The 72,089-nt window shown below is 46.5% G+C and overlaps 2 long non-coding RNA genes across 2 annotated transcripts; both read right to left on the minus strand.

Moving 5' to 3' along the window:
* Positions 1-31,043: 31,043 nt before the first annotated feature.
* Positions 31,044-31,710, minus strand: LOC143942278 (uncharacterized). The gene is made up of 3 exons (XR_013264741.1): positions 31,519-31,710; positions 31,254-31,383; positions 31,044-31,166 (listed from the first exon to the last, which is right to left on the minus strand). It is a non-coding gene; the product is annotated as an uncharacterized LOC143942278 (long non-coding RNA).
* Positions 31,711-36,987: 5,277 nt separating this feature from the next.
* On the minus strand, positions 36,988-37,654 carry LOC143942286 (uncharacterized). The gene is made up of 3 exons (XR_013264745.1): positions 37,463-37,654; positions 37,198-37,327; positions 36,988-37,110 (listed from the first exon to the last, which is right to left on the minus strand). It is a non-coding gene; the product is annotated as an uncharacterized LOC143942286 (long non-coding RNA).
* Between the last annotated feature and the right edge of the window lie 34,435 nt (positions 37,655-72,089).

The raw sequence follows: 72,089 nt of genomic DNA on the forward strand, positions 1-72,089 counted from the left end.
ACACGAGTCAATAAGTTTGCCAGTTTTTTTGGGGGTAAATTGGGGGCCTCGGCTTATATTCGGGTCGGCCTATACTCGAGTATATACGGTATGTCAGTGTGCAGGTACTTCTTTCCAAGACCTCTCTCACACTGAGGGCGTTTTGCAGGCACTATATCATTAAAAATTGCGCCTGCAAAACACCCTAAAACAGCTGCTTCATGCACTCCAGTGTGAAAGCCCGAGGGCTTTCACACTGCAGTGGTGCGCAGGCAGGACATCAGAAAAAGTCCTGCCAGCAGCTTCTTTGAGCGGTGAACTCACCGCTGCTCCCCATTGAAATCAATGGGGCAGCGCTGCGATACCAGCAGCGTTTTTTGGGTGGATTTAACCCCTTTTCAGCTGCTAGCGAGGGTTAAAACTGCCCGCTACCGAATAGCACTGCTAAAACTGCGCTAAAAACAGCGCCGCTTTACCACTGACGCCCTAGGCAGCACAGTGTGAAAGGGCTCTAAAAACACACAAAAGAAGCAAAGATCATTCCCAGATGATGAGAGGACCTTGCAAAAAAAAAAAAACCCTCATAAAATCTCGCTATTAAAACGATGAATATCCTACATTTTACCAACAGCCTTCAAAAAAGAAAAAAAAAAAAGTAAATCCTGAGCAATTCTTAGGCAATAATATTTGAGAATCACAAGTCTGTATTGATCGCTGGCAATGTACATGCATTTATTTCTGCTAAGACAATTTAAAAATTAGAGCCTGGGACACAAACAATTTCTAGAAATGTTTGGATATTTCTTAAAATCAATTGACTGGAAGTTTTAGTGTGGTGATCAGGAACTAATCCATGGTGGCCATGTGATGTCATGTTGATTACGGAATCTAATCCCTCCCCCCTCTTGATTGTCAATTCCCTGGATAACATTCTAGCAAAGTGTTGTCACTGCACCCTAGCCGCTGATGCCCTGTTCCTCTGGCGCACCTCACTGATTGGTGGCTCTCAGCCCAGGGATCACATTGGCTGGCAGCTCTCAGCCCAGAATCTCATTTGCTGGTGGCTCTTCAATGATGAAAATGGCTTATGGGGCAGGTGAGTGCTTTAGAGTGATGGGAAGTGTGTGAGGCCCCTGTTCTTCACAATTAAAATACAGACAGCTCTGAGTTCAGCGTATGACAGAGGGGAGGACATACAGTGAAATTGTGAAAAAAGCCTTTCGCGCTACTAATCAAAAAAAACAATAAACAGGGTAAAAATACCTCTCCAACAAATCAGTGTAGAAAAATAAATATAGAAAATATATATAGATAATCAAAAAGTGCACGTGCAAATATAAGGTGCAAAAAATGCAGCAAAACCTGATAGTGTACACAAACTACCCAGTAAAATAACAAGTAAATAAAGAGTCCTGCGCAAATATGCCAAAAAAGTCCTTTGAAAGAGCTAAGTGCAGAATAAATAAACGGATAAATATATATAAAAAATATATAAAGTAAAAAATGTAAAGTCCATATAGTGTAGATCACGGGCACCAATGGTGGAAATAGGTGGATAAAAACAGTGGTATAAGCCCTTAATCCTGGGATTTATACCACTGTTTTTATCCACCTATTTCCACCATTGGTGCCCGTGATCTACACTATATGGACTTTTAATTTTTTGCTTTATATATTTTTTATATATATTTATCCGTTTATTTATTCTGCACTTAGCTCTTTCAAAGGACTTTTTTTGGCATATTTGCACAGGACTCTTTATTCACTTGTTATTTTAGAGGGGAGGACATGCTGCTACCTGTAGTGCCTCATACCATGTTACCTACTAATGGGCGCTAAACTTTTCGTTACATACTACTAATGACCACTGAACTTGGTTAAAATACTTCTACTGATCGACGAACACTTAATACTACCCACTGGCCTCTGAACTCTGCATTGCATACAACCATTGACAGTTCATTCTTCTAGCTTCCCAGGTCATCTCCCAATGACAGGGTAGAATGTGTAGACAAAGTAAAGCCCAGCCATCGGGACCAGATTTTATTTATTTTTTACCTTTTTTTGGGCAAATTCGGTGCTTATATGTCAACTCAAGCTACACCCTTGTGACCTTGGATCTTCTCCAGGTTGTTCAGGTAGATCTATACCTTTCCAGGTTTGCCAAGCCTTGCGGTAGTGTACATACAAAGTAAATTTTGTAACATTTACCAGAGTAATTGATGCAACTTTCCGGTGCTGCAAATTTGACTGCCTATGGGGTAGACCAGGGCAGTGTGAATCATTTGAGGTAGGGGGAAGCAATTATGTTAAAGCTATCCTTTTAAGCACAACTGCACTTCAATAGTATAGATTTGTAAACTTTATTGCAGACTACAGAAAGTAAAGGCAAAAAAAAAAAAAGGAGGAGTCACCTTTACAAATATAAGTACACTTTTCAGTAGTAGGACTTGGCTCAATGTGTATACAGTATATATGCTTGCTTTAACCACTTCCTGACCGACACACGCCGATGTATGTCGGCAGAATGGCACGGACAGGCATATTGGCGTACAGGTACGTCCAATCTTAAATGCCGCCCTGCCATCGCAAGTGCGCTGGCGGCAGCGTGCTCGCGTGCCGAGTGGGACACCCCCGTGAGTCCGGTCGCGGGTCCCATGGACTCGATCGCCGCGGGCATACCCACGATTGTCTCACGGGGCGACTGAACTGGGAGATGCCATTGTAAACAGCATCTCCCCGTTCTGCCTAGCAACAAGTGACGCTGATCTTTGCTCCATGTGATTGGAGCAGAGATCAGTGTTCACTAAAAGAAAGCCCAGCCCCCAACAGTTAGTAACCCACCCCTAGGAACACTTAACCCCTACACTGCCACCCACTGGTTAACCCCTTCACTGCCAGTGTCATTTACACAGGAATCACTGCATTTGTATAGTATGACAATGGTCCCAAAAATGTGTCAAAAATGTCCGATGTGTCCGCCATAATGTCGCAGTCACTATCCTCTATTTTCTAAATGCTATAACTTTTGCGCAAACCAATCAATAATCGCTTATTGCAAGTTTTTTTACCAAAAATATGTAGAAGAATACGTATCGGCCTAAACTGAGGGGAAAAAATGTTTTTTTATATATTTTGGGGGGGATATTTATTATAACAAAAAGATGTTGAAATAATGCGTTTTTTTTTTAATTGTTGCTCTACTTTTGTTTATAGCGCAAAAAATAAAAACGCAGGGGTGATCAAATACCACCAAAAGAAAGCTCTATTTGTGGGAAAAAAAGGACGTAAATTTTGTTTGGGAGCCACGTCGCACGATCGCACAATTGTCAGTTAAAGCGACACAGTGTCGCAAAAAGTGGTCTTAAACCAGCAAAATGGTCCGGTCTGTAAGTGGTTAATAAGCATTTCCTACCTTATGCTGAACAAGCAATCTATTTCCCAGCAGCAGCATGTACTCAGAGCCAGGGGGCTGCAAGCTTGCCTGAAAGTTGGTTAAAAGAAAAAAACAAAACAAAAAAAACCCTCAACATATTACAAAAGGCAATTTTTCAGAGGCTGCTGGGTCAAGTAAAACATTTTTAATTTACATATGCCAGTTACAATTTACATATTCTGTTTAACCACTTAACAACCGGCACATACCCGAATGACGGCTACAGAGCAGTTGCTTAACTCTCATATGACGTCCTCCCAGAATTCCGCTCTCGCACGCCCCCTGGGGCGCGCACTCGAGAGCATCTGTGCATCACGGATCACGGTAAACGGCCACGATGAGCGGCTGTTTACCACGTGATCACTCCGTCAAATGACCGAGCGATTACTTGTAAACAAACTGGCGTCATGTTATGATGCCGGCTCCTCCATCCTCTCTCTGTACCAATCAGTACAGTGGAGGGGAGAGATCGGAGTCAGCAGCGCGGTGGGCTGGATCTGCAGTGCCCACAGCACTGCTCACCGACAGATAACCGCGTAATGCCCTGCCGATACTCTGCAATACCCAGCAATGCCCTGCCAATACTCTGCAATACTCTGAAATGCCCTGCCAATACTCTGCAATACTCTGCAATGCCCTGCCAATACTCTGCAATACCCAGAAATGCCCTGCCAATACTCTGCAATACCCTGCCAATACTCTGCAATGCCCTGCCAATACTCTGCAATGCCCAGCAATGCCCTGCCAATACTCTGCAATACGCTGACAATACTCTGCGATGCCCTGCCAATACTCTGCGATACCCAGCAATGCCCTGCCAATACTCTGCAATACGCTGACAATACTCTGCGATGCCCTGCCAATACTCTGCGATACCCAGCAATGCCCTGCCAATACTTTACAATACCCAGCAATGCCCTGACAATACTCTGCGATGCCCTGCTAATACTCTGCAATGCCCTGCCAATACTCTGCAATACCCAGAAATGCCCTGCCAATACTCTGCAATACCCAGTAATAATCTGCAATACACAGAAATACTCTACAATAGCCTGCAATACCCTGCCAATACTCTGCCATTAATTGCCATACCCAGCCATACTCGGTTATACCCAGCCATACTCTGTGATCCCCAGCCATACTCGGTGATTTGGCCAAAATTTATGAAGAAAAATTACTAATCTGCTAAATTCTATAACAGAAACGAAGAAAAATTAATTTTTTTACAGAATTTTGGGTCTTTTTTCTTTTATAGCACAAAAAATAATAAAAACAGTGGTGATTAAATACCACCAAAAGAAAGCTCTATTTGTGTGAAAAAAAGGACAAAAATTTCATATGGGTACAGTGTTGCATGACTGAGTAATTGTCATTTAAAATGTGAGAGCACCGAAAGCTGAAAATTGGTCTGGTTATTAAGGGTGTTTAAGTGCCCATTGGTCAAGTGGTTAAAGGGTCCAGTGGGGAATTTTTTTTTAAAAAAGTCAGCAGCTGACTTTTAATAAGGACATTTCCCTTTCCAGGGCACCCGTGATGTCGGCCGCCCAAGGCTCTTGGGTCCCGGCGCCGCCATCCTCACTAAGGGAAATGGCTTCACTGCCCATTTCCTACTGCGCATGCGCGAGTCGCGTGGAGCTTTGTGAATAGGACGTGCTGTGTTAGGACACAGTTCCCAGAACACAGTGTGCCCCATTACCGAGGAGACAACGCGAGGAGGAGAGAAGACCGAAGATCACCACGGAGTAGGAAGAGGCAGATTAGGAAGACTCCCTAGCAACAGGGGTTTCTGGTAAGATACTTTTTTTTTCAAAAGTTTTCTTTTGTTTTTTTTAAAGAATATTAATGCTTTTTTATTTTTTTAGGGTGGCCCTCCACTTTAAGTTAATCAAACAAACTGCTGAATAAGCTGTTGAAATATATTAGGCCACAATTTGATAAATGTTTGTAAAACAGTGTCATAGTCTTGTGTTATATCCACCTGTAATAAATGATACTCCTAGGCGTGTGCAGGGAGTGTGCCAGGACACATCCTAATCACTACATGCAGTGCCCATTTCCCTACTTTGGGGTGGACACCTTAATGCAAGAGGCTGAACACACCTATGATGATAGTACATAGTAACATATAGCATGTCAATGTACTTAACGCACTCCTGAACCCTATACTCTAAACATAAATCACTCCTGAACCCCGCACTCTGTACATAGCGCACTCCTGCACCCCACACTCTGTACATAACGTACTCCTGAACCCTGCACTTTGAACCTAACGCACTCCTGAACCCCGTACTCTGAACTAAAATGTTCGGGTTTGGGTCGAAGAAAAGGTGGCAACCCTAATACAGGAGTGTATGCTTAGTTAAGAAAAACCCTCCTCCCCTCCTAAAGACTCCGACACCATTTGCCTAGGCAAGAAATCAGGAAGCAACTGAAGAAATGGTTAAAAAAAAAAGTTTAAAACAAGTAAATATGGTATGCTTTTCTATCTATTTACTAAGACTAGCAGCATGAGGATTAAAAATAATGTTGATTATGTTGATTAACTGAGATAAGTACACACAATAGACGGATATGCTTTATTCATATTTCATATCTGAGGTTTACAATCACTGTACGTGTTCTATAAATCTCACCTTGCTAGCAGTGCAGATGGAGGAATCTATCACTGCTGATCATTGCATATAAACAGATCAGGCTTAAAGTGGTTGTAAAGTCAGAAGGTTTTTTATTTTTATGCATTGAGATAAAAATCCTTCTGTGTGCAGCAGCCCCCCTAATACTAACCTGAGCCCATCTCGATCCAGTCTCGGCTCTTCATTGGCTGAGACAGCAGCATGGCGCCATTGGCTCCCATTGCTGCCAATCAAGGTCAGTGAGCCAATGAGGAGATGGTGCGGGGCTGAAAAGCAGCTCGTGTCTAATGGACACACAGAGCAGCAGCTCGGGTGCCCCCATAGAAAGCTGCTTGCTGTGGGGGCTCTCAGCAGGAAGGAGGGGCCAGGAGAGCCTGTGGGGGTCCAGAGAAGAGAAGGATGGGGGCTGCTGTGTGCAAAACCATTCCACAGAGCAGGTAAGTATAACATATTTGTTATTTTTAAATGAAAAAATAAATGGAGTCTTTAGTATTACTTTAAATAGTTTTATTTTCGTAATAGGACAAATGAATCCACTGACAAGAGCTATAAAGATATATATTTTTATTATTTCCTGAAATGAAAATACATACAAGAGCCTATAATAAAAATCACAAAGCTGTGTTATTTCCACACATTTTCCTGTTTCCGCACTTAAGAAAGTTGCGTATCCTCATTCTTCTAGCAGTGGCAGTGAGCAGTCCTTCCATTATAGTGAAGGGATATCCAATGAGCACCGTCCAGTTCTGTAATACTAAAGAAGGGCTTATTCACATCATGTCCAATGGGCTGCATTTTGCTGCAAACCTCCACACATGTATAGTACAGCAGTGATAAAATAAAGATAGTGCTGCACTGTACAAGGATAATGTGTCTAAGTTTAAAAAATAAAGTGCAAAAGTGCTCTGAAAGAGAAACCAATACTTGTGATATGGAAACATAGATAGAAAGTAATCACAAGATAAAATAAATGAGGATAAAGTGCAAAAGTGCCCTGGATTGGAAGACACTAGTATAACAATTCTTATGCTGCATACACACGACCGGACTTTTCGAGGGACTAGGTCCGACAGACTTTCGACAGAGTTCTGACAGAGTTCTGACGGACTTTCCGAATGAACGGACTTGGCCACACACAATCACACCAAAGTCCGACGGATTCGAACGTGATGACGCACGACTGGACTAGAATAAGGAAGTTCATAGCCAGTAGCCAATAGCTGCCCTCGCATCGGTTTTTGTCCGTCGGAGAAGCATACACACGAGCGGATTTCTCGGTAGGAACTGGGTCCGGCGGAGTTCTGGCGGAAAAATTTGAAACATGTTCCATTTCTAAAGTCTGTCAGACTTTTGCAAATCAAAAGTCCGCTGCAGCCCACACACGATCGAATGGTCTGCCGGAATCATTCCGTCGGACTTTTGATGTTGAAAAGTCCGGTCATGTGTACGCGGCATTAGTGGTCTGTAAGCACAGATAAGATTTAAGCACAATGTGAAATAAATATATCTCACATTATTCATTGTCTTTCTTCAAATAAACGTAATAATAAAAAATGGTGATACAACATTAATAATACAAATCTTTCTCATAAGTAAATAAAATAAAATAAAATTAAATGTGTCTGTGAAAGTCCTTTTAACCACTTAAGCCCCAGACCATTTGGCTGGTCAAAGACCAGAGGACTTTATTCAATTTGGCACTATGCTGCTTTAACTGGTAATTGCGCGGTCATGCAATGTTGTACCCAAACAAAATTTGCGTCCTTTTTTTCCTCACAAATAGAGCTTTCTTTTAAAGGCATTTGATTGCCTCTGCGATTTTTATTTTTTGCGATATAAACGTAAAAAGAACAAATTTTTTTTAAAAAAATGCTATTTTCTACTTTATGTTATAAGAAAAATCCAATAAACTCAATTTTAGTCATACATTTAGGCAAAAATGTATTCAACCACATGTCTTTGGTAAAAAAAAAAAGTCAATAAGCGTATATTTATTGGTTTGCGCAAAAGTTATCACGTCTACAAACTAGGGTACATTTTCTGGAATTTATGCAGCTTTTAGTTTATGACTGCCTATCTCATTTCTTGAGGTGCTAAAATGGCAGGGCAGTACAAATCCCGCCCCCCCCCAAATGACCCCATTTTGGAAAGTAGACACCCCAAGCTATTTGCTGAGAGGCATGTTAAGTCCATGGAATATTTTATATTTTGCTACAAGTTGCGGGAAAATTACAAACTTTTTTTTTTTTTGCACAAAGTTGTCACTAAATGATATATTGCTCACACATGCCATGGGCATATGTGGAATTACACTGAAAAATAAATTCTGCATTAGTTTGTTTATGTTGTATGTTGTACCCTGTTGCGGTGTGTTGCCGCATCAGAAGACCTGCCCCTGTGTGGGAAAAGGTTTGGCCCCTGTGTGGGCTAATTTAGTATGCTAATGAAAAATGTAATAAAAAAGATTTTGCAAAAAAAATAAATTGCTGCTTCTCCTGAGTACGGGGATACCCCATGTGTGGGACTTTTTGGGAGCCTAACTGCTTACAGGGCCCCTGAAAACCAAGCACCGCCTTCAGGATTTCTAAAGGGCGTAGATTTTTGATTTCACTCCTCATCACCTATCACAGTTTTGAAGGCCATAAAATGCCAAGATGTCACAAACCCCCCCCCCCCCCAAATTACCCTATTTTAGAAAGTAGACACCCCAAGCGATTTCCTGAGACATGTTGAGTCCATGGAATATTTTATATTTTGCTACAAGTTGCGGGAAAAATTACAGACTTTGTTTTTGCACAAAGTTGTCACTAAATGATGTACTGCTCACACATGCCATTGGCATATGTGGAATTACACTCCAAAATAAATGCTGCTGTTTCTCCCGAGTATGGGGATACCATATGCGTGGGACTTTTTGGGAGCCTAGCCGTGTACGGGGCCCTGAAATCCAAACACCACCTTCAGGATTTCTAAAGGCGTAAATTTTTGATTTCACTCCTAACTACCTATCACAGTTTTGAAGGCCATAAAATGCCAAGATGGCACGAAACCCGCCCAAATAACCCAATTTTGGAAAGTAGTATTGGTGAAAATTTTGCAGCTCTCATTTGTTTTTGAAAATTAAGAAAGAAAATAAATGTTTTTTTTTTAGTTTTTCAATTTTCAAAACTTTGTGACAAAAAGAAAGGTCTGCAAAATACTCACCATACCTCTCAGCAAATAGCTTGGGGACATTTGGGGGGATTTTGTGCCATTTTGAAATAAAAAATTTACACCCTTAGAAATCCTGAAGGCAGTGCTTGGTTTTGGGGCCCTGCACACGGCTAGGCTCCCAAAAAGTCTCACACATGTGGTATCCCCGTACTCAGGAGAAGCAACAGAATGTATTTTGGGGTGTAATTTCACATATGCCCATGGCATGTTTGAGCAATATATCATTTAGTGACAGCTTTGTGCAAAAAAAATAAAAAAATTTATTTTTCCCACAACTTGTGTGTCATGGTCGTCCCCGAGATCCAGCAGCCCAGGGAAGACCTATTCACAGAATCCCTTCGTTGTGCGCTAATAGGGTTCCCTGGGCGCGCGTTGGCGCGAACGGACGCACGCGGGTGCGAGCGGGTACGAACGGGCACACGCGGGTGCGCGAGGTTGCGAACGTGCGCACGCGGGTGCGCGGGGTCGCGAACGGCTGCACGGTTTCACGTGGGCGTGCGCGGGCACGCCGTGCGACCGTTCTTGGCGCCCAGAGGGCTTCTTAAGGAATTCGTTCTAGTGCCTTGGTGCTGTCCTGTCTACAGCGTTCCTGTGACTTACCTCTGCTAACCTGATTGTTCCTGCTCTGATCCACCCGGCCTGTTCCTGATTACTCCTGCTTGCTGCCAGCCTTGACCCTCGGACTGTCTGACCACGCTTCTGCCTTCTCCCTTGTACTTCTGCTGCCTGCCCGTTGACGACCCGGCCTGTGTTTGACCCTGCTGTTTTGCCAGTTGATCCAGTCTGCCATCTGTGACCGCTGCTGCCTGTTGCCTGCCTGCCAGCCGTTCCAGTCTGCCATCTGTGACCGCTGCTGCCTGTTGCCTGCCTGCCAGCCGTTCCAGTCTGCCATCTGTGACCACTGCCACCTGCTGCCTGCCTGCCAGCCGCTCCAGTACGATCACCTGCACCCGCTGCCAGCCGCCGACTGCTCACCAGCTGTTCCAGAACCACCTGCTTGCACCAGCCTCTGTCTGACGCCAGCTCCAGGGCCAAACCTACCATCACCTGCTTGGCACTTGTGCCCTCTGACCTCTAGAGTCCCTGTTCCCACTCCCAGGGAATCTCGAGCCAGAGGCTTACGAGAGGCCGCTCCCTGCACTCCGGGCTCTTTCCACCAGGTACGTGACAGTACAGGACAGCCATGTCCGAGCCCACGCAGGGAGCCTCTCCTATGGACGAACTTTGCCGCCACCTCGCAGGACTCACTCAAGCGGTGAAGAATTTACAGGAGGGCTATAGTCAGCTAGAGGAACGGGTCCAGGCCCTGTCTACTGCCTCTCCAGCTGCTTCCGGGACTTCAGCTACCCCTTCTGTGGTGATGTTGCCCCCTGAACCTAGGGTACCTACACCAGAGAGATTCTCTGGAGATCGTGGAAAGTTCCGGACTTTTCGCAATTCGTGTGAACTTTTCTTCGCTCTCCAGCCCAGGACCTTTTCTCTTGAAGCCACCAAGGTGGGATATGTCATTTCTCTACTTACTGGCGAACCTCAGTCCTGGGCCCACCGCTTACTGGAGAAGAAGTATCCTTCCCTTGAAACCCCGGACGTCTTCTTTCAGGCCATGTCACGGTTATATGAAGACCCACAATTAACCGCCACAGCTGAAGCGGCTCTGCACTCTCTACAGCAAGGCCGCCGACCTGTAGAGGACTATGTGTCGGAGTTCCGACGCTGGAGTTCCGACACAGATTGGAACAACGCAGCATTACGCTATCAGTTCCGTATGGGCCTATCAGAACCCTTGAAGGACGAGCTTGCCCGAGTGGGCATTCCAGAGACTTTAGAAGCCTTGGTGGAGCTCGCTATCCAAATTGACAGGCGGCTAAGGGAACGCCGTCTGGAGCGGTCCTCAACAACTCCTCTTCCAGTATGGATGCTTCCTCGGGTCCCCAGCTCTCCTCATCCTGTCTCTCCCGCTGCCACCACAACGAATCTGGATCTCCCTGAACCCATGCAGCTGGGTCTACTTAGGCCTTCTTTGACGCCAGAAGAACGCCAACGCCGTCGGGTGGGAAACCTCTGCCTATACTGTGGAGAGTCTGGACATTTTGTGCGTAATTGCCCTGCCAAGCTCCGTAAGTGCCTCTCCGTGTCTCCTGCCCTTACGTCTGACTTCCCTAACACTACCTCCCATCTGACTGTGTCCATTTCCTTGCAGCTACCAGGAGGGAACGTCCAGACCAACGCCATTATTGATTCGGGAGCTTGCAGTGGCTTTATGGATTTATCTTTTGCCTCAAGACATAACATCCCTCTTCGGCCCAGGGCAAAAGGACTCTCTATACATCTGGCCGACGGCTCTACTCTCAAATCCGGACCTGTGACTCAGGAGACTCAGCCCTTATTGACTACCATTGCCGGGATCCACCAAGAGTTGCTCTGTCTGGATATCATTACTTCCCCCCTCTTCCCTATCATTCTCGGTATGCCCTGGCTAAGGGCACATAACCCCCAGATTGACTGGACCACTGGGGAATTAAAGTTCCTCTCACCTTACTGTCTCCAGCACTGCTTGTCGGGAACCGACCTGGCCTCCTCCTCGTTGCTCTGCCTGGAAGTTGACGCAGAAACCCGCCGAGCTGTACCTCCTGCCTACCATGACTTCCTGGATGTGTTTAGTAAAAAGGGTGCAGAGACCTTACCTCCTCACAGGCCATATGATTGTCCTATAGAATTACTTCCAGGGGCAGAAATTCCCTTTGGGAGAATTTTCCCACTATCAGAGACTGAGTTGGTGGCTTTGAAGACTTACTTAGATGATAATCTAAGGAAGGGATTTATACGTCCCTCTACTTCACCGGCGGGAGCAGGAATCTTTTTCGTGGAGAAGAAGGACCAAACCTTGCGCCCCTGCGTTGACTACCGGGCCCTTAACAAGATAACTATTAAGAATCGTTATCCTTTGCCACTTGTGCCGGAACTCTTCCAAAGACTGGGGTCTGCAGCAGTATTTTCGAAGCTGGATCTCCGGGGGGCCTACAATCTGGTCCGTATCCGTGATGGCGACGAGTGGAAGACTGCCTTCCGTACTCGCTTCGGGCATTTTGAGTACCTGGTCATGCCCTTTGGTCTATGTAACGCCCCCACAACATTCCAGCACTTCATCAACGACATCTTCAGAGACTACCTAGACCTGTTCGTCATTGCCTACCTAGACGACATCCTGATCTTCTCCTCCTCCCTGGCAGAGCACCGGGAACACGTCAGGAAAGTACTAACCCGACTCCGACTTCATGGGCTATATGCCAAACCGGAGAAATGTACTTTCGAACAACAAAGCATTCAATTCCTGGGGTTGGTAATTTCGGTAGATGGCATCGAGATGGACCCTCAGAAGATCTCCGCCATCCGTGATTGGCCCGCTCCTACTGACAGAAAAGGGGTCCAGCGATTCATTGGATTTGCGAATTTCTATAGGAAATTTATTAAAGGATTTTCTACTATTATAGCCCCCATCACGAGACTGACTAAGCAGGGCCAGAAGTTCCAATGGTCCCCAGAGGCTCAGGAAGCTTTCTCCACTCTGAAGAACTTGTTTGTGTCGGCCTCCATTCTCAAGCATCCTGACCCGACCCGGCCTTATATTCTAGAGGTCGATGCTTCTGAGATTGCGGTTGGGGCGGTTCTATCTCAGAGACATGGGCTTAGGTCCCGTCTGCACCCAGTCGCATTCTTTTCCCGCAAGCTATCCGAAGCAGAGGCAAATTACGATGTCGGAGACCGGGAGCTATTAGCCATCAAAGTGGCCCTCGAAGAATGGCGCTATCTACTGGAGGGGGCCACACACCCAATCCTTATTTACACAGATCATAAAAATCTGGAGTATTTGAAGTCCGCCAAGAGGTTGAGGCCACGTCAGGCCAGATGGGCTCTTTTCTTCTCCCGGTTTTCGTTCCATATAACCTATCGCCCGGGGTCAAAGAATACCAAACCGGACGCCCTGTCCCGAATGTTCAACGAGCCCGAGACGTCTCCCCATCCAGATACCATTCTGACCTCAGGGAATTTCCTTCTCCTTCAAGCGGATCTGCTGTCTCTGATCAAGCGGGCTTCCGCCAGTGCTGTTCCTCCACCCAACGTCACGCTTCTGGCCAAAGACGAACTTCTCTGGTTTGAAGACAAAATTTTTGTTCCCCAGGAGACCCGGGTCCCAGTCCTTAGTTCATGCCATGATCACCCGCTGGCCGGCCATTTCGGAGCCCTTAAGACAACCGAACTGGTTCAGCGAACCTTTTGGTGGCCCCAGTTGAAGTCTGACTGTAAAAAGTATGTGGAGGCATGTGTCACCTGCATCCGGAACAAAGGCAACAAGTCCAGGGCCTGGGGTCTGATGAAACCATTACCTGTCCCAGAGAGGCCTTGGCGGATGATATCGATGGACTTTATCGTAGAGCTACCACCATCAGAAGGCTACTCCACAATCTTTGTAGTAGTGGACAGGCTAACTAAGATGGCCCACTTCTTGCCAATGAAGGGCACCCCCTCCGCTTCGGAAACAGCCGAGGTGTTTATTAAAGAAGTTGTGAGGCTACATGGCGTTCCTGCAAATATTACTTCTGATCGGGGAGTGCAATTTACGTCCAAATTCTGGAGAGCACTTTGTAGGGCCCTGAAGATCGATCTTTGTCTTTCATCTGCTTACCACCCACAGACCAATGGGCAAACGGAACGGACGAACCAGACGCTGGAGCAGTATCTGCGCTGCTTCTCGTCATTTTCTCAGGACGACTGGGCTCCTTTGCTCCCGTTAGCAGAATTTGCTTACAACAACTCCATCCACTCGGCCACAAGTCAGTCCCCGTTCTTCGCTAACTACGGCTTCCATCCCTCATTTCTGTCCAATGACCTGCCAGAAAGCCCGGTACCAGCGGTTCAGGAGAGTATTGACTTTTTCAGCTCCAATAACAGACTGCTGCAGGAGACCATGACAAGAACCCAGAAATATAATAAAGAGGTTTTTGACAGGAAGAGGAGAGGGGAGCTTGAACTCAAAGTCAGGGACCAAGTTTGGCTCTCCACGTTGAACCTAAAGATGGCCTGTCCTACTAAGAAGTTGGGGCCAAGGTTTGTGGGTCCCTTCCCAATCGTGAAGAAGATAAATGACGTGGCGTTTGAGCTGAAACTGCCAGAATCGTTCCGGATTCACCCCGTATTTCATGTAGCTTTGCTCAAACCAGCCGTCCCAGATCCCTTTGACAGCCGGAGGATTGTCCCACCTGAACCTGTGATCAGACGGTGAAGTCGAGTACGAGGTGGAATCTATCCTGGACTGTAGGCGTAGATGTAATCAAGTTCAATTCTTGGTGAAGTGGAAGGGATATGGACCCGAAGAAAATTCTTGGGAACCTGAATCTAATATTCACGCCAGAAGACTGATTCTCGCCTTTGAGAGGGCCCATCCGGGTAAGATGGCTCAGTTGGGCATCCGGAGGCTGCCCCTTGGGGGGGGGGGGCAATGTCATGGTCGTCCCCGAGATCCAGCAGCCCAGGGAAGACCTATTCACAGAATCCCTTCGTTGTGCGCTAATAGGGTTCCCTGGGCGCGCGTTGGCGCGAACGGACGCACGCGGGTGCGAGCAGGTACGAACGGGCGCACGCGGGTGCGCGAGGTTGCGAACGTGCGCACGCGGGTGCGCGGGGTCACGAACGGCTGCACGGTTTCACGTGGGCGTGCGCGGGCACGCCGTGCGACCGTTCTTGGCGCCCAGAGGGCTTCTTAAGGAATTCGTTCTAGTGCCCCGGTGCTGTCCTGTCTACAGCGTTCCTGTGACTTACCTCTGCTAACCTGATTGTTCCTGCTCTGATCCACCCGGCCTGTTCCTGATTACTCCTGCTTGCTGCCAGCCTTGACCCTCGGACTGTCTGACCACGCTTCTGCCTTCTCCCTTGTACTTCTGCTGCCTGCCCGTTGACGACCCGGCCTGTGTTTGACCCTGCTGGATTGCCAGTTGATCCAGTCTGCCATCTGTGACCGCTACTGCCTGTTGCCTGCCTGCCAGCCGTTCCAGTCTGCCATCTGTGACCGCTGCTGCCTGTTGCCTGCCTGCCAGCCGTTCCAGTCTGCCATCTGTGACCACTGCCACCTGCTGCCTGCCTGCCAGCTGCTCCAGTACGATCACCTGCACCCGCTGCCAGCCGCTGACTGCTCACCAGCTGTTCCAGAACCACCTGCTTGCACCCGCCTCTGTCTGACGCCAGCTCCAGGGCCAAACCTACCATCACCTGCTTGGCACTTGTGCCCTCTGACCTCTAGAGTCCCTGTTCCCACTCCCAGGGAATCTCGAGCCAGAGGCTTACGAGAGGCCGCTCCCTGCAGTCCGGGCTCCTTCCACCAGGTACGTGACATTGTGTCAAAATATAAAATATTCCATGGATTTGACATGGCTCTCAGCAAATAGCTTGTGGTGTCTACTTTCTGAAATGGGGTCATTTGGGGGGTTTTGAACTGTCCTGGCATTTTATGTACAACATTTAGAAGCTTATGTCACACATAATCCACTCTTCTAACCACTTGAAGACAAAGCCCTTTCTGGCACTTTTTGTTTACATGAAAAAATATTTTGTTTTTGCAAAAAATTACTTTGAACCCCCAAACATTATATATATTTTTTTTAAAGCTAAGGCCCTACAGATTAAAATGGTCGGTGTTTCATTTTTCTTTTCACACAGTATTTGCGCAGTGATTTTTCAAACGCATTTTTTTCGGAAAAAAACACACTTTTTTAAATTTTAACCACTTCAATACAGGGCACTTTCGCCCCCTTCCTTCCCAGCCCAATTTTCAGCTTTCATCGCTCTAGCGCTTTCAGTGACAATTGCGCGGTCATGCTACACTGTACCCAAATGAAATTTTTATCATTTTGTTCGCACAAATAGAGCTTTATTTTGGTGTTATTTATTCACGACTTCGTTTTTAATTTTTTGGACATTTGGAAAAAAATATATATTTTCTTTTTTCTATTTTAAAAGAAATCCAATAAAATCAAATTTTGTCATAAATTTAAGCCAAAATGTATTCTGCTACATGTTTTTGGTAAAAAAATTCAGTTAAGTGTATAATAATTGGTTTGTGTGATCACGGATATATGTACGCAAATGATCATGTACATATGTGTGCAGGTGATCACGTACATATGTGTGCAGATAATCATTGGGACATGTGATTTTAGTGGGACATATGTGGGGGACATGTTTTTATTATTAGGGACATGTGTTTTTATTATTTGGGGACATGTATGTTTTGGGGACATATGTGGGGACATTGTGTTTATACTGTGTGGTGTGTGGTGTGTTTACACTAGACTGATGATCAGTGAGTAAAAAGCTGTAAAAAACAGCTCATACTCACTGATCATCAGCCGGCTGCAGCAGTCTGCTCTCCTCTCCTCAGCGATGACTTCTGTGTGAGGAGAGGAGGAGCGATTGCCTAGCAACCGGCTGTTTGTTTACATCACATGACAGCCGTGATTGGACACGGCGGTCATGTGATCAGGAGGGCCAATCACAGAGCCCTCCTGCCGATCTGAGATGCGCCGTGTCCGGGTGACACAAGCACATCGGGATCGCGCCGCTGCGCGGGCATGCACGCGCGCGATCCCGCTCCTTCTGAAGGACGTTCCTGAAAGTCCTATCAGAAGTAGACGGCTCCCACCCGGCCGCATATGTGCATTGGCCGGGTGGGAAGTGGTTAATGCACTAAAACACACTATGTTGCCCAAATGTTTGATGAAATAAAAAAGATGATCTTAGGCCGAGTACATGTATACCAAACACAACATGCTTTAAAATTGCGCAGAAACGTGCAGCGGCGACAAACTACATACATTTTTAAATGCCTTTAAACGCCTTTACAGGTTACCACTTTAGATTTATGGAGGAGTTCTACTGCTACAATTACTGCCCTCGATCTGACCTTCACGGTGATACCTCACATGCATGTGCAATTGCTGTTTACATATGATGCCAGACCGACACTTGCGTTCGGCTTTGCGCGAGAGCAGGGGGGGGACAGAGGTGCTTTTTTATTTTATTTACTTTTTTATTATTTATTTTGCTATTTTATTTTATTTTTAAACCGTTCCTTTCATTTATATATTTTTTAGCATTTTTATTATGTCAGGGAATGTAAATATCCCCTATGATTGCAAATAGGTAGTGATAAAATTGAAAAAATTGGGGTCCATTAGACCCTAGATCTCTCCTCTGCCCTCAAAGCATCTGACCACAACAAGATCGGTGTGATAAAATGCTTTCCCAGTGGCGCTGTTTACATCCGGCGAAACCTAAGTCATGCTCCTAGTTTCCGGTTTCTTAGACCATAGAGATGATTGGAGTCATTCTGGTCTCTGATCAGCTCTATCTCTATGGTCAGCTGGCGGAACCACCGGCATCATTCTCAGGTTCCCTGTTGGGACAGGAGAGCCAGAGAAAACCATGGAAGACGGTGGGGGGGGGGGGGGGGGGACACATTCCCTCCCACTGCTTGTAAAAGCAGTCTAGAGGCTAATTAGCCGCTAGGATTGATTTTTCATGAAAGCCGACCGCTGGCTGAAAAGAATGATACCAAGATGTTACCTAAACCCGCAGGCATCATTCTGGTATAACCACTCAAATTCCAGCAACATACCAGTGCGTTGCTGGTCCTTGTTGGGCATATATTGTAATCTTTTTTTTTCATGCAGCCTGTGGGCTGAGCGAAAAAGATATTGATCGGTGAGGATGCCCACCATTAGAATACCTCCCTTCATCCACCCACTTCTAATGATGGGCATACATGCACCATTTATATATGCCGAAGCATGGGGGCATCCACCCCAAAAGGTAGGAGCAAATCGCTCCTCCACCCCTGCTGCCCCCATGCTTCGGCATATATGCTATTTTTTTTTTAACTGTGGTGGTGAAATCACCTCCGACAGCGATGGCAATACAATGTCCTCATTGATCTGCAAAGCCGAAACCACCTTCGGTAGAAAGGCTGGTTGCGGATACAACACCACCTTATCCCTGTGGATGACCAGATAAGGCGACTTGCAGGACAAGGCCACCAGTTCCAAAACCCTCCTGGCCAATGTGATGGCCACTAGAAAGACCACCTTCTGTGAAAGGGTCAACAGAGGAATCTCCCTGATATTCTCAAACGGCGGCTTCTGAAGCGCCAACAACACCAGGTTCTGATCCCACCGAGGTAACGGAGGATGCACCGGAGGGACTACATGTCGCACCACCTGAACAAAGGTACTCCCTAATGAGTGAGACGCTAGGGGTCACTGGAAAAAAGACAGCCAGACCTGAAATTTGTCCCTTGATGGTGCTCAACGCCAACCTCTGGTCTACCCCTTGCTGAAGAAACAGCAGGATCCTGGATATAGAAAAAGAGCGCGGATGCCACCCTTTCTCCTCACACATGGAGATATAGGCCTTCCAAATACAATGGAATATCTTCCTGGAAGAAGAGATTTCCACGTCCTCAGCATAGTTGGAATCACAGAGTCCGACAGGCCTCAGTTCCTCAATACCTGGCTTTCAACAGCCAGGCTGTTAAAGCCAGCGATGATAAAGCAGGGTGAGAGATTGGACCTTGAGATAGGAGGTCCTCTCGCAGCGGCAGTCGCCAGGGAGCATCTGCCACCAGGCGCACCAGGTCTGCGTACCAGGCCCACTGAGGCCAATCTGGGGCAATCAGGATTACTGGAATCACCTCGGCTTCCACTCTGCGAAGCAGACGTGGCAACAGTTTTAGCGGAGGAAAGGCATAGATCAGCTGGTACTGATCCCATGGAGCCACCAGCGTGTCTGACGCGTCTGCCCACGGATCTCTGGTCCTGGACACGAATCTCGGTACCTTCCGATTGCGACGGGAGGCCAGGAGATCCACATCTGGTGTGCCCCACCTCAGGCACAGCAGCCTGAACACTCTCCTGGGTCCAGCATCTGTCGATTCAGATAGTCCACCTGCCAATTTTCCACCCCTGGGATGTAAATGGCCGATAGGGCCGGTACATGACGCTCTGCCCAATGAAGGGTGTGAGCGACCACCCGAGCAGCGGCTGATCTTCTTGTTCCTCCTTGGTGATTTACGTACGCCACAGCCGTGGCGTTGTCCGACTGTATTCTGATTGGACGCCCTTGAAGACTCATCGACCATGAGTGGAGGCAGAGCCTGATCGCGCTCAATTCGAGCAGATTGATCAGCAACTTGGATTCCTCCGTCGACCAGAGGCCCTGAGCTGACTGAATCCCCAGCCGGACAGACTGGCGTCCGTAGTGATCACCGTCCATGTCAGAGGAAGGAACGATTTCCCGGACTGAACCACCGGGGACCTCAACCACTAGATCAGGGAGTCCCCGACTGGTTGGCTCACCCGGATCTGCCGATCCAGAGACAACAGAGATTTGTCCCACTTCATCAGGATCTCCTTCTGCAGGACTCTCATGTGGAACTAGACATAAAGTACCGCCTCGAAGGAGGCCACCATGAGCCCCAACACACGCATGCAAAAGCGGAGCGACGACCACTTGCGGCTCATCAGTAGATCCGATCAGAGAGTCCTCAATTTGTCTGAGGGGAGAAAAACCCTTGCTTCCCTGGAGTCCTACAGTAACCACAGGTACTCCAGAAGCTGAGTCGGTACCACCACCAACTTCTTTAGGTTCAACAGCCGCCCAAAATCTTGCAGGGTCTGCAAGGTGATCGCCACATCGTCCAGTAATTCTGAGGCGGAAGAAGCTCTCAGGAGGAGATCGTCTAGGTAACCCACGATCGCGATCCCACGTTGTCTCATTAACGCCAATACTAGAGCTAGTACCTTGGTAAAGACTCGGGGGGCTGATGCCAGGCCAAAAGGAAGAGCCACAAACTGGTAGTGGGCTTCCCAGACTGCCAAACGCAGAAATTTTTGACGTCGAAGGCATATGGGTATGTGCAGGTATGCATCCTGGATGTTTAAAGACGCCAGGAAGTCCCCCTGATGGAGTGCAGTGACTACTGAGCGAACTGATTCCATTCTGAACCTCTGCACTTTCACAAAGTGATTGAGGGCCTTCAAGTCCAAGATTGGACGTACCTCTTCCTTCTTGGGAACTACAAACAGATTTGAGTAGAACCCCTGAAAGCGTTCCGAATCCGGAACTGGTACGATCACCCCCTGACACAGCAAGTCCCTCACCGCCCCTAACAGGGCCTCCCGACGAACCGGGGACATGGGTATGCTGGAGGCAAAGAATCTGTTTGGCGGCCAAGAGAGAAACTCTATCTTGTAGCCCGTGGAAATCAGATCGCAGACCCATTGGTCGGATAACCGGGAGGTCCACGGGCTGCAAACTCCCTTCATGCGGTAGCACTTTTGTTCGCAGGCTTGCGGTTCCAGGGACGCTTCTGACCATCCGTGGGTGTCTTGTCGGGCTGGGGGCGTTTCGCCGAAGCACTGGGCGGATGAAAAAGCCACTTGTGAGCGGAAAAAGAGGGCCCTTGCCTGCGGCGTGGCTCCTTAGCCTTCCTGGCCTGTGGGAGTAGAGTACTCTTACCACCCGTGGCATTCTTAATAATGTCATCCAACGAGGCTCCAAAGAACCTGTCGCCAAGGAAGGGAAGATCCGTCAGGGCTTTCTTGGATGCCTGGTCAGCAGACCAGCATTTCAGCCAAATCAGGCGCCTCAGCACCGCAGCTGACACTGAAGCCCTGGACAACAGGAGCAGAGTGTCCAGGGCCGTGTCGCAAACTTACTTAAGGCCATGCACTAGTTGGTCTGCTAGCTCCACGCAGACAGGGGAGGAATTCTGCTCTCACAATTCACGGTGCAAAAGTTTTGCCCACTCAGTAACTGCAACACCAGTGCGGATGCCAGTACTGGTCGCACGGCTGACCCCACAACCGTAAACAGGGAATGAGCCACTGCCTCGGCCTTCCTGTCCGTGGGATCCTTGAATGCAGGAGTCCCCTCAACCGGGATAGTGGTTACTTTATTTAACCTAGATACTGGGGGGTCCACAACCGGAGGATCCGACCACTTTTTGAGAAGGCTTTCCTCAAAGGGGTAACGTACCGCCAACAACAGTGCCTGTAGTCCCTAGGAGGTTCCCAGTTGCAGAGAGGAGCTCCAACAGTGGTGCAATGATCTGCAGAACAGCTTCAGCGTTCAGCACAGAGCCATCCAGTGTCCCACACACACACAGTGGATACAGGAAGTAACAAGTGAAAGCACAAGTCATGCTGTCACAAGAGGACAGCGGTGAAGAAAGCATTCAGGCTTTAATAAAATGGCCGCCAATGTAATCAATAGGAATCCTAGGGAAAATGGCTGCTGAAGCTCACCAGGGGAATCTATAGCTTTCCCAAATCCAAGGTGGCCGCCGAAATGGCGCCATGCGGTGAATAGAGCAAAAATAAAACTGAACAGCCTGCTGACAGACAGACAACCTCCACAAAAACTGCTTTTTGGGACACCTGGACCAGGACTGAACAGCAGCCACACAGAGCCCCCACAGATGAGAAACAGTGACACACACACACACACACAGCGCATGCCGACATCCCTCTCAGAGGGGGAAGGGAGGGGTGATAGGGACTTGGGAGAGAAGATAAGGAGGTGAGGTGGCCCCCGAATTGACCCCCCAGGGAATGTCCAGCTGCTCCCCCCACCAAAGCAGGGAGAGCCATACTTACCAGTCCTGAAGAGCTGGGAGACATTCCATCACAGACCTACACCTGCGCAGTTACAGGGGAGCTGCTGGCCTCGGTATACTGTGATCCAGACATCAGTAGCCCGGCCATATGTATACCCCGGAGCATTGAAGCTCACCGACCACCTCTGGAGTATGAGGTATGTCGTGGCCTGCCGAGCCGTAGCTGCGGCCTGCTCACGCTTGATGGCCGGACTGGGGAGACTACAAGGATATTATTAACCAGCCTGTCACCCAGCTGGCAGTTGATAGAAGGTCTCAGAATCTCACATCTTGCGCAAAAAGAAGCAAATCTGCAGTAAAAATGTGGACTGAGAGGCCCGCAGGGTTCCCTAGGTCATTCTCCTTGCTAGGCAAAATAAAAACTGAAGCTGCTAGCAGCAGGAGGAGGGTTGATAGCACGGGGTCCGCCCCCTGGGCGGGATTCAAGTTCTGTGTATTGTGTTTCTCCTAATGGCAGGCTATAAAACCCATTTAGTTACAGAGAGGAGCTGTGTCGGTCAGTGAATATAAGAGAAATATATATATGCCGAAGCATGGGGGCATACGCCCGCAAATGTTAGGAGCAAATTGCTCCTCCACTGCTGCTGGCCTCATGCTTCGGCATATATGCTCTTTTTTTAACTGTGGTGGTGAAATCACCTCCGACAGCGCTGGAGTCACATCTTTATCTATCGTGGGAGCAAACGCTGTTGCTGTCAAGATATATAAATCTGAGCTGCAGCTGAATGGCGTACCTGCTAAGCAAATGATGGTTAACACTAAAACAAAGTAACATTACAGTATAACAGTAAGACTTACCATACCTGCAAAGCAAATACAAAAAATAACATAGTAAAAAATAAAAAATAAATTAACGCAACCTGTGCCTAAAATATATATATATATGTATGCCAAAGCATGGGGGCATCCTCCCGCAAAAGTTAGGAGCAAATCGCTCCTCTACCCCTTCTGCCCCCATGCTTCAGCATATATGCTCTTTTTTTTTTTAACTGTGGTGGTGAAATCACCTCCGACAGCGCTGGAGTCACGGCTTTATGTATCGTGGGAGCAAATACTGTTGCTGTCAAGATAAATAAATCCGTGCAGCTGAATGGCGTACCTGAAAACAAAAAATGGTTAACAATAAAACACAATAAAACATTGCAGAACAGAATACAGTAAAAAAGAGCAGAATAATAGAGAGAGAATAGAGAGAGAGAACAATAAAACAACTATTTTTGTTTTTTTTTCTTTTAGATTTTTGCACCTCAACAACAGAAGAAGAAGATGGGGATCTTTCATGGAGCCGCTGTCTACAGAATCGTATTCTGAGCCTGAATCTGACAGATGAGTGACTTTCTGTTCACTATCTGTCATGCTCAGAAATGTGTAGGCTTCTTCACTAGTGTACCTTCGATTTGCCATTTTGGACTCTAAATTTAGTTGTACACTAGTGAGACTAACAGGTAAAAAAGCTCCTAGGCTGTCAGCGACTGTTTCAAAATACTACCAAAAAAACTGTTAGCGATCACAGGGATCAGGCCTGACTCTGCGAACGCTACAGTTATGTGTGTTTAGTGTTTTGTAAGTGATAGTGATCGATTGATAGGTGGGCTGGGTTGGGCTGGGCGGAGGGGCAAAACGCAGGTGCTAGCGGGTATCTGGGCTGATCCCGCTAACACTGTGTTTTTGGGAACCCTAAACTGCTGGGGACACTTGTATAATTCTGATCAGATATTGATCTGTTCAGATACTATACCACTAAGGGAGGTGTATGCTGCGTGCGTGGGTGTTAGCGGTACTGGCACTAACCGGACGCTGCCTGGGGCAACGCAGACCCTAAAACCGAACTTATATCACCTGCCGGGTTAAACCTTTATTGGGTAATAAACGGCGGGTGCCCTGATACTATAAAAAACAAAGTAACTAACCGGCATCATCCATCACAGTTATACGGTGATCACTGGTGAAAGGGTTAACTAGGGGGCAATCAGGGGGTTACCTTTATTTAGGTAGTATATGGTAGTATATGGGGATACCTGATGCTATAAAAAGCTGACGGCGAACATAAATACTTACCTGCCTAACTAGCGTCACCTGTGACACTAATACAGTGATCAGAAAAACGATCGCTTAGTGTCACTGGTGACGGGTGATCATGGGGTTAACCCTTTATTAGGGGGGGTTAGGGGGGTACACTAGACCTAAAAGGGACTAACCCTAACAGTTATTGCAGTCACAAATGACACCAATGCAATAATCAATAAAAAAAACCTGCTATTGGTGTCACTGTGGCAGGGGGTTGATCGGGGGGTGAATAGTGTGCCTGCTCGTTCTACTGTACTGTGTAGTGTTGGTGCAACTCACATAGGTCTTCTCTCCTTAGCGCCGGAACGAAAAAGATCGACACAAGGAGAGATTACATCACTTCCGCTGCTCCTGTTTACATTACAGGAGCAGAGGAAGCATTCTATTCCTCAGGAGCGATCGCGAAGGGGTGGCCAGGAATGAATGGCCTCCCCCTCATCACTGATCGCTCCTGAATGGTTTCTGCCCGCCGCAGGCACCGGGGGGGCTTGATTGGGCCCCCCACCCGTGGGCGGGCATGGATGTACAGGTACGCCAATATGCCTGCCTGTGCCATTCTGCCGACATACATCGTTGTGTGGTGGTCGGCAACTGGTTAAAAGCATACGGTACATCAACTTTGTGACTGTATATCAGTGAGCAAAAGATAAAGTGCTGGTGGTCACATTCTGCAATAAAGTGCTAAAAATAGGGGACTTCTTGTCCTCTATGGAGCGTGATATATGGGTGTCCCCTTACCTTACTGCTGTAATGTAACAGCATATGAGTATATCTTTAATATGGAACCGTTGTATGTCCCCAGGTAATCAACCCAATTTGGCGTCTCCGGTTTTGTTGGTATATATTTATATTTACACTCAGCGTCTCCCTTTAACCACTTAAGCCCCGGACCAATTTGCAGCCAAAGGACCAGGCCCCTTTTTGCGATTCGGCACTGCGTCGCTTTAACTGACAATTGCACGGTCGTCACATCTGCTGTCTTTATTTTTTGCGCTATAAACAAAAATAGAGCGACAATTTTGAAAAAAAAATTACATTTTTTACTTTTTGCTATAATAAATATCCCCAAAAAATATATAAAAAAACATTTTTTTTCTCAGATTAGACCGATACGTATTCTTCTACATATTTTTGTTAAAAAAAAAATTGCAATTAGCGATTATTGACTGGTTTGCGCAACAGTTATAGCGTTTATAAAATAGGGGATAGTTTTATAGCATTTTTATTATTATTTTCTTTTTTTTTTTTACTAGTAATGGCGCCAATCAGCGATTTTTATTGTGACTGCCACATTATTATTACCAGGTCGGGAGCGCGCCGCCGGCTGGGCACTTAAAGAGCAACGTATCGGTACGTGCTTGTGCCCAGCCGTGCCATTCTGCCGATGTATATGTGCAGGAGGCGGTCCTTAAGCCGTTAAGACCCTGGTATATCCGAAGCAGGTAAACCTCTCTCACTGTGTTCCTTTAGTTAGGTAACCTGTGAGCTAGAGGCCGCATCCGGGTGAAAGGACTCCTTTTCCGTGGTAATTGTCTGGGAGCCTCCACCCGCAATCTAGTTACCGCTTCGGGGTGAAGAGCCTCCCTTTCGGTGGTAATTGCCTGGGAACCTCCACCCGTGATCTAGAGGCCGCGTCGGGGTGAAGGGCCTCCCTTTCGGTGGTGTCTGGGAGCCTCCACCCACGATCTAGAGACCGGGTCGGGGTGAAGGGCCTCCCTTTCAGTGGTAATTGTCTGCAATATATGTTTTTTCCATACATTATCTATCATATGCAGGAAATATAAAACACTCACATATCGGTATTCTGTACATTACCCCATGGTGTTCTGGAGGTATGTAAAAAGAGAAAGGTGGTACATTACCGGACAGACATTGCCTGAGAGCCTTCACCCACGATCTAGAGGCCGCGTCGGGGTGAATGGCCTCCCTTTCGATGGTAAGTGTCTAGGAGCCTCCACCCACCTTCTAGTGACCGTATCGGGGTGAAGGGCCTCCCTTTCGATGGTAAGTGTCTGGGAGCCTCCACCCGCAATCTAGAGACCGCGTCAGGGTGAAGGACCTCCCTTTTGGTGGTAATTGCTTGGGAGTCTCCACCCGAGATCTAGAGACCGCATCGGGGTGAAGGGCCTCCCTTTTGGTGGTAATTGCCTGGGAGTCTCCACCCGCGATCTAGAAACCGCATTGGGGTGAAGGGCCTCCCCTTCGTTGGTAAGTAACTAGGAGCCTCAACCCCTGATCTAGAGACCACGTCGGGGTGAAGGTCCTCCCTTACAGTGGTAAGTGTCTGAAGTATATGTTTTTTCCATACATTATCTATCATATGCAGGAAATATAAAACACATACATATCGGTATTCTGTACATTACCCCATGGTGTTCTGGAGGCATGTAAAAAGAGAAAGGTGGTACATTACCGGACAGATATTGCCTGGGAACCTCCACCCACCATCTAGTGACCGCATCGGGGTGAAGGGCCTCCCTTTCGATGGTAAGTGTCTGGCAGCCTCCACCCGCAATCTAGAGACTGCATCGGGGTGAAAGGCCTCCCTTTCGATGGTAATTGCCTGGGAGCCTTCACCCGCGATCTAGAGACCGCGTCAGGGTGAAGGACCTCCCTTTTGGTGGTAATTGCCTGGGAGTCTCCACCCGAGATCTAGAGACCACATCGGGGTGAAGGGCCTCCCTTTTGGTGGTAACTGCCTGGGAGTCTCCACCCGCGATCTAGAAACCGCATCGGGGTGAAGGGCCTCCCCTTCGGTGGTCAGTGTCTAGGAGCCTCAACCCGCGATCTAGAGATCACGTCGGGGTGAAGGGCCTCTCTTTCGGTGGTAAGTGTCTGGGAGCCTCCCCCTATGATCTAGAGACCACGTCGGGGTGAAGGGCCTCCCTTTCAGTAGTAAGTGTCTGAAGTATATGTTCTTTCCATACATTATCTATCATTCTGCTGACGTATATGTGCAGGAGTCGGTCCTTAAGTCGTTAAGACCCTGGTATATCCGGAGCAAGTAAACCTCTCTCACTGTGTTCCTTTAGTTAGGTAACCTGTGAACTAGAGGCCGCATCCGGGTGAAGGGACTCCTTTTCCGTGGTAATTGTCTGGGAGCCTCCACCCGCGATCTAGATACCGCGTCGGGGTGAAGGGCCTCCCTTTCGGTGGTAATTGCCTGGGAACCTCCACCCGTGATCTAGAGGCCGCGTCAGGGTGAAGGGCCTCCCTTGCGGTGGTAATTGCCTGGGAGTCTCCACCCGCGATCTATGGACCGCATCAGGGTGAAGGGCCTCCCCTTCGTTGGTAAGTATCTAGGAGCCTCAACCCGCGATCTAGAGACCACGTCGGGGTGAAGGTCCTCCCTTACAGTGGTAAGTGTCTGAAGTATATGTTTTTTCCATACATTATCTATCATATGCAGGAAATATAAAACACATACATATCGGTATTCTGTACATTACCCCATGGTGTTCTGGAGGCATGTAAAAAGAAAAAGGTGGTACATTACCGGACAGATTTTGCCTGGGAACCTCCACCCGTGATCTAGAGGCCGCGTCGGGGTGAAGGGTCTTCCTTTCGGTGGTAATTGCCTGGGAGCCTCCACCCGCGATCTAGAGGCCACGTCGGGGTGAAGGGCCTCCCTTTTGGTGGTAATTGCCTGGGAGTCTTCACCCGCGATCTAGAGACCGCATCCGGGTGAAGGGACTCCTTTTCCGTGGTAATTGTCTGGGAGCCTCCACCCGCGATCTAGATACTGCGTCGGGGTGAAGGGCCTCCCTTTCGGTGGTAATTGCCTGGGAACCTTCACCCGTGATCTAGAGGCCGCGTCGGGGTGAAGGGCCTCCCTTTCAGTGGTAATTGCCTGGGAGTCTCCACCCGCGATCTAGAGACCGCATCAGGGTGAAGGGCCTCCCCTTCGTTGGTAAGTATCTAGGAGCCTCAACCCGCGATCTAGAGACCACGTCGGGGTGAAGGTCCTCCCTTACAGTGGTAAGTGTCTGAAGTATATGTTTTTTCCATACATTATCTATCATATGCAGGAAATATAAAACACATACATATCGGTATTCTGTACATTACCCCATGGTGTTCTGGAGGCATGTAAAAAGAGAAAGGTGGTACATTACCGGACAGATATTGCCTGGGAACCTCCACCCGTGATCTAGAGGCCGCGTCGGGGTGAAGGGTCTCCCTTTCGGTGGTAATTGCCTGGGAGCCTCCACCCGCGATCTAGAGGCCACGTCGGGGTGAAGGGCCTCAGTTTTGGTGGTAATTGCCTGGGAGTCTCCACCCGCGATCTAGAGACCGCATCGGGGTGAAGGGCCTCCCCTTCTGTGGTAAGTGTCTGGGAGCCTCCACCTACGATCTAGAGACCGCGTCGGGGTGAAGGGCCTCCCTTTCGTTGCTAAGTGTCTAGGAGCCTCCACCCACGATCTAGAGACCGCGTCAGGGTGAAGGGCCTATCTTATGGTGGTAAGTGTCTTAAGTATATGTTTTTTCCATACATTATCTATCATATGCAGGAAATATAAAACACATACATATCGGTATTCTGTACATTACCCCATGGTGTTCTGGAGGCATGTAAAAAGGGAAAGGTGGTAAATTACCGGACAGACATTCATCTTCCTCCATTCCAAAGAAACCTCAGGAAAGCATCGAAGTTCAGGGCGAGGTCTTCATTTGGTTCTGTAAATGCCCGGCACACGGGGCAGGTGGGACTCTGCTGAAGCCATCTGTTGATACAGTTAGAATGAAATGTATGACAACATGGTATTCTTCTGGTCTCCTCTGCATTATACTCACAGAGGCAGATGGAACAGATAGGCTGTTCCTCTGCCGGTGGTCTTGGTGGTGCTGGGTGGTGTTCAGCCTGCCTGTTTGCGGGAGAACGGCTCAGGTTTGCTGCCTCCTCCCGTCTCCTCCGAAGTTGTCCTCTTGTCCTGTGAGCAACTGGATCCTCTCCTCCCTCCTGACGGGATCGCCCTCCACGGGACCGACGTCGTGAAGCTCGTGGCATGGTGGTGGTGACTGATGCCTGAAAAAAAACTAGGAATGTTTAATATAAATAGTAATATATACAATAATAATACAATAGCAATATTTTGAATAAAAAAACGCTACAATAGTTACTAATTTTGGACAGAAGCCAATTAACCTACCAGTATTTCACTGAAGTGTGGGAGGAAACCGGAGAACCCGGAGGAATCCTACGCAAGCACAGGGAGAACATGCAAACTACACGTAGGTAAGTGTCATGGTTGGGATTCTAACCCTTCTTACTGCTAGGTGAGAGAGTGCCACTCACTATACCACTGTGCCACCTAATCCCAGGAGACACAATCTGATGACGTGACTCGGTCAGCTCCCAGTGCCGGAATGTTTTGAAACAACTGCAGTCTGGTTTGCAGCCCACTGTGACATCACACACCTCATACCAGCAGCCACTTTTCAGGCCTGGAAACTTGGACTGGGAATACCTCAGTCATGTAACACTGTAGCCAAATACATTTTACATAATTTCATAGATTTTACATATAATTAAACTGTACTATGGTCATTATAATGGCAGGGCATGCTGGGAATAATTCTCAATATCTGTTCTTAGTCTGTATATGTGGAACCTGCACAGTACCACTTCTCTTGTCCCCTATGCTGGGTGTTTTTTCCAGTATCATACTTACCTAGGTGGATGCTGCATCTCTCCCCCGGCCCCTCTACATGGAAAACGGAGCAATCGAATACTGTCAACCCCTCGGTTCTGACAGCTCCATGAGCAGAGAACTGCAGACTGTCAGTCATCGCTCTACGCTCTGCCCCCTCCTCGCTCACTGGAGCGCTGGGCTGTGGAGGGGGTGGAGTGGCCGGCTCAGGCTCTCAGCAGCTCACTGATAGGCTGATCCGGATGTTGGTCCAGGGACCTGGCGTATCCCGACTTCCATTGTTATGATGACGCAGATTCCTGGACCAACTTCTGTGACGTGTCAGCTTTGGCTGTACTTCTCCTTTAACCATAGATAAAAGATACGTATAGATATAGGCTAATGGTCTAGTTGCATTTTTTAGTCAAAGAGTGCCACGTCCCAATGAAGATTATACAAAGAAGGGGGATGAGAAACAAGAGGGACTGGAGGGCAACCAACCCCCGGGACTTTTATGACGGCACTAAATATACTTAAACCATATATAAAATCATTGAAATTTTTATTTGATGTACAAAAGACATTTTATGAACAAAATAGACAATTACATCCATTAAACATACAAAATGACAAAGTGCATATAAAAAAAGAGTTGGTATGTGGGCTTATATAGCTCCATCCATTACCACATTCTTATGTGATTTAAACTGCATTGTTTCTTTCCTACATGTTTCGCTCTTCAGAGCTTCCTCAGGACAATTGCAGCAAACAAAAATACTGAAATTATATAAGAAAATTTATTTTAATACACATATACAACATTTTTGTACATACAGTAAGCCCGGAACACAGGCATAGGAAATGTCCACCTATATGGTTTGACATATCATAATTACATTAGCCTAGTGATGGACTCACTCCAGTCTAACAAGAACGGCCCTAACTGCAGCGAAACCATCACCAGAGAAATATTTTTTAAACACAAGGACATAATCTACATATCAATAGTAAATCCACAAATTGATTGTCAAAAAAAGGGGGGGCAACTAAACCATTTCCAAGAATGGCGTCCCCAAATTTATTAGCATATTTAGTGCTACTACACCACCATAAATGGTGTAATTCTCCTACCAAGGAGAATGCAAATTGGGTTGTAGAAAAAAAAAAAAAAAAAAAAAAAAAAAAAACAGCGAACTGGACTATAGGATATATATACTTTTCAACAAAAAAATAAATAAAACTAAAAATAAAAGAATATGTAAATAAATGAATAAATAAATATATAAAGATATATATAGAACTAAAGTCTTACCCCATATAATCAGGCAAGTTGCTTGTATTTTTTATCGCTAATATCGTATATTGGATATATCAATTAACATTGAAATGAGGACAGATAATCTCTTCCTCCTTTACTTGTCAAGCCAGCGGACCGCGGCAAAAGCCCCCATTTAGGGATCCCCCATTTCTGTCCCCAAAAGGATCTGCAGAGGCACGAGAAATATGTGTAAAATATATCTTAGCCATTGGATTATATTTATCAAATGGCGCAGTCCAAATTTCTAACATACCTGGTAGTAATATGACAATGAAGAAATGAAACCAGTTCACACAGCCCGGTATCCACGTGTACCATATATTGTCAGATAAAAGTTGGATAAGATGTGTTTCTGAACACGAGAAAATTCTCTGTATTGATCTCTGAAACAGGAAAAATAAACGAAGAGACCAAGTCTTCATTATAGCCATCCCAAAAATGAGAGTAAAAAAAGCATGGCCCTAAAATTAGGACTGCAGGCATATCCAATTAGTCCAGTAAAGACATATTTGTCTTACCTGTTAAATGAAGCAACGTGGTCTATTCGGTAAAGTTTTAGGAGTTTCCTCCATCCGTTTGGTGGCTCCGCGTGTCCGCTCCCAATGCTAGCTTGGATAGCACTGACCGGGAGCCGCGAATTTAAACTCGTGTCTCCAGCCCAGCAGCGTCTGACGTCATTGCTGGGCTGCGGGCACACCTAATGGGAGGATCCCCTTCGTGCGCTCGCGCGCACGACGTATTTTCTTCGTGCGCACGTAGGTGTCTAGTGCGCATGCGTAACGAACGTGTTACACGTCCGTACAACGCGTCGGCCATTTTAGATTCTGGCCGAAGTGAAAGGCTTTGCCAGTAGTGACCCCTAGAAGCCTGTGCTGTGGCCAGGATCCACCATTTGGCCAGAGACAGGTAACCTATACGGTTTAGGGGCTGTCAGCCCTGATTTTAAATTCAAATGAGTCATAATTCAAGCAAATGGGGACAAAGGTATCCCGACATAAGTGTCGGTTGCCATACGTCCCTGGTTTCAAATGATGGAAATGGAAACTGAATTGCTTGAGACCGGCAAACCCGAAGAAGGGGATTAACCCATATTTGAAACGGGGCGGGCTGACCAAACCCTCAACTGGTTAAGGAAGGTTGTAGGTCAGATCCGCCCCGGGGTGCCCGTACAGACCAAAGGGGGCAAAAAATAAAGCTAATAGGAGGATCCCTTTTGTATCATAGAGTGCCTACCTCAGTTCGCTGGCTTGAAAACACCTCATTGTTTATGGCATTTTGAATAGCCATGGCCCGTGCTATAGGGGAAAAAATAAAAAATAAAAAAATGTTTGGAACCATTTTCCACCTCACATTTCTATCCTCCCTGCCTATGTAAGGAAAGATTTAAAACTGATTGAGTCATTGAGTCCCGGAGATCGGGTGGCCCCCAAATTGTGTATCCATCTAGTCTCCCGCTGTAAGAGTGTATTATTGTAATCTCCCCCCCTTTCTCCCGGAGGGACATGTTCCAGGGGGAAGAAATGCATAAGACTATCATTAAACTGATGATATAAGCCAAAATGTCGGCTGATTGGGGTTTCCATCTTCCTTCCCCGCACCAGGGACACATGGTCCCTGATGCGGTGGAAGAAGGGACGCTTCGTCTTCCCAACGTAAAAAGCATTGCATTGACAGATCATAATATATACCACTCCCACTGACTGACATGTTACAGCGAATTTAGGCTTGAAAATGTGGCCATTGGGCAGGCATATGGATTTTGACGCATGAAGATATCGACAGAAGCCACATTTGTGGCAAGGGGTACATCCCACCTTTGAGCCCACCCTCGAGGGAGGGGAGAAATGGCTTTGTACCAAAGAGTCCTTTAGAGATCGTGATCTCCTGTATGTAATACCCGGATAATCCGGGAGATGTTTGGCTAGGGTGGGATCTCCCTTTAAGAGATACCAGTATCTCTGAAGGGTCCCCTTAATTTGCTGATGTTGTTCATTGAACGTGGTGATAAATCTCACCCCTTCAATGTTTCTAGGCCGTTTAGGACTGTGTATTAAAGAAGCCCTATTTTGTTTTTTGGCTCGTATATAGGCCCTTTTGAGGCTCTTGTTGCTGTAGCCTCTTTGCCGGAGGCGTAGTCTCAGTTCCCTGGCTTCTAAATTAAAATCCTCATGACTGCTGCAATTCCGCTTGAGCCGGAGATATTGTCCGTATGGGATACTCGCTATCAGAGGGGACGGGTGTGAGCTCGATGCATGCAAAAGTGAATTTGCCGCAGTTGCCTTACGATGAAGAGTTGATTGAATTCCCCCTCCCAAATCAGTGAAGATTTGCACATCAAGGAATGTTATCCTGGACAAACTCTTTTCCATGGTAAATTTTAAATTAAAGGAATTTGTGCCCAATAGATCTATAAAGGTATTCAGGTCCTTTTCATCACCCGTCCAGACAAAAAAAATGTCGTCAATGAATCTTCGCCACATTGGTATTAGATCGAAGAATCGTTGAAGATTCTCCTGGCGGAAGATTTGGCGCTCCCACCCCCCCAGGTAGAGGTTGGCATAGGAGGGGGCACATTTGGTCCCCATGGCAACCCCCTGTACCTGGAGGTAGTGGGAGCGCCCAAACATAAAGATGTTGTTGGTGAGAATAAAATATAAGAGGTCCAAAATAAATCTCCTGTAGTTGGGAGGGATGCGTCCATCCTCCACAATAAAGCTTTCAATCGTCTGAACCCCCAAATCGTGGGGGATCGAATTATATAAGGCCTCAACGTCTAGAGTGACCAACCAGGTCCCCTCTGACAGCGAGATCCCATCAAGCGCCCGCAGCAAATCAGAGGTGTCTCGAAGGTAGGATGTTAAGCCCTCCACATAGGGGTGCAAAAAAAGTCGTCGACTAGAGCACTTGCATGTTCAGTCAGACAGCCTCGTCCTGATACAATAGGACGGCCCGGGGGCTTCAAAGGATGTTTATGCACCTTAGGAAGGGCATACATTGTTGGAGTTTTGGGATTCAAGACATGTAGATATTCCCAGGTCTTTTTGGTAATGGTTCCCTGTCTATAGGTTCTCGCAATCAGTTTATCGAATTGGACACGAATGTAACTTATGTGGCTCGCTGGAATCTTTCGATACCATTGTTTATTTTGTAAGAGTTTTAGTACCATCTCTTCATATTGGGTGACATCCATTATTACAAGGTTACCCCCTTTATCTGCCGGTTTAATTATTATATCTGTATTAGATTTTAATAAAGATAAGGCCTCTTTTTGTTGTTTCGTGAGATTGGGTGGTTGTGTGTCCTTCCATTTTGTTTTTATTATTTCTCTGGTCACCTGTTGTACAAATGCCCATATATTGGGATTATTTTGCAAAATGGGGAATTTGTTGGATCGAGGTTTGTACTCTTTGATTACAGATGAGGAGTGTAGTTCCGGAGTTACATCCCGAGGTGCCCGATCCCCCTCTTGGTCAGCGAGCATTATAGACGCTTCCTCGAGATCTGTGGAATCAATACCCCCCTCATCCCATAGTTCCATTAAATCTTCAATGGCCCTAATTTCCGAGAGACTAAGGCCATCGAGTGAAGTACTGGAAGATTGTGGGTCTTGTTTTGAATTATGTGATTTGTCAAAGATAACTTTGAACATGAGTTTTCGAGCAAACAGATATGTGTCCTTAACTACCTCAAAGGTGTCAATGGGTTGTGTGGGACAAAAGGAGAGGCCCAATCTTAATAAAGAGATTTGGGCCTCAGTGAGTGAAAATGAAGAAAGATTGATTATTTCAAAGGGATTTTGTTGTGTCTCGAATGAGTCGTGGTTTGATCTGGTAATTTGGGAACAGGTTGGTTGAAAATGGGGGCTGTGCGAAAACCCGATTCAGTGGTGCCCATAGACCGCCCCCCCTCATTTAGGGGCGAGACCATGGGCACCTGTGAATCGGTTATGGGGTTGGAATGTGAAAAAGGTGAAGTGTTAGATTTAGTCGCAGAAGCCACTTTGGCTGCTGCGGCTCTAGTGTGAATAGACGTGTTGGGTGTGTGAGGGATCGATTTCATATGAGAAATACCTTCCTTTTCATTGGTTCGTTTGGAGTGACGTGTTTTCTTACCCGACGCTGTGTTTGCTGTGGCCTGTGAGGAAGAAAGAGAGGAGGAAGAGATGGAGGAGTTAGAAGACATATCTGAATCCATTGGCTCTACAGTATCAATCCGATTTTTCCCTTGTTTAGGCATGAATCTAGTTTTGTTAGTACGATTAGACAACCAATTATAGGCCTGGTTGTTGTCGTAAGCTAGTTTATCTCGCATGTATTTTTTCTCTTTGTTTACAATTAGTGTGGCAACATAGTGTTCCAAGTTGGATTTCAAATTCAATTCACGATCCACAAAGGATTCATGAGAAATCACTTGGGTATTTTCTTCATATAGTTTTTGGATTTCATTGTCAGTAGTGTTCAGCTCGTTGGTGTAATGGGAACACAATATCTGCATCATCGCAGTAGAACACTGCTGAAGATTAGCTTCCCATTGGATTTTGAAAGAAGACTCAATTTTATAAATGGTAGGAAAAATCTGTATTCTTAGGCCCCAAGGGGACATCTCGTCTTCTATGTACTTAAGAAAATACTGTTTGTTCCAATATATTCGCGATTTTTTTTTCCAGCATACGCTGGAGTCTTATAAAGAAACGGTCCATACTTAAACCACCTGTTGCCACCCCTTGAGAGTGATGGAAAGTGTTCATAAGACCATCAAATTCACTGCCACAAAATTTAGCCATATTGAGAAAAAAAAAAAAAAAAAAAAGAATATATATATTAAATTAAATAATATTCTACAATCCTGTCTGCTGGAGTCTTATCATCTGATATTCAATTTAGCAAGAGCGGGAACTACCTTCCCCAAGTTACTGTGCAGTCAACAATTGAGACCTCAAATAAAGCCTTTATCTATGAATGGTGACTGGGCGAATATACACCCTATTTTTACTATAGATAAAAGATACGTATAGATATAGGCTAATGGTCTAGTTGCATTTTTTAGTCAAAGAGTGCCACGTCCCAATGAAGATTATACAAAGAAGGGGGATGAGAAACAAGAGGGACTGGAGGGCAACCAACCCCCGGGACTTTTATGACGGCACTAAATATACTTAAACCATATATAAAATCATTGAAATTTTTATTTGATGTACAAAAGACATTTTATGAACAAAATAGACAATTACATCCATTAAACATACAAAATGACAAAGTGCATATAAAAAAAGAGTTGGTATGTGGGCTTATATAGCTCCATCCATTACCACATTCTTATGTGATTTAAACTGCATTGTTTCTTTCCTACATGTTTCGCTCTTCAGAGCTTCCTCAGGACAATTGCAGCAAACAAAAATACTGAAATTATATAAGAAAATTTATTTTAATACACATATACAACATTTTTGTACATACAGTAAGCCCGGAACACAGGCATAGGAAATGTCCACCTATATGGTTTGACATATCATAATTACATTAGCCTAGTGATGGACTCACTCCAGTCTAACAAGAACGGCCCTAACTGCAGCGAAACCATCACCAGAGAAATATTTTTTAAACACAAGGACATAATCTACATATCAATAGTAAATCCACAAATTGATTGTCAAAAAAAGGGGGGGCAACTAAACCATTTCCAAGAATGGCGTCCCCAAATTTATTAGCATATTTAGTGCTACTACACCACCATAAATGGTGTAATTCTCCTACCAAGGAGAATGCAAATTGGGTTGTAGAAAAAAATAAAATAAAAAAAATAAAAAAATAAAACAGCGAACTGGACTATAGGATATATATACTTTTCAACAAAAAAATAAATAAAACTAAAAATAAAAGAATATGTAAATAAATGAATAAATAAATATATAAAGATATATATAGAACTAAAGTCTTACCCCATATAATCAGGCAAGTTGCTTGTATTTTTTATCGCTAATATCGTATATTGGATATATCAATTAACATTGAAATGAGGACAGATAATCTCTTCCTCCTTTACTTGTCAAGCCAGCGGACCGCGGCAAAAGCCCCCATTTAGGGATCCCCCATTTCTGTCCCCAAAAGGATCTGCAGAGGCACGAGAAATATGTGTAAAATATATCTTAGCCATTGGATTATATTTATCAAATGGCGCAGTCCAAATTTCTAACATACCTGGTAGTAATATGACAATGAAGAAATGAAACCAGTTCACACAGCCCGGTATCCACGTGTACCATATATTGTCAGATAAAAGTTGGATAAGATGTGTTTCTGAACACGAGAAAATTCTCTGTATTGATCTCTGAAACAGGAAAAATAAACGAAGAGACCAAGTCTTCATTATAGCCATCCCAAAAATGAGAGTAAAAAAAGCATGGCCCTAAAATTAGGACTGCAGGCATATCCAATTAGTCCAGTAAAGACATATTTGTCTTACCTGTTAAATGAAGCAACGTGGTCTATTCGGTAAAGTTTTAGGAGTTTCCTCCATCCGTTTGGTGGCTCCGCGTGTCCGCTCCCAATGCTAGCTTGGATAGCACTGACCGGGAGCCGCGAATTTAAACTCGTGTCTCCAGCCCAGCAGCGTCTGACGTCATTGCTGGGCTGCGGGCACACCTAATGGGAGGATCCCCTTCGTGCGCTCGCGCGCACGACGTATTTTCTTCGTGCGCACGTAGGTGTCTAGTGCGCATGCGTAACGAACGTGTTACACGTCCGTACAACGCGTCGGCCATTTTAGATTCTGGCCGAAGTGAAAGGCTTTGCCAGTAGTGACCCCTAGAAGCCTGTGCTGTGGCCAGGATCCACCATTTGGCCAGAGACAGGTAACCTATACGGTTTAGGGGCTGTCAGCCCTGATTTTAAATTCAAATGAGTCATAATTCAAGCAAATGGGGACAAAGGTATCCCGACATAAGTGTCGGTTGCCATACGTCCCTGGTTTCAAATGATGGAAATGGAAACTGAATTGCTTGAGACCGGCAAACCCGAAGAAGGGGATTAACCCATATTTGAAACGGGGCGGGCTGACCAAACCCTCAACTGGTTAAGGAAGGTTGTAGGTCAGATCCGCCCCGGGGTGCCCGTACAGACCAAAGGGGGCAAAAAATAAAGCTAATAGGAGGATCCCTTTTGTATCATAGAGTGCCTACCTCAGTTCGCTGGCTTGAAAACACCTCATTGTTTATGGCATTTTGAATAGCCATGGCCCGTGCTATAGGGGAAAAAATAAAAAATAAAAAAATGTTTGGAACCATTTTCCACCTCACATTTCTATCCTCCCTGCCTATGTAAGGAAAGATTTAAAACTGATTGAGTCATTGAGTCCCGGAGATCGGGTGGCCCCCAAATTGTGTATCCATCTAGTCTCCCGCTGTAAGAGTGTATTATTGTAATCTCCCCCCCTTTCTCCCGGAGGGACATGTTCCAGGGGGAAGAAATGCATAAGACTATCATTAAACTGATGATATAAGCCAAAATGTCGGCTGATTGGGGTTTCCATCTTCCTTCCCCGCACCAGGGACACATGGTCCCTGATGCGGTGGAAGAAGGGACGCTTCGTCTTCCCAACGTAAAAAGCATTGCATTGACAGATCATAATATATACCACTCCCACTGACTGACATGTTACAGCGAATTTAGGCTTGAAAATGTGGCCATTGGGCAGGCATATGGATTTTGACGCATGAAGATATCGACAGAAGCCACATTTGTGGCAAGGGGTACATCCCACCTTTGAGCCCACCCTCGAGGGAGGGGAGAAATGGCTTTGTACCAAAGAGTCCTTTAGAGATCGTGATCTCCTGTATGTAATACCCGGATAATCCGGGAGATGTTTGGCTAGGGTGGGATCTCCCTTTAAGAGATACCAGTATCTCTGAAGGGTCCCCTTAATTTGCTGATGTTGTTCATTGAACGTGGTGATAAATCTCACCCCTTCAATGTTTCTAGGCCGTTTAGGACTGTGTATTAAAGAAGCCCTATTTTGTTTTTTGGCTCGTATATAGGCCCTTTTGAGGCTCTTGTTGCTGTAGCCTCTTTGCCGGAGGCGTAGTCTCAGTTCCCTGGCTTCTAAATTAAAATCCTCATGACTGCTGCAATTCCGCTTGAGCCGGAGATATTGTCCGTATGGGATACTCGCTATCAGAGGGGACGGGTGTGAGCTCGATGCATGCAAAAGTGAATTTGCCGCAGTTGCCTTACGATGAAGAGTTGATTGAATTCCCCCTCCCAAATCAGTGAAGATTTGCACATCAAGGAATGTTATCCTGGACAAACTCTTTTCCATGGTAAATTTTAAATTAAAGGAATTTGTGCCCAATAGATCTATAAAGGTATTCAGGTCCTTTTCATCACCCGTCCAGACAAAAAAAATGTCGTCAATGAATCTTCGCCACATTGGTATTAGATCGAAGAATCGTTGAAGATTCTCCTGGCGGAAGATTTGGCGCTCCCACCCCCCCAGGTAGAGGTTGGCATAGGAGGGGGCACATTTGGTCCCCATGGCAACCCCCTGTACCTGGAGGTAGTGGGAGCGCCCAAACATAAAGATGTTGTTGGTGAGAATAAAATATAAGAGGTCCAAAATAAATCTCCTGTAGTTGGGAGGGATGCGTCCATCCTCCACAATAAAGCTTTCAATCGTCTGAACCCCCAAATCGTGGGGGATCGAATTATATAAGGCCTCAACGTCTAGAGTGACCAACCAGGTCCCCTCTGACAGCGAGATCCCATCAAGCGCCCGCAGCAAATCAGAGGTGTCTCGAAGGTAGGATGTTAAGCCCTCCACATAGGGGCGCAAAAAAAGTCGTCGACTAGAGCACTTGCATGTTCAGTCAGACAGCCTCGTCCTGATACAATAGGACGGCCCGGGGGCTTCAAAGGATGTTTATGCACCTTAGGAAGGGCATACATTGTTGGAGTTTTGGGATTCAAGACATGTAGATATTCCCAGGTCTTTTTTCTCTGGTGATGGTTTCGCTGCAGTTAGGGCCGTTCTTGTTAGACTGGAGTGAGTCCATCACTAGACTAATGTAATTATGATATGTCAAACCATATAGGTGGACATTTCCTATGCCTGTGTTCCGGGCTTACTGTATGTACAAAAATGTTGTATATGTGTATTAAAATAAATTTTCTTATATAATTTCAGTATTTTTGTTTGCTGCAATTGTCCTGAGGAAGCTCTGAAGAGCGAAACATGTAGGAAAGAAACAATGCAGTTTAAATCACATAAGAATGTGGTAATGGATGGAGCTATATAAGCCCACATACCAACTCTTTTTTTATATGCACTTTGTCATTTTGTATGTTTAATGATGTAATTGTCTATTTTGTTCATAAAATGTCTTTTGTACATCAAATAAAAATTTCAATGATTTTATATATGGTTTAAGTATATTTAGTGCCGTCATAAAAGTCCCGGGGGTTGGTTGCCCTCCAGTCCCTCTTGATTCTCCTTTAACCACTCGCCACCCATTTTTTTTTACTGGTTACATGTTTTGAGTTACAGAGGAGGTCTAGGGCTAGAAGTATTGCTCTCGCTCTAATGATCACGGTGACACCTCATATGTGTGGTTTGACCACCATTTTCATATGTGGGCAGGACTTACGTGCGAGCACACGGGGACAGGGGCACTTTAAAAAAAAAAAAAAATCTATTAATTTTAGTTTACATTTTTTTACTTTGACATTTAAAAAAAAAAAAAAACATTTTTGATCACTTTTATTCCTATTACAAGGAATGTAAAGATCCCTTGTAATAGGAATATGGCATGACAGGTCCTCTTTACAATGAGACGGGGGGGGGCAGTAAGACCCCACATCTCAACTCTAGGCTGGGACAACATCACGCCCTGCCTCTAAACGATCATAGACTCTGGTAAACATCTGGGGCCCGGCAGATCTGTTCTCCAGCTCACTGATGGCAGCGGTAAGTCAGTAGAAGCACCGGAGGGCGGTGGGAGGGGACGTCCCCTCTCACTGCCCATAAGAACGATCAAGCGGCTGAACAGCTGCTATGATCATTCTTATGGTGTGGGGAATCGCCGACTGAAAAAGACAATATCTGAATGAGGCCTGTGACATTGCACTAGGGTTGCCATCTGTCTGGGATTCACCCGGACATTTCTGGTTAGGAATCATGTGTCTGGGTTTCAAACTGCCTAAAACCCGGACACATTATTCAGACTGGACTATGGCCTCCCAGCAGGGTTGCTGACTGCAGTTTTCCAAGCTGAAAGTGTCTGTAATGCCGCGTACACACGACAGGACTTAAGTCCGGCAGACTTTTTCGACGGAGTTCTGACGGAGTTCTGACAGAGTTCTGACAGACTTTCCAAATGAACGGACTTGGCCACACACAATCACACCAAAGTCCGACGGATTCGAATGTGATGACGTATGACTGGACTAGAATAAGGAAGTTCATAGCCAATAGCCAATAGCTGCCCTAGCGTCGGTTTTAGTCCGTCAGACTAGCACACACACGAGCGGATTTCTGGGTCCGGCAGATTTCTGGCGGAAAAATTTGAAGCATGTTCCATTTCTAAAGTCTGTCAGACTTTTGTGAATCAAAAGTCCGTTACAGCCCACACACGATCGAATAGTCTGCCGGAATCATTCCGTCAGACTTTGGATGTTGAAAAGTCCGCTCATGTGTACGGGGCTTTACACTCCCTTTCACACTGCCCAAAGCCAGCACTAACAGTTCCCCCCACATACAGATGGGAGAGGAGAGAGGGCTCGATCTGCTCCTCTTCCTCCTGCCCCTACTCCTATGTGTCTGCCCACACTCCAATCCCCAGTGCTGTACCTCAGAAAAGGAAAGTGGGGGCTGGGGATATTAAGTCCAGCAGCCTCAGATACATCTGGATGAGAGGTGCTGACTGCCAAGGGGTGAGTGAGCTCACCATCCATCCCTGTCTGTGACTAAAGTCTCCCCCTTCTCTCTCCTGCCTCTGAGTGAGTATGCAAAGGTAAATCAGGGTTCTCAGAGCACCCCTTATATCACAGTTCCCCTTTGCACCAGAGGCCACTGTGTTGCCCCTTACATCAGAGTCCTCACCATGCATCAGAGCACTCAGTGTTCCCCCTTAAATCTGGGTTCCCAGAGCATCCCTTATGTTAGAGTTCCCAGAGTTCTCCCTTACTTCAGAGTCTGCAGAGCCCCCTTACAGTGTAAGGGAACTCTGTGGTTTCAAATGTAAAAGGGGGAACTCTGTGGATTCAGTGGAAAAGGGGGAACTCTGTGCCCCCAATGGGTAGTGTGTGCCCCCCTGGCAGGGATCTCCCTACCCCCCCACTTAGTAGCGTGTGTGTCCCCAGGCAGGGATCTCTGTGCCCCCACTTGGTAGTGTGTGTGCCCCCTGGTGGGGATCTCTGTGCCCCCTTGCAGGGATACCTGTGCCCCCATTGGGTAGTGTGTGCCCCCTGGCAGGGATCTCTTTGCCCCCATTGGGTAGTGTGTGTGATCACTGTGGGGTAAACACATATTGTAGATACCTATTCAAAGCAATCAGCAGTGAGTGAGAGGCAGCAGGAGGTGGCATCTATGTCAGCAGGCAAGCTGCTTTTGGTCCAACCAGAAAGGATCACCTTGACCCCGCATGCTCTATGCAGCCCCTTGTATCCTAGCAACGGTAAACACTGGCCGGCCGGGCCGCCCACTACGTGGAAATCCGTGACATAGGGCCGAGTTCACACTTGTGCAATGCGAGAACCCTGCGAATCAACTTCGGCTTCCCGCATCGCACCCGGCACGCACAGCAGTTCACACTGCCATATGAGAACTGCTGGAGAGTGTCATTATATGTTAACGACACCCCCATTTCAGCTCGCATATCGCACTGCGAACTGACAGTTCGGACATGAATCATATCGCATATGGGTGAACACACATGCCATCCGATTCTGGTCCAAACTGAAAAAAGGGTCCTGTGCGTATTTGCACCGAATGCAATGTGATATCAGCCATACTATGTGTATGTCTGACATCGCACTGCACAGACATCGCATGTAATGTGAACAGCCGTGCGCTGCGAATTACATGCGATGTCTGCCATCACACAAGTGTGAACTGGCCCTTAAGGACGCCCGTCCGGTCCGAGCCGGATACAAACACAGGAGCTGTCATAGGAGAGGGGAGACTTACAGCGGGCAAGTGGTGACCCAATAAAGATACCAGCCCAGGAGACTCTCATGGGGCCCCTACTGGTCCCGGGCCCCTCGGGCATGGCCAGTCCACCCCTGGTTACATTGCATTTATCATTTGATATATAATAAAGTACATTTTGTATTTTTACTAATTCAGTTTAGGTTATACTTTGTTACTATAGCTCAGTGCCTTACTATTATGTCCTTATGGCAGCTTCTCCTACCTGCCGTCCATAGGTGTGTGCAGCCTATTGCATTAGGGTGTGCACCCCAACGCTCACATACACATGCTTGTGTGTGTGTGTGTGTGTATATATATATATATAGATAGATAGATAGATAGATAGATAGATAGATAGATAGATAGATAGATAGATAGATATGAACTTTAATGGCATCCCAGTATTAGTCTGTAGGGTTCAATGTTGAGTTGGCCCATCCTTTGCAGCTATAACAGCTTCAACTCTTCTGTGAAGGCTGTCCACAAGGTTTGGGTTGTGTCTATGGGAATGTTTGACCATTCTTCCAGAAGCGCATTTGTGAGGTCAGGCACTGATGTTGGACAAGAAGGCCTGGCTCACAGTCTCCGCTCTTATTCATCCCTAAGGTGTTCTATGGGGTTGAGTTCAGGAATCTGTGCAGGCCCGTCAAGTTCCTCCACCCCAAACTCGCTCATCCATGTCTTTATGGGCCTTGCTTTGTGCACTGGTCCAAATCGTTTGGTGGAGGGGGGATTATGGTGTGGGGTTGTTTTTCAGGGGTTGGGCTTGGTCCCTTAGTTCCATTGAAGGGAACTCTTAAGGTATCAGCATACCAGGACATTTGGACAATTTCATGCTCCCAACTTTGTGAGAACAGTTTGGGGACGGCCCCTTCTTGTTCCAACATGACTGCACACCAGAGCACAAAGCAAGGCCCATAAAGACATGGACTTAGCAAGGATGGTGGAAAATTAACTTCAAGTGCAAAAATTCACATTATAATAGTAACTAAAACATATACAATTAAGTGTAAGAATCTAAAAAAGAAAAATGTCAAAGTGCAATAATGGTGGGAACCTCCCAACTAAAAAGTTGCACTTGAGGTTAATCTGTAGGCCAAATATCTATAGGAGGGGTTTCCACCATCCCTGCTATGTTTTTAATTGATGTCTTATTTTCAGTTTGATGTGTATTATATGTGAAGTTACGTATCATAGAGACCGGTATTGTGCTAACATTGAAGTTTATTGAGATTTCCATACATTGGAGGGCTCTACCATTATTGGTAAGTTATTGATTAGTAAGTTAACGCTGCACTTTTTTGTGGTGTGGGAACACATAACAGTGCTTAGCGGCAGACCTTTCCCTGACACTTTTTTATTTTACCTCCAGTAGTTTATTGTAAATAGTAGTGTGGTGATGACCTACCGTGTTTCCCCGAAAGTAAGACACCCCCGATTGTAAGACGTATCGGGAGTTTCAGAGGGGTCGGCTAATATAAGCCGTACCCCGAAAGTAAGACGTATGTCTTACTTTCGGGGAAACACGGGGGTATTGCTGCCTCCAGTGGCGTACTAAGAGTGGGACGGGGGGTGCGGGCCGCACCGGGTGCCACACCCTGGGGGGGGTGCCAGGCCAGCGCCCTCCCCCTTCGACTGAAGAGACAGCGCCGTTCTGATCAGTCTCGGGCAGCAGCTGTCACTCACAGCCGAGCAGAGTGAAGCCGCCTCCTCCTCCTCTTGTATGGCTACACAGTGCTGTCCATAAAGGAGAAGGAGGGGGGGGCGCCCCCCCCTCCTCCTCCTCCTCCATACACAGCACTGTGTAGCCATACAAGAGGATGGGGAGGTGGCTTCACTCTGCTCGGCTGTGAGTGACAGCTGCTGCCCGAGACTGATCAGAACGGCGCGACGCAACCACAGAGAAGGGGATTATTGCGCCAGGTCCCGGATCACTGACGACAGGTGTCACTGGCTCTGTGTCCTCCCGGTACAGGTCAGTGCTGATACAGAGAGAGACCAAGGAGGGGGAGGGGGAGGGGGGGTGTGAAGAGATTCTCTGCAGCTCTTACGGTATTACCGGTATGTAACAGCAAGTTGCATCTGAGGAGGACTACAAGTCCCAACATACCGGGCTGTGTGGGCTTACAGTTCTCCTCTGCTGAGCATAGCAGCTTTGTATGCTTGGACTTGTAGTCCTCCATAGTGCAGCCTTGCATGCTGGGACTTGTAGTCCTCTGTAATGCAGTGCAGCCTTGCTTGCTGGGACTTGTAGTGAGGTGTTTTTACATTTTAAGGTGGGGGGGGGGGGGGGGTGCCAGGCATAGGATGTTAATTTTATGGTTAAAACAAAAAATTCGACAATTTTTTTCCAATATAAGACATACCCCGAAAGTAAGACATAGTGGGGCTTTTGGGGATAAAAAGAAAGTAAGACACTGTCTTACTTTCGGGGAAACACGGTATTATACTAAAGATCGGCAGGTGGCATTAATAAACATCAACAGATTTCAGTTGTGCCCCACCAGGCCGGCCCCCCATAGAAAATGTGCCTGGTTGCTGAGTTCATCTCCCCATCTCTGTACTCAGTGCACTGATGGGCACCACTGATAGGCACCACTGATGGGTACTGATTGGCAGCACCAATGGGCACTGATTGGCAGCACTGATGGGTCCTGATTGGTAATGATAGGTGGCACTGGCAGCACCAATGGCACGTATAGGAAGCACTGATTGACAGCATTTACTGGCACTGATTGACAGCACTGATGGGCACTAATTGACAGCACTGATGGGCAATGATAGGCAGCACTGCTAATCAACACTGATAGGCAGCACTGATTGGCAGCACTGATGGGCCCTCATAAGCAGCACTGACAGGTGGCACTGATTACAAGCAGTGAATGGAAGTACTGATGGGCACTGACACGTGGCAATGATTGGAAGCACTGATTGGCACTGTTTGGCACTGATATGCGGCACTGATGGAAACTAATAGGTGGCATTGGTTGACACTGATTAGCACTGACAGGTGGCACTGTTTTTTTACTGATTGGCACTGATTGGCAGCACTGATTGGTGCTGACAGGTGGCACTGACTGGCACTGACAGGTGGCACTGATTTTTACTGACTGGCACTGATTGGTGCTTACAGGTGGCAATGATTGGAAGCACTGATTGGCACTGACAGGTGGCACTGACAGAGGAGGGGGGGAGGGGTCACATTGAGCAGATATTGGGGCTTGTAAGAGCCGCTCAGAGTGTGACACTGTCATGTATTTTAATGTAACTGCATGCAGGGGGGGAGGAGCTGTCAGAATTCAGCGGTGATGCCAGGGGTGGGCGGGAGCGAGCGGCTAACACCAGCCAACCATCCCATTGGCTGGCGTTCGATAGCTACTCTGTGCTGCCCACCCCTGACATCACCTCTGAATTCTGACAGCTCCTCCCCCCCCATGCAGTCACATTACAATACATGACAGTGTCACACACCGAGCAGATCTTACAATCCCCAATATCTGCTCAATGTCATCTCCTGTCTCACAGGCAGCTCTGTACACATTGCTTGGATGCAGCCCAGGCAGATCTCTGGAGACAGCAGGCATTGGGGGGGGGGGGCTTTCCTATAGGAGTTGGGGGTAAAGATTCGATCTGGGGGGAGGGGCCCCTGTCAGTGGGGTGTTCGGGCCCCTGTGATCTCTAATGGCAGATCTGATCTGATCCTGAGTGGGACACCTCAGCATCAGAAAGGAGGAGAGAAAACATTGACACATTATTACAGCACAAGCCGGTCCAGCTCTCTATTGTCCCCCCACACACATCCCGACACTGGACCCGATCCCAATAGTAAGGCGGCATCAAGTCTAATGACACTTACTATCTCTCCGATGAAAAAGCTGTGCCTGTAATCTGCGAGAAATCCGCTGGAGGGTGCTGTGTCTCTTCTATGACGAAAGCCGATAAGACACGCCTTCTCCCAATCCACAGAATAAAATGGCGCCGGTCAGCTGTCTCGCGCTCGGTATAACGTTATCTGTCCGCTCCCTCCGCCAATCAGAGTAAACGCGCTCCCCCGCCCCCATCCGCCAATCAGAGTGAACGCGCCCGGCCCCCCCTCGCAGAAAGCGGCACGTGACCTAGCTCAGCCCCATGTAGTGACAGGAGACAGCCGGAGAGAGGATTCAGCGTTCTTCTCCCTCCAGCCTGCAGGTGGCAATAGAGAGCGCCGCTATGCAGTGAGGGAGGTCTGTGCCCGTTCTCTCTCATTCTATCCCCTTGTCACACGAATGACTGGAGGGAGGAAGGAGAAGATATTTCTCAGTGGGTACTGGGTAGGTAGAAGGAGGGAGAGGGGACAACTTACCACAGACCTCCCCCCCTCTACTCCTCACACAGCCCCCTCATCTCCCCTCCCCCTATCCTCACACCTCAGGGCTCATCACTATAACACATGGAGGTCACACTACTGGATTGTTCTGTGTGATAAGAGACGAATTCTCAGAATAAAGCTTCTTCCCTCCATGTAGATCTCTACCTTATCATTACAGGAATGTTATAAAAATGATCCTCAGTCATAGAACAGAACGTGAACCCAAGATTAACCTCTTCAGCTCCAGAAGATTTACCCCCCTCCATGACCAGGCCATTTACTTCACCTTCCAATTGCACAGTGTGTGTGACATTGTACCCAAATACAATTCATGTCCCTTTTCCCCAGAAATAGAGATTCTGTTTGGTGGTATTTTATCTCCTCTGCGTTTTCTTTTTCTTTTTTTTGCGCTATAAACAAAGACCGACAATTGGGGGGAAAAAGGTTTTCATTTCTGCTATAAAACATCCAATAAAAATGATAAAAATAAAACATTTTTGTTCATCAATTTGGGCCAATATGTATTCTGCTATTTAAAAAAAAAAACAATAAGTGTATTTTGATTGGTTTGCGCACAAGTTCTACCTTCTACAAACCATGGGAAGTTTTTATGGAATTTTTATATATTTTTTTTTACTAGTAATGGCAGCGATCAGCGATTTTTAGCAGCACTGTGAACATTGTGGTGGACAAATTGGACACTAAGCCCAGGTCCACATTGGAGCGATTTGTTATGCAGTTTGAGAGACCAACTCACATGACAAGTCGCAGCCTATTGTAGGCAATGGCATTGTTCCAATCGGTGCCACAACAATTTTGTGGTGCCGCACCGATTTCCAAAAGAAGTTTCTGTATTACTTTTGCCGATTTCAGGTGCAGCTTCAATAGAGATCTGTACATGAAGCCGCACTGATGTCTATCAAGTAGCCCCGGAAATCACGCCGACCTTCCTACTTTGATATCACGCTTCAAGTGAAGTAGCGCAATTTCAAAGTAGCATCAATGTGAACCGGGGCTAAGGGACACTTTTTGGGGACCAGGGACACCATTACAGTGATCAGTGCTTAACCGCTTCAGCCCCGGAAGATTTTACCCCCCTTCTGACCAGAGCACTTTTTGCGATTCGGCACTGAGTCGCTTTAACTGACAATTGCGCAGTCGTGCGACTCTGTACCCAAACAAAATTGACGTCCTTTTTTCCCCACAAATAGAGCTTTCTTTTCATCCCTGCGGTTTTTATTTTTTGTGCTATCAACAAAAAAAAAGTGAAATTTTGAAAAAAAACCACCATTTTTTGTACTTTTTTGCTATAATAAATATCCCCCTTTTAAAAAAATTTTTTTCCTCAGTTTAGGCCGATATGTATTCCTCTACATATTTTTGGTAATAAAGATCACAATAAGCGTATATTGATTGGTTTACCCAAAAGTTATAGTGTCTACTATATAGGGGATAAATGTATAGCATTTTTATTATTATTTTTTTTTTTTACTAGTAATGGCGGCGATCTGTGATTTTTATCAGGACTGCGACATTATGGCGGACACATCGGACAATTTTGACACATTTTTGGGACCTTTGGCATTAATACAGTGATCAGTGCTCTAAAATGTATAAATGTCACTGGCAGTGAAGGGGTTAACACTATGGGGCGATCAAGGGGTTAATTGTGTTCCCTAGTGTGTGTTCTAACTGAAAGGGGGAGGGGACAGACTAGGGGAGATGACAGATCGCTGTTCATACTTTGTTTACACACAGAGATCCCGTTTCTCGTCATGTTACGAGCAATCGAGACCGCTGGTCACTTGCATCGACTTCAGGGGCGAGTTGCGGGCACACGCGCTCCTAGTGGCCACCAGAGGGAGCAACATAAAGGTGATTCGCCTGCCCATGCCATTCTGCCACAGTAAAACTGCGGCGGCTGGTCAGCAAACAGTTAAAATATGCACTGTCACTGTACTAATGACACTGGCAGGGAAGGGGTTAACATCAGAGGCAATCAAAGGGTTAACCATGTTCCTTTGGGTTGCTTTCTAATTGTGGGGGAGGTGATTTGACTGGGAGAAGACAGAGATCCATTTCCCTGATTAGCAGAAACACAAGATCTGCATCTTCTCTAACAGAACGCCCATTCTGTCTGCCTCGGGAGGGATCGGGGGGTCCCAGCAGACAGCAGGTCCACTGGCAGCGCCCCGATCCAAATAAAAAAAAATCATGTACAGGACAGGTATGATTTTGCTCTGAAGGGCCGCCCTGCTGCAGTACATATGTGTGGGACGGCCCGGAAGCGGAAAATAAACCCTAATTGCATCCTTTTTGGGAAATCGCTCATTCCAGGGCTGCTGAGACTCTGGTCACATGGCTGCTGCAGAAATCATGGTTACTATTTAGACACAGCTACTGATTGGCCAGTTCTGCCTGAATTACAACATGCTAAAGCTCGGTGCACACGTGAGTGTCGGCTTCTTCACTTGTGTTTTTCATACATGTTCAGGTATAAGGGTTTTTGTTTCAGCCAATTGGAAGGAGGATACTTGGAGGAGGAGGAGGAGACTGGCTGTTAGGTTACGTATGTTTTTTAGGTGCTCCAATTGATTTCTGTTGGGCTAAAAACACGGGATCCTGCCCCAAAGAAGTGTCTGTACTTCTCTGGGATGACGGCACATCACTCACATGAGAATGGGCCTCATAGAATAAAATGGAAACCTTACTGTTCAATGTTGTTCTGCATTTGGAAACACGGGACACGTTGCTCCAGTCTGTGACCAGCAACCTACGAGGCTGATAGTAAGTCAAATCGAAGTACTTATAGCATTTGCATTTTAACGACTTGATGCAAAATCGCATACCTGTACGTCATTCTGCTACAAGTGGTTGTACCGGGGGATATGCAGCTCCAGGCATCATCCCGCTACTGTTTTTTTAGCGCTGGCGGTTGGCTTTCTTGTGTTATCATAAGTAGTGGGAGGGGATGTCCCTTCCTGCCGCTATATCCAGGCTCTCTGTCCCACAGGGAGGCCCCAGCAACCAGCCGGCACATCCACTGGCTGGCTGGACCCCGAAACAAGGCCAGAATCAGCTTTCATCGTGTCCCATAAGATATGGTCACACCAAAGTAGCGCCACAATGTCACTTCCAGTTCTCTCGGCAGCCAACATCGCCAGCCTTAAAATAAAATGTCAGCATTCAAAAACGCCAACCTTGGCATTTGACTACTTTTAAATGCAAAGGAGGGATTTGGGGCCTTATAGACCCCAGATCCCCCCTCCCAAAAAAACCCCTCAAAAATGCTGCAGTTGGTCCTCACTTTACAGCTACTTATTTGGGTGGTCTCTTCTTGACCCTCGGGTTCAATTTTGAGTATTTAAATTCTGTTGTTGAGGGACCTCCACCCTAACGGGACGTTTTTTTGATTTGCTATAAGCTGTAATCCTTGACTACTAACCCCGGTGTGTTTATCAATTGTTTAGTCATACCCTCCCAAAAAATACCTGACATGTGACTATTGCTGACACAGGGATGTTTACATTCCTTGTGACAGCAATAATGGTGATAAAAAAATAATAATTTAAAGTGACCGTGTAAAAAAAATTGATGCAGGGACGGGGCCAAGCTGCACTGTGTGTGTCTATGGATGCACACAGCCCAACTCAAGAGCGGATCTGCACACCGCTTGGTGAAGGGGCATTCAGAGAAGAGGCGGAGCAAAGGGCACCAATGGAGGACCCCAGAAGAGGAAGTAAGGGGCCACTCTGCAATACCCTTACAGTATAATTATTATTTTTTTTAATGAAAAAAAAGAGAATTTACAATCACTTAATTCATTCATAATAAGCATACAGCAAATAAAGGGCATAGTTGCCAACGGTCCCGAATTTCCCGGGACACTCCCGGGATTAGGACATTTGTCCCGAATGAATTTTGTCCCGGGAAATTCAAAAATCCTGTTTTTTCAACGCCGGCCGCTATAGATCCGCGGCCGACGGAGACAATGTCTCTGCTGGCCTCCATTTTTAAGAAGACCAGAATCTGGTCTTCAATAGAGAACTTGTGGCGCCGCCCAACCCGGCTGCCAGTGTGTGTGTGTGTGTGTGTGAAGTGCAGTGGGTGGCGCCACAGTTTAAAGTCTCCACACAGCAACAACGGGATGTCGGGGGCCAGTCTGTGGATGTCGGGGGCCAGTGGTATGTCGGGGGCCAGTGGTATGTTGGGGGCCAGTCTGTGGATGTCAGGGGCCAGTCTGGATGTCAGAGGGGGCCAGTCTGTGGATATCAAGGAGCCAGTCTGTGGGGCCAGTCTGTGGATATCAGGGGGGCCAGTCTGAATGTCAGGGGGGCCAGTCTGGATGCCGGGGGCCAGTCTGTGGAAGTCAGGGGGCCAGTCTGTCTGGATGTCGGGGGCGCAGTCAGAGTCTGAATGTCAGAGGGGCGCAGTCAGAGTCTGAATGTCAGAGGGGCACCAGATGTTAGGAGGACTGATGGGGACATCAGATGTAAGGAGGGCCTCCGCTGATGGACACAGATGTGAGGAAGGTACCTCTGATGGGGCACCTGATGTAAGGAGGGACTCTGCTGGGGGCACCTGATGGCATCTGGTGGCAGGCAACATGGCTAGTGACGCGCTCATGGCTCCCACTGATTCTGCATTATGGTGAGTTGAATGATTTCATTTCATATTACAATGTAATAATAGAAATAATGCGCTTCAATTATCCTGGCTCCCAAACAAAATTGGCGTCCTTTTTTTCCCACAAATAGAGCTTTCTTTTGGTGGTATTTGATCACCTCTGCGGTTTTTATTTTTTGTGCTATAAACAAAAATAGAGCAACAATTTTGAAAAAAATGCAATATTTTTTACTTTTTGCTATAATAAATATCTCCAAAAAATATATGAAAAAACATTTTTTTCCCTCAGTTTAGGCCGATACGTATTCTTCTACATAATTTTGGTTAAAAAAAAAAAAACGCAATTAGCGATTACTGATTGGTTTGCGCAAAAGTTATAGCGTTTACAAAACGGGATAGTTTTATGGCATTTTTATCATTTTTTTTTTTTACTAGCAATGGCGCCGATCAGTGATTTTTATTGTGACTGCGACATTATGGCGGACACTTCGGACATTTTTGACACATTTTTGGGACCATTGTCATTTATACAGCAATCAGTGCTATTTAAATGCACTGATTCCTGTGTAAATGACACTCGCAATGAAGGAGTTGACCACTAGGGGGCAGTGTAGGGGTTATGTATGATGCTGTGTTTTTTTTTTTTTATTGTAGGGGGGCGTGGCCTGTGACGTCACTGATCGTCTTTCCCTATAAAAGGGAACAGACGATCAGTGACAGCCACAGTAGGAAGCACGAGGAGAGGTTTGTTCACACAGACCTCTCCTCGTTCTTCAGCTCTGTGACCGATCGCGGGACACCTGCGGCGATTGGGTCCGCTGGTCTCGCGGGCACGGTCACGGAGATCAGAACAGGTCGGGAGCGTGCCGCCGGCGGCGCGCTCCCGACCCACGGCAGGGCAATTAAAGAGCCACGTACAGGTACGTGATTCTGCCCAGCCGTGCCATTCTGCCGACGTATATGTGCAGGAGGCGGTCCTTAAGTGGTTAAAGGGACAATTATGCCTCATTTATACCATCTAACAGTGCCCACGAGTGCCACCTATCGATGCTCACGAGTGCCAACTATCAGTGTAACCAATCAGTGTCCATCAGTACCGCCTCATCAGCATACATCAATGACAGACAAAAATTTACCCGTTATAAAACTTTAAAACAACAAAAAATAAAAAAAATGTTTTTTAAAAATTCGGTCTTTTTACATTTAAAAAATCGCACAGGTGATCAAATACCACCAAAAGAAAGCTCTATTTAGGGGAAAAAATGATAAAAATTTAATTTGGGTTGTTGTATGAACGTGCAATTGTCATTCAAAGTGCGACAGCGCTGAAAGCTGAAAATTGGTCTGGATAGGATGGGGGTTTAAAGTGGTTGTAAACCCTTACAAACCACTTTGACCTACAGGTAAGCCTAGATTAAGGCTTACCTGTAGGTCCAAGAAATATCTCCTAAACCTATATGGTTTAGGAGATATTTGCCCGAAAACAGGCACCGGCGTGCAGGCGCACTGAGAGCGGCATTCTCAACGACGGAGCTGCTGCGCTTGTCGGCTCCCGTGCGCATGCGTGGGAGTGACGTCATCGCAGCTTCGCCGAATGACAGCGGCGGAGCTGCGAGACCCCACCAAGAAGGTGGATGCGGCGGACTACAGGGGACAGCGGTGACTTCGCTGGCTCCTGTGTCAGGTAAGTGACACATAATGGACTACTATGCGATGCATAGTAGTCCATTATGCTTTGCCTTTGCAGGGAATGAAAGAGGAAGTAAACTCATCAGGGTTTACTTCCTCTTTAACCACTTGCCGACCGCCGCACGACGATATACGTCGACAGAATGGCACGGGCAGGCATATGGGCGTATATATACGTCCCTGCCTTCCCGCGGGTGGGGGGCCCGATCGGGCCCCCCCCCCGGTGCCAGCGGCGGTCGGTATCCGTACAGGAGCGATCCGGGATGAGGGGGCGGCCATTCGTTCATGGCCACCCCCTCGCGATCGCTCCTGACGAATGGAAGTGAGGCGTGACATCACTTCCTCTCCTGTAATGTAAACACAGGCAGAGGAAGTGATGTAATCTCTCCTCCGTGTCGGTATTTTTCGTTCCGGCACCGAGGAGAGAGGATCGGTGAGTTGCACCAACACGACACTACACAGTAGAACATGCCAGGCACACTCACACCCCCCCTTCACCCCCCGATCACCCCCCCCAATTACCCCTGCCCCCCCAGTCACAGTGACACCAATTGCATTTTTATTTTTGCATTGGTGTCATTTGTGACTGTAATAACTGTTAGGGCAGTTAGGGTTAGCCCCCTTTAGTTCTAAGGTACCCCCCTAACCCCCCCAATAAAGGTTTAACCCCGTGATCACCCCCCGTCGCCAGTGTCACTAAGGCTGGGTTCACATTGCAGCGGTTTATGAGAACGGATGTGATTCGCACCGCACTGCAGTGCAAATCACATCCGATCTCTGTGCGATTCGAGTTCAGCCATACAGATAGTATGGCTGAATTTGCGTCGCACCCGCCGCAAATTCGCACGGGACCCTTTTTTTGGTCCGCAGCAGAATCTGATCGCATGGGTGTTCACACCATGCGATCCGAGTTTGCAGATCGCACTGCGATATGCGAACTGATCTGGGGGTGTCATTAACATTTCACTGACACTCCCAGCAGTTCGCATAGGGCAGTGTGAACTGCCGCCGGGAGGCATGCGATGCGGGAACCCGCCGCGGATTCATGGCGTTCCTGCATCGCTCCAGTGTGAACCCAGCCTAATAAGCGATCATTTTTCTGATCGCTGTATTAGTGTCACAGGTGACGCTAGTTAGTCAGGTAGGTATTTAGGTTCGCCGCAGCTTTTTATAGCGCCAGGGACCCCCATATACTACCGCATAAAGCCCCCTGATTGCCCCCTAGTTAACCCTTTCACCAGTGATCACCATATAACTGTTACAGGTGACGCTGGTTGGTTAGTTATTTTTTTTATAGTTTCAGGGCACCCGCCATTTATTACCTAATAAAGGTTTAACCCCCTGATCACCCGGCGGGTGATATAAGTTTGAGGGTCAGATAAGGTCTGCGTCGCCCCAGGCAGCGTCAGGTTAGTACCGCTAACACCCACGCACAAAGCATACACCTCCCTTAGTAATATAGTATCTGATCAGATCTATATTAGCGTCGCCAGCAGTTTAGGTTTCCCAAAACGCATTGTTAGCAGGATCAGCCCAGATACCTGCTAGCACCTGCGTTTAGCCCCTCCGCCAAGCCCAGACCAGCCCACCCAAGTGCAGTATCGATCGATCACTGTCACTTACAAAACACAACACGCATAACTGCAGCGTTCGCAGAGTCAGGCCTGATCCCTGCGATCGCTAACAGTTTTTCTTGTAGCGTTTTGATACAGTCGCTGACAGCCTAGGTGCTTTTTTACCTGCGAGTCTCACTAGTGTACCCCTAAATTTAGGGGTGTCTACTTTCCAAAATGGGGTCATTTGGGGGGGGGGGGGGGGGTTTATGCCATCTTGGCATTTTATGGCCTTCAAAACTGTAATAGGTAGTGAGGAGTGAAGTCAAAAATTTACACCCTTAGAAAGCCTGAAGGCGGTGCTTGGTTTTCGGGGCCCCGTACGCGGCTAGGCTCTCAAAAAGTCCCACATATGTGGTATCCCCGTACTCAGGAGAAGCAGCAGAATTTATTTTGGGGTGTCATTTCACATATGCCCATGGCATGTGTGAGCAATATATCATTTAGTGACAACTTTGTGAAAAAAAAATAAAAAAAGTTTGTAATTTTCCCGCAACTTGTGGCAAAATATAAAATATTCCATGGACTCAAAATGCCTGTCAGCAAATAGCTTGGGGTGTCTACTTTCTAAAATGGGGTCATTTGTGGGGGTTTTGTGCCATCTTGGCATTTTATGGCCTTCAAAACTGTAATAGGTAGTGAGAAGTGAAATCAAAAATTTACGCCCTTAGAAAGCCTGAAGGCGGTGCTTGGTTTTCGGGGCCCCGTACGCGGCTAGGCTCCCAAAAAGTCCCACATATGTGGTATCCCCGTACTCAGGAGAAGCAGCAGAATTTATTTTGGGGTGTCATTTCACATATGCCCATAGCATGTGTGAGCAATATATCATTTAGTGACAACTTTGTGTAAAAAAAATAAATCAATTTTTTTTGTCATTATTCAATCGCTTGAGGCAAAAAAATAAAATATTCAATGGGCTCAACATGCCTCTTATCAATTTCCTTAGGGGGTCTACTTTCCAAAATGGGGTCATTTGGGGGGGTTTTGTACTGCCCTGCCATTTTAGCACCTCAAGAAATGAGATAGGCAGTCGTAAACTAAAAGCTGCGTAAATTCCAGAAAACGTACCTTAGTTTGTAGATGTGACAACTTTTGCGCAAACCAATAAATATACAGTTATTGACTTTTTTTTTTTACCAAAGACATGTGGCTGAATACATTTTGGCCTAAATGTATGACTAAAATTGAGTTTATTGGATTTTTCTAATAACAAAAAGTAGAAAATATCATTTTTTTTCCAAAATTTGCGGTCTTTTTACGTTTATATCGCAAAAAATAAAAATCGCAGAGGCAATCAAATACCATCAAAAGAAAGCTCTATTTGTGGGAAGAAAAGGACGCAAATTTTGTTTGGGTACAACATTGCATGACCGCGCAATTACCAGTTAAAGCAGCGCAGTGCCAAATTGTAAAAAGACCTCTGGTCATTGACCAGCAAAATGGTCCGGTCTGAAAGTGGTTAAAGAGTGATCTAATTTGCTTAGGAAAATGAAAGTACTGTATGTGGAAAAAAACAAATAGTAAAATGTTTAAATTGCTCCTTGTAAAGTAAAGCCTTGTATAGGCTTGTAGAAACTCTTTGTAGCACATACCAGCAGCTTAGGTGTTGGTGGTATGTTTAGCATTTTTATTTGACTTTGCAATAAAGTTTACAATTGCATTTTTTGAAAAATTGGATAGTTATGGATTTCGATTTTCCCATCCCATTCCCAGAACAAAATCCCCCCCCCCAACCGAGCGTCTAAATGAACTGTTACTGACTGTCCAGTCAAAGACTAGGATGGGAAGGAGTCTGGTCACTGTGCTGACTGTGCTGCCTGATAGGGCTCTCTGAATCTCAGCACTGGGCTTTGTGTGCTGCTTCTTTAGGAACCCCTGATTATCAGTGATAGGTGGAGAGAGTTTGTTATTGATGCCCTAAAGGCGAATGCTAGTGGCTTGATGTGCCGCAGCCAATACGCAAGTTAGGAAATGTGCTGGGATCAGAGCTAGACACTGAATGGCACACAGGTCATTTTGTCAAAATCATACTTGCTTTTTTAAGGCTGCATTCACACCGGAGTGTTTTCAGCTCGTAAAACGTGAAAAAAAAAAACCTGAGAAGTGCCCAACAAGCAAAATCCCAGTCATTTCAATGGCACCTATTCACATCTTAGCGCTTTGTCACCTGAAGCAAAACGCCTTAGGCCTCTTTCACATGAACGATCCGTTCAGGTCCACCTGTCAGTTTTTTAGACAGACCTGAATGGATGCTCCATAGACCTCTATGGAGCGTCGGATGTCAACGGTGACATGTCCGCTGACATCCGACCTGCTCTGATCCGAAAAAGTGTGACAGAGGAAAAACCTACTTTTCCATCCGTCTGCGGATCGGATTGGGTGACGACGGACTCTGCGGTCTGTCATCATCCGATCTCCCATAGGGGAGAGCGGTGCTCTGACAGGTCCGTTCCTGCACAGTGTGCAGAGATGGACCTGTCATCTTCTTGCTCAGCGGGGATCGACGGAGCGATCCTCGCTGAGCAAGCGGAGGTCCACGGGGCGGAACATCACGGATCCATCCCGTGTGAAAGAGGCCTTAAGCTCAAAAAAGAACAAGAGCTTCTTTGGGGAAGATTACAGGCATTTTTCTGCTTTTTTTAATCGGTGATCTGCACAAAATTGCCGTAAAAACACGTGACTTTGAAACGCTCAGGTGTGAATGCAGCCTAAAGGAACACTATAGTTTACAACTTATCTGATCCCATGTATAATGGGACTGGGAAAGGAAGGGACACAGCTGTGAGCCAATCAGGCATTTTGGCATTGCACAGTGCTGTTAGTTCCCCAACTGAAATGCTTAAAGCAGTCCTTCACTCACAATTTCTTTATAGCCTACTTGTAACCCCCACCTCTTTTATATATAAAATAGGTTGTTTTTTTTTTGTTTTTTTTTGTTTTTTTTTGCAAGTACCCACTTTAGCAGGTACTTGCTCCCACTTCCTTATATTTAGCCTAGGTTCTTCCACACCCACTGATCACATTACACATTGCAGGAGACTACAGGACCAATCAACTGCATCTGGCTGATCTTGCACATGAGCATTTTGAAGCTGGTTTATCAGGAAATAACAGCTGGAACCCCAAATCCAAGATGGCAGCATGGGAACCAGGCAACTTGTGAACACTAAAGCCCCATACACACTATCAGATTTTGTGCTGATTTTTTTCCTTCATATTTACCAAAACCATATAATATGAGGTCAAACCTTAGGAGTTTCAATTTGTATGCACTCATGCAGGCCCTTGCATCTCATGGTTTTGGTAAATCTGAAGACAAAAATCTGCAGAAAATCTGACAGTGTGTATGGGGCTTTAGGGTGCTAGTGTAGCACTAACCCCCGAAGGAGCTGCTGGTTAGATTGGGCTTACCGTTATCTTCTTTTTCCTCACTTCACGTCTAGGGGGGTCTAGGAGTGTCCCGTGGTAGATGACCCAGTAACTTGAGAGACTGACGACAGATCCACTTAAATTGATTTTATTTGCAAAAACGTAGACAATGAACAGTCTCTTAAAATGGGAAAGGAAGTTCAGGTTCTCTTAGTGTCAAAGTCAATATTGAAGAACTTGCTTACTTTGACTGCATCCAGAGAATAGCCATTCGCAACTGGATGTTCACTCAAGTTGTACAGTCCCTCTCTCACAAGGCCTAGCAGCCAACAAGGTGCTTGCTCAGGAACAAGTCTCTGCCACAGACGTTGTTGTAGAACATACAAGAATAAGTCTCTGCCACAGACGTTGTAGAATACGTAGGGGATAGGATCAGAGGGGAACCACAGACCACGAAGCCTGGCCAGGTAAGAGAAAGCCTTTATTTCTCTTTATACTCTGAGCTTCCCTGATTTGTGCCTTTAGTCAGTTCTGTCAGAAACGGGTCTCCACGCAGCATATTAAATGCAACCTCTGTAGGGGTGAGTCTTGAACTATTATAAGTAATACCTTTGTTTTGCTGATAATTTGTTGTCTGTCCATGTTGGGTGAAAGAATGAGCCATGTTTAGGATGGTATAAATTAGAAGGAGGATTGACGAACTAGGCAAGTGAAAGCGCCCTTTCGGGGGGGTCACGCGCCTATGCTTAACCTTCACATCTAAGTCATAAACCATAAGACTGGTTGAAAGTATAAGCCCTGTCTGCTCCATAAAGCAGGGATAAGAGTGCACGAGAGGGATCCCAGATACAGGGGGGAATAAGGTCTCCATAAGCCCGGAGATCTAGTCGGATACCTGGCCACTTAAAGGAATGCTTGTATATGTTGTAGCCGCCATTCTGGTTATAATATTTGTAAGTTGGCTAGCATATAAAGTAATTTGATTTCAGAAATCTCATCCCGGAGAGGTTTTTAGTATTCTAGCACCCTAGGAGGAAGGCAACGAGGAACTGTTGTAGGGTCCCGCATACACACTTTTTTATTTTTTTATTTTGGGACATATAACAGTGTCCCACACGCTACCTAGGCACGGACTGTTAGAATGGGTCAGAGGTACACAAAACCCCGTAAAGGAACTGTGGCCCACTATACGGTGCCACAGATAATTAAGAACATATATGGGAAAGATGAAGCACAAAATTTAAAAACCATACTTCATAAATTCAAAGTAAAAGGAGCAGCGGGTTTAGACCCAGACGTGTGGAAGGAAATAAAAAGGGACAGACAAGGAGAGGTGTTAGAAAAGCAATGGAATGCGTCAGGTTCAGTGCTTAATTAAGGTCTCTTATAGAGCAAAAGAGGAGGGGTGGAAATATAACCCAGATTGTGATGGTTGGGACATGAAGGATAGAAGAACAAAAAAATGCTGAGGCTCTGGTTGACCCCAGCTCAGCCATTCCACCCCCATACACTGACATAGAACATAAACCACATAAGATATATCCTTCACTCCAAGGCAGGGGATGGGTTTGTCAGGTTTGTGGAACACAAAACCAAGAATGGGCAATAGAATGTGTGCATTGTGGGGCACAAAAACCTCATCCAGAAACTGTAGCCCCCGTACGCACTGATACACACATTGTACAGGTAAATAATCCGGAATTTGGACAAATAGCCCATCCAAATGCCCCACCTACTGTTACTCGTAGGATGCAGATAAGGACCTGGGCACCATGGACACCAGATGCCCTTATGGCACTAATACAGAATGCCCCAGACCCAGTAGCGAAATCAGCCGCGTTTTGTAGATTTGTAAGACAGTTGATGGATACACATGATGCAACATGGCAAGATGGGGAAGATTTGTGTAGACATAAAATGACTCCTACTCTGTTTCAGCAATTTGTGACAGAAATAGGTCCGCACCAACCTATAGACCGGTTTGACGCAGACGGCAACCAACAGGCAGGACACGTCAGACACATAGATTCAAGGGCCCCATTTGTTGTTAGGTTGGAAGCTTTCTGTACGGCAAAACAAATAGAGAGAGGGTCCATATCACCCATGAAACAAACTCCAGGACAGACAGTATCAGACTTTTACTTGTCTATGGAAAGTATGATGGCAGATGAAGGATTGGATTTGGCTCAGCCAACTACGAGCCGAGCCTTCAATAGACAATTTATGGAAGGATTAATTCCACAGATAAGTGAAAGACTGAAAGCCTGTACACCGGAGTGGAGAGCAACTAGAGATAGAGGAACATTGTTGCAAAAAGCACAGGGAATAGAGGCTGATCTGGTAGAGACGAAAACCCGAAGACACCCTACAGTTAATGCCATAACCACCCCATACGATAGGCAAAAAGGACAGTATCGAAAACCTTTGACCTGTCACTACTGCAACAAAATTGGCCACGTGAAACGCCATAGTAGGAAAAGAATGAGAGATGAGGGAGACGATTTTTCATCTCCAGCCAGGTTTGACACTAGATATGGATCTAGGCAGGCCTCCGGACCTCCTAATCAATCGGAGGATCAGAGGGCATGACTCGCTTCTGTCTTAGGAAAATCACATACAAAAATGTTACACATCCCAATACAAATAGACAATAAAAACATCTCATGTTTAGTGGACAGTGGAGCTTCGCGCAGCCTGCTTTCAGACTCGGCGATACGGCCCGGCCAGGAGTCCACTGAAACAGTATTAATTACGGGGTATGATGGAATTTTATCTGACGCTCCCCTGACAAAGCCCCTAAAGGTTAAAGTTGGAAATAGGATTTTTCTTTCTCGGTTTTTAATATCACGGGGAGCACCAACAAATCTGCTGGGAGCAGATATTTTACAAAAATTGGGAGCCAATATTGCATATCATACAGATGGTACAGTAACATTAACGATAGATGAGGAACAACACCTCGACACGTGTAATGTGATTCAATATTTTGTGGAGGAACCTGAAATTCCGTGTCACCCTCCTCCAGATATACATCAGGCTCTGCAGACACTCCCAGAAGATTTGTGGGAAAGTCATCAAGCAGATGTTGGTTTACTACCTGTTTCCCCAGTTAAATTGCAGTTGATCCCAGGTGCCGTCCTACCCCAGCTGAAACAATATCCTCTTAGTGCGCCGCAAGAAGTAGCTATAGCTACACAAATACAATCTCTGCTTAAAGCGGGGGCATTGAAGGAAGTAAAATCACCCGCTAATACTCCCTTGTATCCAGTAAAAAAGAAGCCCGGCACTGACAGTCAAGTGAAATATAGAATGGTGCAGGACTTGCGGGCAGTGAATAAAATCTTGGCACCCATGACACCTTTAGTACCAAACCCCCACACACTGTTGTCACAGGTGCCATCCACCAGTACGCATTTTTCGGTAATAGACTTGGCTAATGCCTTCTTTTCTGTGCCATTGGCGGAAGAATGCCAACTATGGTTCGCATTTTACCTTCAAAAATAAATAACTAACTTGGACACGCCTACTGCAAGGAATGGCGCATTCGCCAACCCTCTACTCACAGGCTCTACAAACAGTGCTGGAGGAATGGTTGCCTCCAGACTCTTGTGTATTGCTACAATATGTGGATGACCTATTGCTATGCTGTCCAGATAGGGAAACATGTCTCCATGCCACTTTGGCACTTTTGCAATTCTTGGCAAAAAAGGGTTGCAAGGTTAACAGGAAAAAGTTACAAGTGTGTCAGGAAAAAGTTGTCTTCTTAGGACATTGCATATCACAAGGAACAAGACATCTCACAGACGAGAGAGTACAGGCGATAAAAGGAATCTTACCCCCACGAAATTTTAAACAATTGCGTATGTTTCTGGGTATCGTGTCATATTGTAGACAATGGATACCCCACGCTAGCTCTCTGATGCAGCCATTATACGATTGTTTGAAAATTGTACCGTATATGCTTACAGAAGTAGCTTATGAGTCGTTTGTCACTTTGAAACAGTTGTTGATTTCTGCACCGGCTCTAGGTATCCCCGATTATACAAAGACATTCCATCTATACATTGCTGAGATCACCGGACGTGCAACAGGAATTTTGACACAGTCACATATAAAACAAAGGCCCGTTGCTTACTTCTCAGCAGCACTAGATCCAGTGTCCAGAAGTTCACCGTCCTGTGTACGGGCGGTAGCAGCAGTGTCAATAATTATAGATAAGTCATCAGAAATTGTTCTAGACAATCCAGTTGTAGTGCACACCACACATGACATACATGCAATCTTGTCTCAAGTACAGCCCAAACACATTTCAATGGCTTGGCAACTAAGGTTACAGTGTACTTTACTTTTACCTCCAAATGTCACTTTTTAGCACTGTACAACTTTAAATCTGGCCACCTTTTTACCTCTTCAGTCACCAGATTTGACAAGGGGGAATAAGGAGGAAGGAGATGAGGAAACTGACACTCTTCTGTTTAAAGAGATAGTTGAGCACGACTGTTTTCAGCTCATGGAACAAGAGAGGCAAAGGGGTAGATTGGTGGATTGGTGTTATAGATACACCAATTTTAGACGCTGAGCACACTTTGTATATAGATGGCAGCAGATTTGCTGATGATAAAGGACGATATCACACAGGATATGCAGTAGTAACTGATACACAGGTGATTGAAGCACAGCCCTTACCAGCCCACATGTCAGCACAGGAAGCAGAATTAAAAGCTTTAGAACAAGCCTTAGAATATTTGCAAGGACAAGAAGGAAATATTTATACTGACTCTGCCTACGCTTACGGCGTAGCGCACGATTTTGGCCATATATGGAGAGCTCGAGGGTATCTGACAGCAGCAGGCACACCAGTAAAGCATGCGGAAGGAATAAAACAGGTTTTGACACATCTTCAAAAAGTTAAAAGGGTAGCCATCTTGAAGATAGCGGCACACACAAGTGCAAAGACAAGGGAAGCAAAAGGAAATGCCTTTGCAGATTTAACTGCGAAACAGGCAGCCCAGAAAGAGATGTACCCTGAGACAGTGGCAGTGGCAGAGGTAAGTACAGTAAAGCTTTCATGGCAACAGTTGAGCAAGCTACAGGAGCAAGCGGCGGACAGTGAAAGAGACAAGTGGGTAAGGATGGGAGCCCAAATTGACCCTGACAATGTATGGAGGGCAGGAAGTAAAGTATGCCTACCGGCCTCTCTGTACCCAGCCATGGCCACGGCAATCCACCTACCTACCCATGTCAGTTCCAATTCCATGTATAGAATTGTGAACCAAGGATGGCTTGCACCAGGATTCAGTAGTATGGCCAAAAACTACTGTGCAGCATGCCAAATCTGTCTCCTGAATAATCCAGGACAAAAAGGTAAAAACGCCACGAAAACACCAAGCTCGGGCCCAGTACCCCTTTCAAAGGCTGCAAATTGACTACATACAGTTGCCAAAAAGTGGCCCCTTTGAATTTGTACTTGTGTGCATCGATTTATTTTCAGGCTGGCCAGAGGGCTATCTGTTAAAATCAGCCACGGCAAAAGCCACGACTAAGAAATTGATCACTGAATTAATACCAAGGTTCGGATTACCTGAAACAATAGAAATCAGATAGGGGGACATACTTTACAGGTGAAGTAATGCAGAATGTGATGACCATGTTAGGGGTTCAACAGAGTTTCTACACCCCTTATCACCCACAGAGTTCAGGATCAGTAGAAAGAGTAAATGGGACAATAAAGCTAAAAATACAGAAAGCCATGCAAGAGTTAAACAAGCCATGGCCAGAATGCCTGCCTTTGGCTTTGTTCTCCATAAGATATACCCCAACAGGGAAAACGGGGTTGTCTCCATATGAGATACTTTTTGGGAATACACCTAGATTAGGTTTATACTTTCCACAGAGTATGCAATTGCAATGTGATAGTTTGACTGCATATGTGATACAATTACAACAGCATCTAACCAAGATCCACAAGAATGTGTATTCTTCCCTTCCAGATCCCAACTCTATAGCAGGTACTCATTCACTGAGCCCCGGAGATTGGGTCTATGTAAAGAAACATACCAGAAAAGCTTTAGAGCCACGGTTTGAAGGACCATATCAAGTACTGCTGACCACTCCCACATCAGTCAAGTTGGAGGGAAAAGCAGCCTGGATCCACGCATCACACTGCAAAAAGAGTCCTGAACCGAGAGAAACAGAATGACGATCTTTCTAACTATGATAATAGTGCTTGAATGTTTTCAAATGTTTGTTTACACATGGACTCCCGGTATCAATGTAACAGTTCATGAAAACAGTACTGATCTTAGATGGATAAATCAGGATAAGAGTATAACGCAATATCCTTACTATGAATGGTATACTGTGGGAAATTTCACGGTGTCAGGGAAGGAGGGTCCTTTTTACATGATGCAGAATGTGGATTCACCAGTAGTGTGGATAAAAGCTAAGTCACAAGCTCAAGTAAACATAACTTTCCATTAGAGGGACAATTTAACATGGCCCTTTAATTACACACCACATAAATGTCATAAGTTAGGTCCATCTGAAACATGGAGGGAAGTATTTGACAAAACACGAATGTTACTTTTTACCCCAGATTCCCAAACCTACAGGAGCCTACAGAGGGGAAAGGGTCCCAGACCAGTAAGTGGAAGTGAACAATTCAATCTAACAGGTTCTATTAGTACAAATCAATCTGCAACTTATATTTGTGCAGCATGGTATTTTGTACCAATAAGGAAATCAGGTAAAACAACAGGAGGATATATACAATGGCAACATTATGGTTTCGATATAAAGATAGAGGACACTCTACCCACCATCTTTGAATCTTCTGTATTAACTCCTATTCCTAAATCTTGCATAGATGTTTCGGTATCACAACAGAAAACAAAAATCTAATTTAATGTAACTTTTCCCCAGCTACCAGAGTGTAGGTATCGACGAGAATGGTATGATACAGTTCTGGGAGCTGCAGGAACCGGAATGGGAGTAATGAATGGGTTACAGATGGAAATGATACAAAATAAGTGGAAACGTGCAGGAAGTCACATAGCTCAGTTTAATAATCACAAGCAAATAGTTACCTACAACATTTGAAACACAAATTAGCCAGGTACAGTTAACTAAATATCTCAATATTATGGTTAATCACACAGCACTGGCCAGTTTGGAGTTGTGGAAAGCAAATCAGAAGTTCATAAACATTACTCAATGTGCTTTTTCTACACTATCTTATCACATTCAAATTAATAGAGTTCGAGATGAGCTACGATTGGGGAATTATCACACTTGGATGAACTATTTCAAGGGTTTAAATTTAGAAAGTACATGGTTTGAAGTACCAGGAAAAGAAGTTGAATGTGAGGAAAGATGGTGTGCTGGAAGATTTGATGTATATAAAGTAGAGAGGGTTGAGGTAATGTGTAAGTTAATAGTAATGACACTCCTAATAGGGAAGGATCTACCTGAATTTTGGTATCCTGAGATCTATGGACATTATGTAGATACACAAAACATGACTCATGATCTAAGTCTATGTACTAAAACTAATAAGGGAATAGTTTGTGGAAGAAGTTCTCCAGTCTATGAACCTTGCTTATTGAAACATCAATCTAATATATGTAAGTTTCAGAGACTACCAGTAAGTGTAGGAAACAGATTTATGGAGATAGGACCACAACATATTTGTTTAGTTACAAATGATCAGGAAACTATAGAAAGTTTAAATAAAACAGCTCCTTATTCAGGATGTGTAAAGAATGTTAAAATGCTTAAATGGCAGAATGAAACTTTCCTTTTTGAACCAGATGCACATAGAATATTCAATCAAGAATGGATGGTAGATAATCTTACTGATACTACCCCTTTCATAATATCATTAGAGCCCTTACAACAAATCTTAAATGAGTCCGAAATACTTATAAAACACATAGAGACACAGGAACATACCCTTCAAAATAATCTAATATCTGCAGTTATAGATAAAGGAAAATTAATACATAATACATTTATCCTCACAGATAAGAGATGAAACTACCCACCACTGGTACGATGTTTTCAGTGGATGGTCCCCTACCGCCACTACTATACTTAATTGGATGTTGAGTCCTATACTAATACTTATGCTTGCTTTTGCTATAATGACAATTATTAATTGTTGTATATACAAGAGAATTCAAAAGAAAGTTAAAAGAATGAATAGGGGTGCACTATAGAACTCTGAGTTTGAGATTATGAGTTGACGTCACCCTTCTCTTAGATTCTCTTTGCTTTTGAGATGCTGATATGGAACTGGGGGATGAGGACATTGTTCTCCTCTGACAACCCGCGGTCAGGGATAGTACTCAGGAAAGTATTGGCTGTAACTTATGAGTAAGGACCCAGAGTTTGGAGAAGGATGATGTCAAAGGGGGAAAATGATAGGATCAGAGTTCTAGCTTAAGTTATAACTTGACATTATTTGAACAAAACAACTGTGTTAAGAAATAGGTATTGTGAAAAGTGTAAAGTCACTCACTACGCCTGCCTGCTAACCACAAGATGGGGAAAGGCTGTTTTCTCCTTTTATGGTATTTTTGTTTTATCTAAGAAGTGTATGACTCGTCATTTTTGAGTGTATAAAAACTGTGCAACAATAAACGTATTTGGGCCATCCAGCTTGGATTTGAGCTACAGAAAGGTCTCCTGTACTTCATTTCTATCAGAAGCATAAGATTCGAACTCAGCATTACAAAGAGGAAAAGCAATTGGTTTGAGAATTGCACTTAACAAGTGTAAACACACATGTCCCCACAACACATATCCCCCACATATATCCCACTAAAATCACATGTCCCAATGATTATCTGCACACATCTGTACATGATCATTTGCGTACATATGTCCGTGATCACATAAACCAATTATTATACACTTAACGGAATTTTTTTTACCAAAAACAAGTAGCAGAATAAATTTTGGCTTAAATTTATGACAAAATTCGATTTTATTGGATTTCTTTAAAATAGAAAGAAGAAAATATATTTTTTTCCAAATTTCCGCTATTTTTTCTCTTATATCGCAAAAAATAAAAAACAGAGTCGTGAATATATACCACCAAAATAAAGCTCTATTTGTGTGAACAAAATGATAAAAATTTCATTTGGGTACAGCGTAATTGTCATTAAAAGTGCGAGAGAGATGAAAGCTGAAAATTGGGCTGGGAAGGAAGGGGGCGAAAGTGCTGTATTGTAGTGGTTAATAGGAAAGCAGAGGGACTGGCAGGAACACCAGGGCTTTCACACAAAGGAAGCAATACAAAGTTGACACGATGTGTTATTACTATGCATGCATGGGTGTCCCGAGAACACCGCAGCAGCTGTTTTTACTCGTGGTAAATAAATATTTTTGTATCCTTGTACTATAAATTGACCCCGCCATAGCAGCTCCTTTGATTCCTCCAGATGAAGCCACGTGTGAGGTGGTGAAACTAGTAGAGGTGGACATGGACGTCCGCAGCAGGGGGCAAGGGGGGTCAAGTGCCCCCCCCTGGAATCCCCAAGGTGTTGCAGCCGCTGCCATCCTGCATTTTTTTTTTACTGAGTCCACCGGCGGCTGCATCCTCCGCTCTCTCCTCTGGATCACAGAGCGGGCTGCCTCTGTGTTCGGCAGCAGCTCTGTAACATGGCCCCGCCCCCCCAGACCTGCCTGTGTGATAGTAGAGAGAATCAACGTTCCGCCTATCACACGAGTCAGTCGGGGGGGTCGGGGCCATGTTACAGAATGGCGGCCGTACACAGCCAGCCAGCGCTTTTATCCATAGGAGGAGATGCTGCAGGTACAGCCCGCCCTGTGTGCCACAGTGCCTGGATAGGAGGATCGGGGGGGCTGCAGGGGGCCCCCTGCCAATTCTCCTATCCAAATTATTTTACTGTCCCCAGTTCACCTTGTGCTCCCTTCCACCACCACACTCTCCTGCCCCCCTCAGTGCTCTCCTCCAGCACCACACTCTCCTGCCCCCCCCAGTGCTCTCCTCCACCACCCCACTCTCCTGCCCTCCCCTCAGTGCTCTCCTCTACCACCACACTCTCCTGTCCCCCCCCAGTGCTCTCCTCCACCACCACACTCTCCTGCCCCCCCCCCCCAGTGCTCTCCTCCACCACCGCACTCTCCTGCCCCTCCCGTGCTCTCCTCCACCACCACACTCTCCTGCCCCCCCCAGTGCTCTCCTCCACCACCACACTCTCCTGCCCTCCCCTCAATGCTCTCCTCCACCACCACACTCTCCTGCCCCCCCCCCCCCAGTGCTCTCCTCCACCTCCACACTCTCCTGCCCCCCCCAGGGCTCATCTCCACCACCACACTCTCCTGTCCGCCCATTGCTCTCCTCCACCACCACACTTTCCTGCCCTCCCCTCAGTGCTCTCCTCTACCACCACACTCTCCTGCCCCCCCAGAGCTCTCCTCCACCACCACACTCTCCTGCCCCCCCCCCAGTGCTCTCCTCCACCACCACACTCTCCTGCCCTCCCCTCAGTGCTCTCCTCTACCACCACACTCTCCTGCCCCCCCAGAGCTCTCCTCCACCACCACACTCTCCTGCCCCCCCAGTGCTCTCCTCCACCACCACACTCTCCTGCCCTCCCCTCAGTGCTCTTCTCTACCACTACACTCTCCTGCCCCCCCAGTGCTCTCCTCCACCACCACACTCTTCTGCCCCCCCCAGTGCTCTCCTCCACCACCACACTCTCCTGCACCCCCCCCGGTGCTCTCCTCCACCACCACACTCTCCTGCCCCCCCCCCCACAGTTCTCTCCTCCCCTGTTCTTGCTGCCCCCCCTGCTCTCCCCATCCTTCTCTAGCCACCATCCCAGTGTTTTCCACTCCCCCCGTTCACCCCCAGTGCTCCCCACTCCCCCAGTGCTCTCCCCCTTGTCCCCCCCAGTGCTCTCCTCCACCACACTCTCCTGCCCCCCCACAGTTTTCTCCCCCCCTGTTCTTGCTGCCCCCCCCGCTCTCCAGCTCTCCCCATCTGTCTCTAGCCACCATCCCAGTGCTCTCCCCTCCTGTCCCCCCCCCAGTGCTCTCCCCCCCTGTCCCCCCCCAGTGCTCTCCCCCCTGTCCACCCCCCAGTGCTCTCCTCCTCCTGTTCCCCCCAGTGCTCTCCACTCCACCCAGTGCTCCCCCATCCCCCCCACAGTCCTCTCCTCTCCCCCCTGTTTTTCCCCCCCCAGTGCCCTCCACTTTCACCACTGCTCTCCCCCCCAGTGCTCTCCTCTACCCTCCAGTGCTCTCCCCCTGTTCTTCCCCCCCAGTGCTCCCCACACCCCTCAGTGCTCTCCCCCCGTTCTTCCCCCCCCCCAGTGCTCTCCGCCCAGTGCTCTCCACACCCCTCAGTGCTCTCCCCCCGTTCTTTCTCCCCCCAGTGTTCTTCAGCTCTCCCCATCACTCTCCAGCCCCCACCCCAGTGCTCTCCAGCCCCCCATTCTCCCCACCCCTGTTCTTTCTGCCCCCTGGTGTTCTCCAGCCCCCCCCCAGTGCTCTCTAACCTTCGTGCTCTCCTCCCCTGTTCTTTTTGGCTCCCCCCAGCACTCTCCACTCCCCCTGCATTTTGCCCCCACCCATGTGCTCTCCAACCCTACCAGTGCTCTCCACCCCCCATAGTGCTCTCCAGTCCCTCATGCTTTCCACCCCTGTTCTTTCTGGCCCCCACTGGTGCTCTCAAGCTCCCCCATTGCTCTCCACTCCCCCCTGCTCTTTGTACCCCCCCAGTACTCTCCAGCCCCCGTGCTCTCCACCCCTGTTTTTCTGCCCCCCAGTGCTCTTCACCACCCCACACTCTTAGCCCCCCCAGTGCTCTCAGCCTACCGTGCTCTCTACCCCTGTTCTTATTGGCCCCCCAGTGCTCTCAAGTTCCCCCCCAGCGCTCTCCGCTCCCCACTCCTGTGATGTCCACTCCCCCTCGCTCTTTGCCCCCACCCATGTGTTCTCCAACCCCGCCAGTACTCTTTGCTCCCCCTTCTCTTCAACTCCCACCCAGTGCTCTCCACTTCCCCAGAACCAGAGGACACGCTGACTGGGGCTGGAAAATGAGGACAGCTGAAGGTCCAGGTGGCCAGGGACCACTCCATCTCACAGCAGACAGATCCTCTGGAAGGAGCACCGTCCCCATACAAAACGAGAACAGACCCTGCCTGCTGCTGGCCATCATGGATATCCTGCTGGCATGCAAGGTACCGTACCAAGCATCAACAACACACCTTCCCACAGACAGGGACTGCAGACTGGGACATGGGGCACAGGAGGGGCTGCAATGATGGACACAGTGAGGCTGCATTCACGGCACAGTAAAGCTGCATTTGATGGACACAGTAAAGCTGCATTTGATGGACACAGTGAGGCTGCATTTGATGGACACAGTGAGGCTGAATTTGATGGACACAGTGAGGCTGCATTTGATGGACACAGTGAGGCTGCATTGGTGGGCACAGTGAGGCTGCATTTGATGGGCACTGGTGAGGCTGCATTGAGCTCTTGCATCAAGTTTGCAGTCTCTGACCATCTCCTGTAGGGAGTCTGGAGAGGAGTCAAGAGTGGGAGCACCGCCAGGATGGGGGTCATGGGAGAAGTCAGACTTGTGTGGAATGTGGACAGGAGACTATAGGATAAAACCAGAGCCACCAAGCTGGAGCCGACTGACTGAGCCCTGCACAGTGCACCTGAGAGGAGGTCAGGCCAGTTGGGGGGGGGGGTCACTGATGTAAGGGGGCGGGGGGTGAATACGATAATGTAAGGGGCACTGATATAAAGGGTTTCCTCCTTATATTAGTAACCCACCCCCCTTACCTTCGAGTATTCTTTCTGCAGAAGGTGGTCCCCCCCCCCCCATGTTCTGAGTTCCTGGGGTCCCCCTTGATGATTGATCACTTACCACTATTAACTGCTAAAATGTATGGTTTACCCTTTCATGAACAAGAAAATAATGACGTTATGCTGTTGGGCTGGTATAATAATGCTGTGAGGCTGGTATGAAATTTTTTCCAGGGCTGGTTTTTGAAAGCATGGGCGTCCGCTAGGTTACTCAGGTGGCTGCGTATCATGCCCATATAACCTAGAGAATGTACATCTTTTTACATTGCAATACATCTGTTGTTGCCATATTTTTATCTTTATGAAAACAGCCTATACAGTGACAGTATGAGATCAAAATATGGCTACAACAGATGTATTGCAATGTAAAAAGATGTACATTCTCTAGGCTATACGGGCATGGTACACAGCCACC

This window comes from Lithobates pipiens, unplaced genomic scaffold (genome assembly GCF_037356315.1).
Source record: "Lithobates pipiens isolate NorthernLeopardFrog02 unplaced genomic scaffold, aLitPip1_a1.2 Scaffold_10, whole genome shotgun sequence".
NCBI classification, from domain to species: domain Eukaryota; kingdom Metazoa; phylum Chordata; class Amphibia; order Anura; family Ranidae; genus Lithobates; species Lithobates pipiens.